Raw genomic sequence first — 72,089 nt, 5'->3', positions numbered from 1 at the left:
CTAATTGAACTTCCTCTGTTTGCAAATGGACTCGAGTAGTGACATCTTGAACCACAACTTTTGCATAATTAGGTAAGATGCCCGTGATGTATATGATTGACCATCGAAAATACACTTTCTCAATAGTCACTAGATGAGGAGGAACTTTTTCAATAAACAGTTGACATTGATAAGAAATACCTTGCATCTTCATCACCACCATCATCCTTCATTTTGTATCATGACTTCGTGCACTTGAACACTTATGCAATGTTTCAAACTCTCTTTTAGACAATATGCAATTGTCAAGACAACACATGTATTTTCTTTTACATATCCATGAGACAATATCTTTTTCACCTCATAGTGATGGGTCGACAGTGTATTACTTTTTTGAAGCATATTGCATTCAATAATTCTGACAATTCAGTGAAATTTGTATTGATCCATCCATTTCTACCAATCCATCCATTGTTTACATTAGTATTAACCAATCTTAATATTATTAACAAATGCATGAAACTTGTACAACCTGGATACAAAACTTATATGAATCATCTCTCACAAAAATAATATATATGCGCCTATTGGAAACATTATTAGCTGCTCTTGTCAAACGAACATGAAACTACATGCAATTCTTTGATTAAGGTAGTTTGTTTAACAATTAGCGGCCATTGTCGAACGAAAGCAACACTACATGCAACTCTTCGGTCAAGGCAACTTGCTTAACAATTAGCAACCCTTCCCAAACTAACGCGTAATATGCCGATACGGTTAAGGAAGTTTTGCCTTAAAACGGTAATCCCGACCAATCCCTTCAGTTAAGGAAGCTTTGCCCTCATGAGACAATCTCTCTCAAACGGTTAAAATGAAGTTTGCTTCGATTAAGGAAACTATCTTAAAACAACAATCCTCAACGCTCAGCTGGTGTTTAACCTATCTGAAGCTCGACATAGCTTATTTAAATCATATTGATTCAAGCATACACTCATAATTCAAAATTGTAAAGCAATTCAAAAGCCCAAAGTGGCATCCAAAGGATCTTAGTCCTAACAATTGTTTCGACATACATAGTTAAAACTATAAAGTGTCAATAGAGGCATTCAAACAACCACTGAAAAAATCAAAAGGAATAAGGTCGTCAATCAATGAAGTACAAGAATTCATACCTTGAAGCACCTAGCAGTCACATCTAGACTTTTCTGAAATAAAGATTCATCGAGCCTAGGAGCAAGTGTACCGGTCGATATCGGACAAGCCATGACACTCGGTCTCAATGACTGACCGACCACATTAATATACATTAAAGACATTCAATAGATGACAACAATGACAATTATGGAAATCATGATCATGTCCCACCGAATTTGGTGACATCCCCGAGAAATCAGCTAACATTGGTTTAGTGGAAGATATTGATTTATTAAAGATATTTTCCAAATATACCAATATACCTTCCTATAAATCAGGGATCATGCTAGAAATCAGTTAACATTGATATTTTATAGATTCACTCCATCCCAACAAAGGCCCATGACTAAACACTATAAGTAAACTCTCTACAGAGGTGTAAGGTACTCTTTAATCAACTTTCATTCTACACTCTTAACACAGGATCGTCAGAGTACCTTTTTCAGGTAAACCTCGACCGAGCACCAACAATTAAAGGAGAAGACTTGAAGTGAGGAGCAAGAAGACAATCGACCATCAACAATTGTACAACCAGTTTCAGGTATTATCTAGGTCCACTTTGTCTATACAAGTACACATGTATACATAAAATATTAGTATACAAATTAAGTTTAAAGCAATGTCTCATTTTACATTCATATAAACACACCTTATACACCTATATATGTACTTCTAGAGTTTGAAAATTCATAGTTTATCATCATCATATAAACAATAACACAACTGAGAGGTAAGTTATTAAAAGAAAGGTATCATTCTATCATAGGTTATAAAAAACATTTAAACAATAAATGTATACAATGATCATTGCAATTTCTGATCATGTCACTAAATGCACGCACTATGTACACATATATTCACTCAGATCATTTTTGGATCCCAGTATCAAGGATATTCCCAAAAAAATATATCTACAAAACATGTATTAAGAAAGTTCTATAAGAGACAAACATAATTTACATATAAGCATCTCACACTTCGTCTCTATGGATACACAGTAAGTTTAAGGCATTTAGAATATAAGACTCATAACAAGTCAAATATGCAATAAACATTGATTTTTTGTGGATGCAACACTTATTATATATTACAATAAGCATAATATGCTTGTTGAAAGAAGAAATTAACATTGACTTTTTGTATAAAGAACAAAACCATAAAACAACATCTTTCTTCAAAATTGTTGTCATTAATTCTTAATGAAACCTAAACAAGACATGTTGATCAATGATAATGACTTACTTATATAGTATACATATTACACATTAATGTAATGTACAAATGCACATTATTGTTGTCCATGCATTGCATGGTATAACCCTATGAGTGAATGATAAGTGCCAAATTAAAATTGGTCGTTATAAGAGTCTATATTTAGTCACTGAAATCATATCAATCGCAATGGGAGTCTCTATTTAGTTACCGAATTAGCCACTACAATATTTTTTTTAATTAATTATTAGCGACCGAAATAGTGGTCGCTATCACCTTCTATTTCAGTCACCGATTTAGCCATCGAAAATTGTGGTCACTAATTTGATTACGGAATTTTGGTGACCAAATTTTTAGCAACCGATTCTGCCACTGAAAATGGTGGTCGCTAATTTAGTTACTAAATTTTGGTGAGCAAATTTTCTGCAACTGATTCAGCCACCGAAATTTCGGTCGCAAATTTGCGACCACTTTATAATTCGATCGCTAAATGCTTTGCGACTAGGGTTTTCGCTTCTATCTTTATTCGGTGACCGTTTCGGTCGTAGATATGATTAGCGACCGATTTAAGTACTTTTAGCGACCGAATTTGGTGGTTGCTAAAAGTAATTTTTTTTTGTAGTGTATCAAGGCTAAGCCTGATATCTCCACATTCAGGCAAGGGCCAGATTGACCTTTTTGTGAAGCTTGGGAACACTTTAAAGTGATGTTAAGAAGGTGTCCAAATCATGGCTTTGAGGATATTGCTCAGTTAAACATATTCCACAATGGTTTGAGGTCTGATAATAAAATGATCTTGGATGCTGCAGCAGGAGGTACAATGATGGTTGTTGAAGCAGAACAAGCTACAAGAATCAGTGATGCCTTTGCCTCAACAGATTACCAAGCTCAACATGATAGATATACAGTGCAAAAGAAAGGGGTGTTGGATCTTAGTACTTCGGATGCAATTTTAGCACAAAATAAGATATTGACTCAACAAATTGAGGCATTAACCAAGCAAATGTCAAAACTGCCTCAACAATTACATGCAGTAAATTCTCCTTCAATTCATAATCAAGCTTTGAAGTGTGATTTTTGTGGGGGAGATCATCTTAATGGCCAATGCTCTTACCAAAATCCATAAGAGGAAGAGGTTCAGTATATGAATAATCAAGGAAGGCAAGGTGGGTTTTCATCCAATTATCCAAATAACATGGCTCATGGGTGGAGGAATAATCCAAATCAAGGGTGGAAGCAAGAGGCTGGATCATCTAACAAGCAAGTTCCTTATCAGCAACAACCACAATATCCTTCCGTTCATGAGAGAACATCCAAATTGGGGGATACTTTTAAGAAGTTCATGCAAGCTTCTCTATCCAATCAGAAAAATACTGAAGCATCAATAAGAAATTTAGAGACACAGGTGGGGCAGTTGGCTAAATAGTTAGTTGATAATCAAGGAAATCAATTTTTAGCGAATACACAAACGAACCCCAAGGAGCATTGCAAGTCTATCACCACCAGAAATGGGAAAGTTATAGGAAAAGGAATTGGAGATTTTAGTTGTGGAGGAGGGGGTTTTAAGTGAGAGAGAGAATGAAAAAGAATAAATTGAGTATGAGGGAGGAGAAGGAAGGAATAAGGAAGATGTTGTAGATATTGGAGAGAAAATAGAAAAAAATCAAAAGAATGAAAAAAGATAAGAGTGTTCCTATAAAAGATGTACCTTATCCACATGCTCCTATAAAGAAAGACAATTTGCAAGATTTATGGATATTCTCAAAAGACTGCAAATTAACATTCCTTTTACTGAAACTTTAGAGCAGATGCCTACATATGCTAAATTCATGAAGGAATTATTTACAAAGAAAAGAAAGTTCAATGACCAGAAAATAGTTGAATTGGAAGCTGGATGCAGTGCTATAATTCAAAAATCATTACCACAGAAATCTAGAGATCCTGGGAGTTTCACTTTGCGAGTTACCATATGAAATCTCACTGCTGGAAAGGCATTATTGGATCTTGGAGCAAGTATTAATTTGATGCCTTTATCAATGTTGAAGAAAATTGGAGATGTAGAAGTGAGACCAATGATAAGTGTCTAATTTCAATAATATTTCATATTAAAATATAGGCACTTATGAAGATTTATTGCTAATTTACATATAAAATAATCCCTAATTTATAAATTTATACCTTTTTAAATTTTTATGAGCTTTATTTGAATAAGAGCATTTTATTCCCAAATTTGGTGTTAATTGCAAATTTCTAGGGAGGATTGAAGATTTGGAATAAAGGAGAATAATTTGAGCTAAAAAGAGAAAGCTGGAAGGTCCTAGAATGGAAAAAGATGCAAAGAAAGATTGAGCTTTTTTTATGTTTTATCATTTAGCCCACTAGCGCGACACAAGAAGCAACCTAACCCTAGAAAACTAGGATAAGTAGAGGGCTAGAGGCTCAACCTTAGGGTGCCAGATTGAGAGGAAAACACCATAGAGTGAACTGTAACCCAATTGGGAGAATGGAAGGTGCTAGAAGTATGTGTGGCTAATTCTACCCTTTGGGATTGGGAGTAATCTGCTCAAACTCTTATGCATTGAGGTGATATTTTATATATTAATATTCCGTTCTTGATTGATTATTGGTATTGTTGTTTTACTTTTAACTTTTCGTAACAAATTGAGAATCTTAAATCTGATCGAGAGGTATTTTTAGGGTTCAGACCTAAACATCAATACTTAGCATATTTGAGTGCTAGAGATAGACTTGAAATGTTAATTGCCATTAACATCTGATTGTGATTTCTAAGTTGTTTTTATAAGTATGCGAGAGATCGATATTTAGGAAACATTCTTAAGAATTTTATATGCGAGAAATCGATATAAATGAATTTTCTACAGGCATCAATTTCAATCAAAGAACTTAATATTAACATGCTAATCAAAATACATGAGAGTGAGAGAGATGAAACCTAATCCCTATTTTTCCAATTGAAGCAACTAATTCTTTGTTTGTTTTCTTATTGATCAATGCCAACATAATCACTTCAAACTTTTTTTTATTGTTCTGTTGTTATATTTAGCGAATATTGTACTCGATAATTCACATTGTTCCTTGTAGGATCGATATCCGTCCTTAGGGACAATTAAAACTTCTGAAAAACGTGGTGCATTTGCCGTAAAAAGTCATCAACCAACAAGAATGACTTTGCAGTTGGTTGATAGATCAATCAAATATCCACATGGAATAGTTGAAGATTTGTTGGTAAAGGTGGATAACTTTCTCTTCCCAATAGATTTTGTTGTTATGGATATTGAAGAAGATGTTGAAGTACCTTTGATATTGGGAAGACCATTTATGAAAACTGCCAAAGTTATAATTGATGTAGACAAATGAAAATTAAATGTTTGTGTTCAAGATGAAGAAGTAAGCTTCAATGTTTTTGAAGCAATGAAGTATTGAAATGATCAAAAAGAGTGTTTCAGAGTGGATGTGATTGATGATATTTGTTTTGAAACTGAGAAAAAATGTTTAACAATTGAACCTTTAATGAAAGTTATCATGGGTAGTATTGAAGACATAAATGAAGGGGAAAGAAAATAAATACAGGATTGTGTTGAAGAGTTAGATAAGGCTAAAAAGATTCTTAATGATGCTAGTCAAAAGCAAGATCTAATCAAAGAAGAAATTTATCAACTTCAGAAGATAGAATTGAAACAACTACCAACTCATTTGAAATATGTTTTTTTGGCAGAAAATGGGGAGAAACCAGTCATTATCAGCAACTCTCTAACAACAGAAGAAGAAGAGGAAGTAGTGAAAATGTTAAAGTTAAATAAAGGAGCAATGGGATGGACTCTATCTGATTTGAAAGGCATAAGTCCTTCTTATTGTATGCACAAAATTCACATGGAACAAGACTTCAAACCTGTAGATCAGCCACGCCTAAATGCTACTATGAAGGAAGTGGTAAAGAAAGAAGTTCAGAAGCTGTTGGAAGCAAGGATGATTTATCCTATATTAGATAGTGCCTGGGTCAGTCCTAAGCAAGTAGTTCCAAAGAAAGGTGGCATGACATTAATTCATAATGACAAAAATGAGTTAATTCCAACAAGAACAGTCACAGGTTGGCGGATGTGTATTGATTATAGAAAACTCAATCAAGCCACAAGAAAAGATCATTTTCCATTACCCTTCATGGATCAAATGCTGGAGAGATTGGCAGACAAAGCTTATTACTGCTTTTTGGATGGTTATTCAGGTTATAATCAGATTGTTGTAAATCCAGAAGATCAAAAGAATACTGCTTTCACTTGTCCTTTTGGTATTTTTGCATATAGAAAGATGTCATTTGGACTGTGTAATGCTCCAACAACTTTTCAAAGATGCATGTTTGCTATTTTTGCAAATCTGTTAGAAAAGGGCATTGAAGTTTTCATGGATGATTTTTCTGTTTATGGATCTAGTTTTAGTTCTTGTCTGAAGAATTTAGATATCGTACTAAAACAATGTGTGGAGACCAATCTTGTCCTCAATTGGGAAAAATGTCACTTTATAGTGAGAGAGGGTATAGGTTTAGGACACAAAATCTCTAGCAAAGGGATTGAGGTAGATAGAGCCAAAGTTGAAGTTATTGAAAAGCTACCTCCACCAGTCAACATCAAAGGAATCAGAAGCTTTCTGGGTCAAGCTGGTTTTTACAGGAGATTCATCAAGGATTTTTCAAAGATTGCAAAACCTCTATGCAATTTACTGAATAAGGATACTCCATTTAATTTTGATGAAAATTGTTTAATTACTTTTAAGAATTTAAAAGAAAAACTCATTTTTGCACCCATAATCACTGCACCTAATTGGCTTTATCATTTTGAATTGATGTGTGATGCTAGTGATTATGCAATAGGAGCAGTATTGGGGCAAAGAAAAAAGAATTTTTTTCATGTGATACACTATGCAAGTAAAGTCTTAAATGATGCTCAAAGTAATTATACAACTACTGAAAAAGAATTGTTTGTTATAGTGTATGCACTTGAAAAATTTACACCTTACCTTATTGGTTCTAAAGTTATTGTTTTTACTGACCATGCTGCAATTAGGTACTTGTTGACAAAATCAGATTCCAAGCCTAGACTAATAAGATGGATTCTTCTGCTACAGGAATTTGATTTAGAAATAAAGGATAAAAAGGGCAGTAAAAACAATGTGGCAGATCATCTATCAAGACTTGCAAATGAGGAAGTAACTGCACTTGAATCAGAAGTGATAGATGAGTTTCTTGATGAAAAACTCCTTGCAATTCAAGAAAGGCCATGGTTTGCAGATTTGGAAAATTTTAAAGCTGCAGGAGTAGTTCCTGAAGACTTTGGATGGCTTCAAAAGAAAAAGTTCTTTAAAGATGCTAATCACTATGTATGAGATGATCCTTATTTATTCAAAATTGGTGCAGATAACTTGATAAGGCGATGTGTTACAAGAAATGAAGCTAAAAATATTCTATGGCACTGTCACAATTCACCATATGGTGGTCATTTCAATGGACAAAGGACAACAGCTAAAGTGTTACAATCTGGATTTTATTGGCCAACTTTGTTCAAAGATGCACATGAACATGTACAGAAGTGTGATAGTTGTCAAAGAAATGGAGCTATTACAAGAAGCCATGAAATGTTGTTGCAGAACATTCAAGAGATTGAAGTATTTGATTACTAGGGAATTGATTTTATAGGACCACTGCCATCATCATTCTCAAATGAATATGTCTTACTGGCAATTGAGTATGTCTCTAGATGGGTGGAAGCAGCTGCAACTCAGAAAGTTGATGCCAAAACTATAATCAAATTTCTCAAGAGAAATATTTTCACCAGGTTTAGTACTCCTAGAGTTTTGATAAGTGATGGAGGTTCACATTTTTGTAATGCTCAACTTCAAAAGGTTTTAGAACACTATGGAATTTGACATAAAGTAGCAACACCCTACCATCCTCAAACTAATGGTCAGGCAGAGGTTTCTAACAGAGAAATTAAGAAGATTTTGGAAAAAATTGTATCTTCTTCTATAAAGGATTGGTCTAACAAGATTGATGAAGCTCTATGGGCTTATAGAACAACATTTAAGACACCTACATCTTTGTCTCCATTTCAATTGATATATGGTAAAGCATGTCATCTTCCGGTGAAATTGGAACACAAAGCATACTGGGCAATCAAGTTTTTAAACTTTGATCCTAAAGTTGTTGGAGAGATGAGAAAAGTACAACTTCATGAACTTGAAGAAATGAGATTCAATGCTTAAAAATCTTCAAAACTTTATAAAGATCGGGTCAAATTTTATCATGATAGAAATTTTTTGAAAAGAACTTTTGAACTATGTCAATTGGTGTTGCTATTCAATTCTAGGTTGAGGCTTTTCCCTAGAAAACTCAAATCAAAATGGTCAGGACCATTCCAAGTCAAACAAGTAAAACCATATGGAGCGGTGGAATTGGAAGATCCTGTCTCAAAAAGAAGTTGGGTGGTCAGTGGACAAAGATTGAAGCATTATTTTGGTTGTGAAGTTGAAAGGCACACCACTATGATCCACTTCAATGATCCTTAAGTAAATCAGGCGTCAAGCTATATGACGTTAAACGAGCGCTTGCTGGGAGGCAACCCAGTGTTTAGTTTTGAAATGTGTCTTTAACTTTTGTTTTGATTTAGTAGTATGTTTTAATATTTAATGTCTTTAAACCAGTTTGATATATGAAATGGTCATGTAGGTTTGAAATGTTAGGTGAAATGAATGGATGGAAGAAAGCTTAGAAAGGTTTGAAACTTTTGGCAAAGACAAAATGAAAATTTTTAAGAAAATTTCATTGCATGGTAATTTTAGCTTAAGCTAGAACCTTTAGCCTAAGCTAAATATGCAGAAAAGGAAAGAAATTTTGTTATGCAACTTTAGCCTGAGCTAAAATGGGCTAGCCTAAGCTAAAGAAAATTTAATGCTCTCTGCCAAACTTTAGCTTGAGCTAAAATGAGCTAGCTTGAGCTAGAAAACTCTGTTGCTCTCTGCCAAACTTTAGCATGAGCTAAAAAGATCTAGCTTGAGCTAGAAAACTTTGTTGCTCTCGACCAAACTTTAGCCTGAGCTAAACAAATTTGTTGCTCTCTACCAAACTTTAGCCTGAGCTAAAAAGATCTAACTTAAGCTAGTGGGATTTTTCTAAAAAAAAAAAAAAACCTACAACATTTTAAAATTACATTTGAAAACCCTGCATCCTAAAATCACATTTTCAGTCAAACGTACTTTGTTTTAAAAAAATTCCATCCCAAAGCTTTCATCTACATAGCCATTCTCAAGCGTATCTACATTTCCATTATCAAGGTAAGTAATTATTCATCACCATAGCCATTCTCATGGTTCTCTTGCCATTTCCATTCAACCATGTCCAGTCAAGCGTATTTCCATTTCCATTTTACAGTTTCGTTCTTAAATTGGAAGATTCAATCTTTTTTAAATTTCAATGTCTTGATGTTGAATAGGATAATCAAAGTTAATTACTGTTTCCAGGGATTAAATACCAAAACAAAAAGTACTCATTAAATGTCATTTTATACATTGCATATCAAGTGTTTGTTAAAATGCCAATCAAATAAAACACTTTGATTTTGACAAATGTTTATTCTTATATGTGCAGAAAAATGGGTCGTACCAAATCTATAACGATTATTAATCTAACACGGTTTAACAAAGGCAAAAGAGCTAAAGTTGAGTCACCTAGCCCACCAAGAAATATTGAGCCAACCAAAGACAAGAAGAAAAGATATGAAGAGCTAAAAAGTTGGGCCTTTATTTCAGAAAGGAAAGTAATACTTTTGTTTAAAGAATTTGATTCCTTTTTGAATGGGCTAATGCAAAGAAATTGGACAAAGTTGACAGACCCTTATCCCAAGTATGATCCAAATATAGTTCTTGAATTTTATACAAATGCTTGGGTTGAAGATCCGAATGATTTGAAGGTCAAAGTCAAGGGTAAATGGATTTATTATGACAGGAATGCAATCAACCATTTTTTAGGAAATCCATTACCAGATAATGTGGAATGTACTTATCAAACAATAAAAAATTCAAGAGATGAATGGTTCAACGAGAGATATATTGTAGAAAAATTGTGCATTCCAAACAAATCATTTCAGACAGGATCCACTGAGCACTCATTAAGGATCAAAAGAAAAGACATGAAGATTGTAGCTTAGGTTTGGATGACTTTTCTGTTGGCTAACATTATACCTTTAATGCAACACCACCACGCAGCCCTCCATGAACCACAAAAGTGAAAGGTACGATGATAAAATCAAGTTGCCAGAGTGGCTTTCCCATTGTTTCTTCATACACGCGCGATGAAGTCTTCAACCACTTTCTCCCATCTTTTCTCGTTCCCAATTTTTTTTTTGTTGATCATTGGATCCAAACAAGTATAACACCCTCCTTTCCATTCGTACAAAACAGTGTCACTAATGGAAACAAACACAGCCTAGAAGTTTATATAAGAAGAAAAAAAAAATGTAAACAAATTTACGTGAAGTGTTTAGTATAAGGGCTTTTTTAAAAAAAAATCATGAATCTAAAATTAATATTCTTTTTTAACTTATATTTTAAAAAATACCATTGACAGACAATTATCTCTCTTGAATACTTTTTAGGTAAGATTCCCATAAAATTATTCTTATGGCACGGGATGAGTGAAAATTTATTTTTTTCTAAGTTAATTTTTTACAAGAAAACTATTCTTGCTAGATAATTTATTGAATTGAATAATTAAAATATATTAATAAAAACGTAAAATTATTTTTTAACTTTTTTTATAAATTATATAAATATTTTCAAAAGTATTTATAATAAACTAAAGTGATTTTACTTGTTACTAATACTTGTCCTGCCGAAAAAAACTAATATTTAAATATTAAGTTTAAATAATGATACTTTCACAACTCATAGAATTGTATACCACTCTTGTGATAAGTTTAAAAATAAATAATAAATTTAAAATTAAATTATATACAAAAATATTAAAATAATAATATTAAAAGTTATTATGTGATTATATAAAAAATATGAATCGTCATATATTACCATATCAACTTTTCCTCAAATGTTGCTTTGTGTCATATCAAGTTTCCCTTAAATGTTTCTTACAGTTATAAAGATTAAACTTGAGCTCACTTCTTTCTTAATGTATTGATTATTTTATAAGCTTATTTTTCATGTATTATGCATGCAAACTTGTATTATTAACCAATTAGAAAGTAGCTTGAATGTGATTTGTAGAGTAATAATAATAAAATAAAAGTGACAATTTTATCATATATTATATAATAATGTAAACTCTTTTATACTGTCATTGCATATTAATTTTTGGAATTAAATTTAAAATAAATAGTTTAAATTTTAAAATTTTCTTTACTCTCCTTACCCCTAAAAGAGTACATCATTTTAGTTTTGTTGTATGAAATCAATAACTCAATAGATTCGAGGTGACATCCCATCATGTAATTCATTCAGAGTAAATATCAACTTTGTTTAATTGAGGTTAGTCTCGTTTAAAGTTTAAAAAAGGATTCAAAGCATAACATTCAAGTTAAGTCGTAGTTAGTTATTTAATATTATAAATTTCATTTGATTTTCAAATATATATTTTTTATTTTTATAAGATTTTAGATAATTTTATTGAATCTATTTATTAGTGATTAATAGACTTTATAAGCATATTATATTGTAATATGAAATCAGAATAACTAATGCTATCATTTTAGAAATTTTATTAAAGATCTCTATTAATAATATTAATAAATTTTATAATTAACTTATTAAGATGAAATCAGAATAAGTAATGCTACATAAGAATATCTAACTAATAAATAAATCCAAATTAAGACACTCAACATTGTATAAAATGTTGGAGTAAATAGATGTATCATTGACAAGCCATGCCTGAAACACTACAAGGTCCAGATTACATGAAAATCCCCCTCTCCCACCTCTTTTCTCTTTTGGCTAATTGCAGAAAATAACTCAAGCTCTCTTCTTGACTTGTCATTGCATGTATACCGTACAAAACCTGATGAGTATCACCCACATAAGAACTGCTGCCATGTGACTTTTTCTGGATCTTTTTCTTTATCTGTTGTTCCTGATGAACTTAAAAATATCTATCTAACCAAGAACCATTAAATTAAAATCATAAACAATGGGCAGGTAAATTAATAAATTAGGATTTGCTATGAACAACAATTAACGGATAGGATGATATTGGGCTGATATTCTCTTTGGGGGCAATTTGCGCAGGATGTATAGGACCAGAGCTGAAGGTAGGACCTCAACCAGCTGCATTTTGAAAAGTGAAAAGTAAATTCCAAATGCCAAGAAAGCGACAAATCAAACTTCAAGTAACAATAACAAAAAAGAACAATTAAGCAGCATACCATGTAATAGATCAAGTCCAGAATAGGATGATCCAAAACATCAAGAGATGCATCTGAATCAAATGCAGACAGAAAACCCTGCATGCACATCAAAGTGAGATTAAGAAAGAAGGTATTCTGCTTGAAGAATACTTCCATAAATAGCATTATTTGACTTGAACTCTACAGCCTTAGTTCTCACATCAAAGACTTAAAATCGGTGCAGCCATCTTTTTTCCTAAAAACTCATCTCCACATTGGACATACTTTGTATTTGACCACTCTTATCACACGGAGCACTGAAGAGTTCCACATGTTCTTTCATGTCCTCACTCTTACTTCGTTCCAATCTAAAATTGTTTATGAGCATTTCTAACAGTATTGCACTCGAAATCCACATCAGGAGATTATCGTGTTCAACTAATTAATATCACATCTAAAGTCTTGTGAGCAAATCTACTGCCATTTCAATCCCACACATCTTCAAACTTTACACCTTCTGACTAACAACATGACTCATATTTTCCATTGTCATTGTCAAAAGAAAAAAATTACATCTCCTAGAATTATACATCAAAAGGTATTTGATATGAAGCATACTAAAATAGTAAACAAAATAAGTACACAGTAAAATCCTTATATTTAGATGTACTATAACTATTGAGAAACTCAAATATGACACAAAATAGCATGTATCAAATGTCTACAGCAGCACTAAAAGTTCGTAGAAACGTTCACATCTTTTGTGTCTGCTGATGGTAACCTCTCTTATTAATGGTGCAAGCAGAGAAGAGAAGACTACCATATTAATGGTGTAAAACGATAACACGTGATAATGTGAAGACAAGCAGATAAGGATTAAAATTCTACATAACATATTTATATGGACATCCTTATGAAAATGCTTATTTGAACATTAAAAAGATTACTAAAATAATGAAGGCAGAAATTACCATAACACATCTTATCAGAAAACAGGTGAAACAGATGGCTGTGACGGATCCAACCTGCAATACCCAGTCCATGTTAGATAAATACAAGTAATATTGATATGAGCAATTTTTTTTTTTCAATTTCATTGTTATATTTTTGGAATATCAAAGGGGTTCTTCTCATTTCCACAAATGATGAAAACTAAATCTAATTCAAAGGGTACATACGGAACATAACCTTATTGTTTAAAACTATAGACCGTCGACGATAGAATATGATATATAAATAAAATTGTCTATGGCTAAAATGGAAAGTATGTTGATTTGTTGTGATTTATAAATAGGAAACCAGGCTAACTAAAAGTTATTACTTGTAGCACAAATAATTGCAGGAAAATACAATGAAAACTATCATTTCCATCAGTTGCCTTAAGTTTTGGCACCGGAGCACAACTTGAATTTTGCAGACGAAAAGGTAGGAACAAATTAGAAAGGAAACAAAAACTGTACATTCAAACACTTGGAGAACATTTAATAGCTCTTATTCATTACTGTTTTTTAGATGTTGCAAGTACAAGAAAATCCCTTTCTCCTATGAAAGAAAAAAGTCGAATAAGTAACCCATGCAAACACTCTCCCATGCCCATTGCCAAAACCTTTGTCTCGTGTGTTTGTTTGGAAGATCCATGTATTGAAAAAGTAGAAATGAAGAGACAACAGAAGCAGGAAATCGTTTTCTATTGAAATACCGGCACATGGACCAAATTTGCAATATACTAAGATATCCCAGGGAACCTGAATACATTATGAATGATACCCTTTTATTCAGAAAATGAAGGGAGGGAGTAAATTGTGTCTCAAATGAGACTTTCCGTAGTGTGGTGACACGACATGATTTACACAAAGACATATTAATAATACAACTACCAAATAGACACACTCGGAAGAAAATGCTCATACCTCATTAAGTTTCTTCCTTCTACCTTTAGATTCGATTGGGAAGCGCCTCAGCATAAAAAATAATCTAGAAAAAATGCATTCCCCGGGTAAATAAAGTCACACATAACAACCATGAATTGCCAGTCATTAGTGAGTGAATGAAACAAAGACCTCAGAGATATTAATTCATAGACAACAGACTAAATGCAGAAGCCTCACCTTCCTCCGTATATCAAGAAGCCTAGAGCAGCCATAAATGATACAACTGACGAAAAAGGGGGAAACATTTTTTAAAATATGTATACGCATATAGCAAAGTTTATTCTAAGGTGGCAAAACTCATTCTGAAACTCACATGTGGGTGTGAAACATAATAACATTATCAACCTTTGATTAGAAAGCTAACCTGCAATAAATATCTCTCCAATGAACTCCACGGCACTGTTATCATCTATCCAGAGGTATATCCAAATGCAAACCTAATATTCAAAGGCACACTAGTATTGTGATTTCTGACATCAACTATGAAAGTACACTTCTGTTTGTTTTGAAACATTTATGCTTTGCACAACATGCTTCTTGCATAAACCAGACGTGGTAAACCATAACTATTGCACAAAAATGATTCCCTTTCTAAAGTCAATAATTTCCAACTCAAATAAGTTATAGTTGAACCCGTGCAAACAAGTCTCCTGGAAATTCATATGCCATGATATTTCTAGAAACCAGATGATCTCAATCTATATAAAATGTACCATACTAGGGTGTAGGGACCACCAGAACTCTGTTCTAGTAAAGTGGGTGGAGGAGGGTGCCCAAATTTTGATACCATAACAGGTTATAAAATGAGAAGCTGCAGCATGATGGTGTCTGGCCAACATCATGTGACATTAGAAACCAAAATAAAGAGAATTTTTGCATATAAAAAGGACGGAATATACAGGAAGAAAAAACAGTGAAGTGTTTCAAGTTCAGACAGAAGATAAACAGTTCAAGTGAAAGTGAAACTATATTGCAAGTGTAGGGGAGATGTCCTTATGTTTTGATCCAGTCTATTAATATGACTGATGAGAACTAAGGAAATACCACCATACATAAATAACAGTGCAGACCAGAAAATTAGATATCTACCTGGATAACATATAGGGCGGCATTAACTGAAATATATACTATCTTGAGCTTATCGGTTGGTAAACCCCTTGCCTGCTCAGTAATTAGAATAAAATTAGAATTTCCCTTTTGAACAAATTTTGTTATTTTTTAAAAAAAAAATTGAGGCCTATTTAATTCAATAAAGGGAGGTACTCATTCATGACAGTTAAATAATTTCAAAAGAATAAGGAGAACTTTGGCTTGCCTGGTGATAAATTTCTGCCCAGAAAAGGACTAGAAGCGTATATGTTGAGAAAAAAAGCAATCCAGGCAGATCTAATAGCACCAAAATCAACACCTAAAGGAATAAGCAGTAAATCCATGTCAGCATACCAGCCTTGCAATCATTAACCAAACATCACACGGTGCAAAAACTAACCTTAGGCTGCAAAAGAAAAACTAGCTTGTGCAATCCAAACACCACTGCTCGCACTGCAAATCCAAAAAGCAAAAAGCAAAAAGAAATAAACAAATGTCAAAAACAAACGAAACATACAACAATTCTAAAAAGAAAAAAAAATAAATCAAACACAGTTCCTCCTTATCTACTGTTTGCATCGTGTTCAATTAAAATTGTGGTTTTATCTCGGTAACCCACAAGACAAGGATTTGAATAAAAGGTTTGCGCGAATTATGAAGATAAAACTCCAATTCTGATGGAATAACTACTCAAATAGCACCTAAGCAACAGTAGTTAAATTATATCCATCCTGAAACGAGCAAGGATTGTGAAAAGACCTCCGTTGACAACGAAGTTCATGAGATGAAAAATTTTCTGCGTTGTCCAACCATACTCAGGCACTCTAACTTCAATTCTCACCAATTGAACCTGCATAATTAACAACAGTGCAGAGGAGGATAAAACAAAAGCAGCTACAATAATATAATAACTCGAACTCCGGTGGAGCAAATAAAATAGCAGTTGAAGAAGAAGATGACAAGGAATGTACTAAAGCGATAGAAGCAACGAGAGCATAGGCAGCACAGAGGAAGAAGAAAACAGCGCTCTGCCAGCACGTGGAGGCGTTGATTTGGTCCCACCACGCAGAGATGTGGAAGAGAGGAGCAACCTCCATGGGCGCGAAGCTGAGTTGCAGGTTCCTCGTTTTGCTGGCGCTGAAGGGTGAGTGTGGAAGACAGAGACAGAGACAGACAGAGAGAGAGATAATAGGTTGTTTACCAGACAGTCTTCAACGGAATGTGGAATGTGGAATGTGGAATGTGGTGTGTGCGCGTGGGCCTGTGTTCAGTGATTAGTGATGAAAACAACAACTTTCGCGCTATCTCTTCTTTTGTCTCTCTAACTCTCAACTAAGCTTCTTCAACCTCACTCCCACACTCGGGGTGGTTGGTGCCACTGCATTACTGCGCCACCCTAGTTATTTATTACGTCCTATGAAAAACAATAAATGTTACTTTTTAAAAAAATTTACCATCCTTTTAAAAAAAAAATCATTTTTTTACATATTCATATTTTAGTAAAAGATTTTTTTTCCTACTTTTAACAGATATAATATAGAACAATTCAGTTGTTCTCACGTTTCAACCTAAACAAACTAACCCCACAATCAAATGTCTTTTTTTTTTTCAAAAGAAAATTCCTTTACATAAATGATATTTAAAATTAAACAAATTGTTTTTTGTGTAAATTAAAAATGGTTAATAAATAATTAAAGATAAAGATAGCTCTTGAGAGGGTTGTTGGGGTGTTGAGTTGTGACATTGGTCAATCATTATGCAAATGATATCAAATGGGAAAGGGGAGTTCAAACAACTTTGGATTTTTGTTCACAGTAAAATTCATTTCTGTACAAAAAACTTACGATAAAATAATTTTAAATTATGATTTTAGCTTATAAAATTTAGATTTTTTTATTCATGTTCAGTACCCAAAATTTGAAACAAAATTGTTTGCGCATCTATTTCAAGAAAATCCAATCTAATAATTTTTCTTAATTTATGCGATGATATTATATATATATATATATATATAAATAATAGGTCAAAACATTGCTTTTTATTTTAATTAACATGGTAATTCTTCAAATACATCTATTATTTTTAAACACCTAATTAACACCTATTTTCTTTTCTATTTCTCTCCTATTTCGACTGTCAACTATAGTTATTTTTTTTGTAAATCTTTAATTTGGTATCTAAAAGAGTGAGGTATTTACTTATAATTTTGTGTATTTGTAAATAAATTATTAAATAATATATTGTCTTACATTTAACTTTTTCGAATAAGGTCTTAACAATAGTAAATGATGTTTTCATTGAATTTGTCTTTATTATCTTATAGAAGGACACGATTTACCCTTAGAAAATATCCATTAAATTGTAATTAAACTCAATATAGAGTATAATCTATGTCAATTTACAAAGACACGTATAGATAATTTGGGGATTTTGATTTAAAACACGTGAACTAAAATGAAAAAATTTAAGAAAATATGTAGACCTCAAAATGAAATCCAATAAAATGAAATATCAATTCATAAATTTAAAATTCATACAAATTATTTTATCATAGTTATTTACAAATTTATATTAAAGTTTGACACAGTAATTCATAGGTTTGATCAATTAATTCAATAGAAAAACATCACTGAACCATAAATATAAAGCAAATCAAACTATCATATATAATTTTGATCTAATTATCAAATTAAGAAGATTCTAATTTGATTTCTGAAATCAAAATTGGAGAGAAGAAGGAGAAAAAAAAACTAAAAGCTATAAAAAATGAATACAAAACTCGATTCGGATTATATGATTCTGATTTTAAGATTTTAACTTCAATAATTAGTTTTTGATTGATAAAGAATAGAAAAAAAAAACGAAACAACAATTCGAAATTTGAGTGAAAAGTAGAGAAAAAGACAATTTATAAAATTGAAAAAAACTAAACAAATGAATTTCATCTATGTAAAAATCAATGCAACTGAATAAAGTCAATAAGTAAGCAAATGTTATTAAATGAAATTAAAGCAATGTAAATTGAGTTAAATTTATTATTACTAAAAAATTAAAAACTAAAAATAAAACATATAGAAAGTGTTTTCAGTGGAAAATAAAACTATAGATATATGTTTAAAAAATATTTGTCATAACCTCGTAAAAAAATAATATTTAAGGATATATTTACATACAAAATTTAATAAATTCCTATTAGTCATCATCTCTATCTTACAAGGATCAAATTGGACCTTTCTCTTTTACTATTTTTTCTATATCTTTATGTTATTTTGGGTGTCATTTAGTATTTTGAGTATATATGTATAAATATTCTAAAAATAATATATATATATATATATATATATATATATATATATATATATTAGGAAGTAGATTTCTTTTTTCAATTTATAAAAAAAAATTAAAATTTATAAATATAATTAAACCTCGTTTCACAATGAAATATGTTTTTTTCTCAAAGAAAATTTCGTTTTCTTGAAAGTTTTTTAGAACTGAAAAAAATGATTTTTTATAACTTGAAAAGAAATTATAAATAATTAATGATAACGAGATGACACAAGATATTGATATATAAGTCATGTTTCTTGTTAACGGCTAATGACAATTGGAAATCACCAACCTAGAAAACTTTAGGGTGTTTGGTGCTTTTATTTTTTATTGTTTTACTTTTATTTTTAATATGTATTTGTCTTAAACATTATGTATAAAAAGAGAGAAAAAATGTTTGATCAGCCTTACATGTTTTATTTTTAATTTGCAAGAGTGTTTTTAATAAAATTTACTCGAGGTTCTTATTAATAAAAATGATATTTCAATATAATTTTTTCTGATAAAAACTTTTTAAAATTAATGAGAATTCATTATACAATATAATTTTGTTTCTCAGTTTTAAAGAATTTATATTTATGAAATTTATATTAAAATATTGTTTTTATTGATGAAATAATGCACCCGATGTTAGAATTTTCGAGTGAAATAAATTATTATGAGCTTAGGGTTTATATATATATTTTCCTTTGAATCAAATACATTTACCTATATCTATATATAAAGAGAATTTTTCTTTATAATATTTTTTTTATATGTTAACCCATATGTTAACAAAAACGATACACAGGTAGACTATACATATTCATAAAGAATTCTAAGAACATACAAGAAGGAAGTCTATTATACCAATAGAAAGATTCTCTATGAAAAAAATCCTAAATTAGCCAACTTATTAGCACACACATTCCCTTCACGAAAAATATGAGTAACCATAAACCTCATTTTCCCACAGTAATTAAGACAAGCATTCCATCGATTACGAAGCATCCAAGGAACATTTGTCCTAGCAGTAAACGCAGCAGAAACCAAAGCAGAATCACATTCCAGCTAAACATTAGTAAGCCCTATCTTTTGAGCTTCCTTCATAGCATGTATAACCCCATAAAACTCAGCAACCAGAGCAGTCTGAACTTCAAGAAACGCAGAAAAAACTCCAATAAATTCCCCATACTCCCACGAAAAATACCTCCACAAGTAGCAAAACCAGGATATCCCCTAGCAGCCCCATCAATGTTAATTTTAACCCAGCCTGGTGAAGGAAACTCCCATCTAATAGGAAGAGGACGTAGAACTTTACCAGTACGAGTGTTAATACCAAAAAACTTGAGTACATTGAAATTGAACATATCATTCTTCATTGAAGCTTTAGACGAATTACCCACTGGACAAGTTAAATCTTTAATACCAAAATAGCCATAGAAACCTCGATCTTATCCTGAAAACGAGCATAGTTCCTCATACGCCATATCATCCAAATAGAAAAAGTTATCACAACTAGTTTAATCAATTTAACCAACAGACTACCATCACTCTTAATAAAAGAAAGAAGATCATCCTTATTAGAAAAATGATAAATAGGAAAAATGTGTCGAACCCAATTCCAAATACGCAAAGCATTAGCACATTCAAAAAATAAATGCTGAATAGATTCCTCGTGCTTTTCACAAAGCGTACACATAGAACAAATATGCGGACCTTTATTTTGAATATGTTGATCTGTAGGAAGCCGCCCATGAAAAACTTTCCAAAGGACAAGAGTTTTGGAAGACAGAATATATGAAGACCAAATAAATTTATCCCTACCACAGGAAACCTCTGGATCCAAGAAAATAGTCCTAGCTGATTTAAAAGTGAGACGACCAAACTCATCTAGAATCCAATTAGGAATATCCTGTTCCACCTTAACCATGATATGACTAAAAAGATGAGGCATATGTTGTAAAGACAATGGAATATTCCAATCACCACCTGATCAAAACCGAGAGACTGTATCCGGAATACTAGCACCATCAGATAATCTTGCAATATTTGCTAAAGAAGTAGTAGCACACCATTTATCATTCCAGAAATTAATAAAAGAATTTGTACCAACAGTCAAAGAAGTATAATCAAGTATAGTAGAATAAAACTGCTTAATTCCAGGCCAAAGAGATGAGGATCTATAAACCATTCGAAGCTCGTATTTTGATTTAAGGACCCTAGCTTTCAAGAGCAAAGACCAAGGCTTGTTACTATAAGCAAAGTTTCAAGCAAGCTTAAGAAGATATGCATTATTTTCATGGTGAAGGTTAATAATTTTCAAACCTCCATTCTCAAGGGGAGAACAAATCGTATCCCAATTAACAGTAGTTATACCTTTTTTCAGAATATCACCAGTCCAGATAAAATTTTGACACCACTGCTCAACATGCTTAAGAAGAGAAAGATGCCATTTATACAAATTAAAACTATAAGCTAGAAGACCCGTAATCACCGTATTGACCAACTGAACCTGAACCATCATGTTAAGAGCAAAGACCAAGGCTTGTTGCTATAAGCAAAGTTTCAAGCAAGCTTAAGAAGATATGCATTATTTTCATGGTGAAGATTAATAAATTTCAAACCTCCATTCTCAAGGGGAGAACAAATTGTTGAATCAAGTGTGTTCAAGCTTTAAAGAATCCAAATCCTTTGAGTTTGATGGAAGGCTTGATGTGCTTGTTGTTGCTGAGGTGTTTTAGAATAGGATATGAGGTACATTATCTGTGTAAATCCACTCTTGATTGAATCCAAAGCTTAAGTATTCTCAAACCTTTTGAATTGAAAGTGTTTTTCAAACTAAGTGAAAAACAACATGTTGTTTTGTCGAAACAACCAATTGTTTTATACTTAGGTGTTTTGAGAAAGGTTGAAAACTGTTTTTGGTGGTTGACTTGCTGTCAAACCAAAACAACCGATTGATTCGAGCATTCAATCGATTGTTTGTTTTCAAACCATAACAGAAAACTGTTTTGTGTTTTGACTGAGCTTTAAATGATTTTATAACTGAATGCACTTCTGTTTTAAATGCTTTAACCAATCTTTTAAAGCTATAAAGAGTTTGTTCAGCTTTTGTAAAAAACAAGAACTGAGATTTAATCATAGAAAAACATATTTGAGTTTTTCACTGATTTTGCTTTTCAAGAGTTAAAGATTGCTTTGAGATTGCTTTGATCAAGAGAGAGTGGAATAGGATTTTCATCTTGTATTGATTTTAGATCATTATGTAACAAGTGTAATCCTTCTGTACTTTGTGTAAACTCTGGTGTGATAGGCCAAGAAGTGTTGTGTGCTCTTGAGGTTGTCAAGATCAACATTCTTGGTGGTGTATGTGCTGAGCCAAAGGAAGTGTGTGTCTTGAGGGGATCAATGTCACTTCTTTGGTGGTGTGTGTAAGTAATCTATGTTTGATTGCTTAGTGGATTCCCCTAGTGGTTTTTGGGAAGACTGGATGTAGCTCTTGGTTTAAGAGTGAACCAGTATAAACTGTGTGTGCAATCTCTCTATCCCTTAAACTCTTTAATTTTAGTTTGTATATTTTAACTGATATAAACAATCGGTTGTTTCGCAGAAACAATTTATACAATTTCATTCTAGACTGTTTTTCGGGTGCTGTGCTAAATTGCTTTGTGAAACTGAGTTCTGAATCAAGTTTTCTCAAAGGAATTTCATTCTAGACTAAAAAGTTTGCGAAAACCCTTTTGAAACCATTCACCCCCCCCTCTAGTTTAAAGTCATACATTCTAACACAAATCCTATCCCAATTAACAGTAGCTATACCTTTTTTTAGAATATCACCAATCCAGCTAAAATTTTGACACCACTGCTCAACATGCTTAAGAAGAGAAATATGCCATTTATACAAAATAAAACTATAAGCTAGAAGACCCGTAATCACCATATTGACCAACTGAACCCGGCCCATCATGCTAAGAGATTTACCTTTCCAAGAAGCTAGTTTCAATTTGACTTTATCAGCCAAAGGTTAAAGAAAATGACCCTTTGGAGCACCAACAAAGATAGGCACTTCTAAATAAGTGAAAGGCAAACAACCATGACTAAAGAAAGAACATGCTGAATTTTGGTGACAAATCTTGTAGAATTATCCATGGTGAAAAAACTACTCTTAGAATTATTAACATATTGACCAGAGAAATCACCATATGTTTTAAGAAAATTACTCAAATATCTAAGAGACTTATTATCCGCCCTACAGAAAATAAAAATGTCATTCGCATATAAAATATGAGAGGGAGCGAGAAAACCTTGTGGATTAGCCATATGTAGAATCTTCTTATCATTCACAAGTTTTGAGAGACTTTTACTAAGAACTTCCTCTGCAAGACAAAAAAGTAGAGGAGACAAAGGATCACCTTGTTTAACACCTCTACTACAAGGAAAAAAACCCACAAAACTGCCATTTATTCTGATAGAAAGCATAGCTGAATGGAGAATAATACTAATCCAACCGACAAACGAGGGGTGAAAACCAAAGCGTGACAAAACTAATAGTAAAAACTTCCAACTTAGAGTGTCAAAGGCTTTGTGAATATCAACTTTGTAAGCCACATTGCCTCTGTGAACCTTTTTAGAAAGCAAGTTAATAGCTTCAGAAGCAATACCAATACAATCTTGAATCTGTCTCCCTTGCACAAACCCATACTGATTAGGAGAAATAATTTTGGCAACCACAAGAGAAAGCCGATCTGCCAAAATCTTGGAAATAATCTTAAATTTAAAATTAGCAACAACAATTGGCTTGTAATCTTTAATGGGTTCAACACCCTGAATCTTAGGAATAAGAGATACCACATTACTGTTCATTTCAGGGAGAACTCAGTTTTGTTTAAAAAACTGTTGGATTGCATTACAAACATCTTTCCCAATAATATTCCAACAAGAATGATAAAAAAACACCACCAAAATCATGAGGACTAAGAGCACTATTACCATTAAGATTAAAAACAACATTCTTGATTTCCAAAAAATCTGGACACTTAATCAACATCATATTCTCCTAAGAGGAAACCAGCTCAGGAATATTAGTACCAATAAAATCTTCCATATTGTTTGTATCTTGAACATGAGAAATAGACTCAGCATAAAAAGTTTTATAAAAGTCCAAATGTTCCTTAATGAGTGTAGGATCCTCAATAACCACATTATCAATTCGTAGACAATGAATCCCACTAGAATTATTTCTCCTCTTGACCACAACATGGAAAAAAGCAGTATTTCTATCCCCATCTTTAAACCAAAGAATTTTAGCCCTTTATTTCCAAAACAAATATTAACAGTGAAGAGCCTGATCAAGCTTCTCCTTAGTGATCCTTTCTTGACAGAGAAGCCCATCAATATCAGACATACTAGCAGTCTCTAAGGTTTGTTGAATACCAAGGAGAAGACCCTGTTTAAGAAGAACGACATTGTGAACATTACCAAATAATTTTTATTTCAGTCACGGAGCTCAACTTTCAACCTTTTTAAGTTATGTTGTGAAATAAACATAGGACAACCAACAACCTTATTAGCCAAAGAATCATGAATAAGCTTCATACATGAAGCGTCTTGAAGCCACATAGAAAAGAAAAGAAAATTGCTAACCTTCCTCAAAGAATTACTAGCAAGACTAGTAAGAATATGGGAATGATCAGAACAATTTTTAACAAGAACCTGATAAGTACAAGAATCTCATTCATCCAAACACACTCTGTTACATAACACCCTATCCAATCTTCTATGAATTCTATGGAACCCTCTCCTTCCATTACATCAAGTATAGCAAGTTCTAGTAAAAGGCATACAAGAAAGATCATTAGTATTAATCCAATCAAGAAATTCACTGCAAGAAACTTGATTAGGAGTCATTCGTCGAGAGCACATCATTAAAATATTCCATAATACACCAAGGCCCTATGAAGGAACTAAGATCCCTCCACAAAAACCGTCTACCCACATATGTGGTAGCACCATAAACACCTGTAAAGCTAAAACATTTATCATGCAAATGGCAAGTTACAAAAATAAACTGTTCATTTACCAAGAAATTTCGGACCAAATTAGGAACCGACAAACACCAAAGCTTATCAGCTTTATTAACAATAGGAGATGTAGCCAGCAAATGTATATTAACAGATTTGAAAAGGACTTCAAAAGCATCAGTGTACGACACCATAGGTTCAACAAGAAAAACCAGAAGAGGTTTATGTAGTTTGAGTAAACTAATCAACATCTCCACAGTTTTTTGGTTTCTCAATCCTCCAACATTCCAGAAAAATGAAGAGACTTTCATTGTGACGTTGTGGAGAGAACTGTCTTGGCAGTTTTTTTGGATTTACCATTCCTCTTAGGTGGTCTCCCTGGTTTTCTTTTAGTGCAAACTATTTCCTCCCCAGTATCACTGTCATCCTCCTCCATCTCGTTAGGATCAGCCCAAAATTTTGAAAGAACATTTGTATTTTCCAAACCATCAAGAGAGGAAAAGTGATTTTGCAGGACCAACGATAGTGCTTTAGCATCCCCAAGAGATTTAGCCTTCTGAGGTTCAACAATGGTCGTAGACGTACCAATATAAGGATCACCTCCCACATCTGTAGTGTCTAAACCATCAAAAGAGGAGAAATGATTTTTCAGGACCAACGACGGGGATGGTACAGTCACAGTAGCAGAGACCTCCTCATGATGACCATCAATTTGAGTATTGGTTAGAGCTATAGTATGGGCAGGTGATTTAACCCGCTGAGGAGAGATGAGATGCAACTGAGGTGATACCACCACAGGAGTCAAGACCTCCACATGATGAGCATCAAAAGGAGCATGAGACTCGGAGCCCTTGGCTTGCATAACAGCAGGTGAATTCCTTAACGTCCTCGTTTCTGGGAAATCCGAAGTTTGAGTGGGCAATCCCTGCCTGGATTTATGATCTGAGGCATCTTCAAGAGAAGGCATATCAGCAAAATCATCCTCCACTCCACCTGGTTTATCGGGAGCAGGGTGACCCAAGAGTAACCCTGCTTTAGCTACGCCAAGAGCATTAATGGTCAATTTATCAGTGTGACCTTCCACGTGCTTCGGCTATGGATCTTTCTTCCAATACTCTTTATGTTGTTTTGGGACCGTAGTCCTCCCCTGATCTCGTTTATCAGAAATTATCTTTTGAGAAGATTTATGTTGAGACCTATGAGCACAACCTTAATCATGAATCACTCGACATTGAGCAAGTTCATGACCTATCACCTTATAATGAAAGCAAAAGGGAGGGAGCCATTCATATTCCACACCAGCTACAAAGGTAAAGTATGAGCGTTCAACCCATAGATGATTAGGAAGAGGAGACAACATATCAATATCCACCAACACTCTAGCAAACATACCCCTTTTCTTTCTCATAGTATTCTCATCCAAAACCAAAGGAGTACCGAGACATTTGATGATGGAAAAAATCACATTTGGCCTCTAATACTCCAAAGGCAAACTATAGATTTTAACCCATACCTGAGTTTTTGTACTTTTCATGGTAGCTGGAACAAAATCTTTTGTCCAGGCAAGAAGTCTCAAGAAACCCGAAGATAGTTTCAAGGAACCCATCCTGAGGGCCCATCGCATGTCTTCTAAAGAAGCGAACTCAAACTCATAAAAACCCTTCCCGAGAGGAATTACTTTCCATGGTCCAAGAGCCTTCCACACCGACTGCAACTTTTTAGTTAAGTCCAAGCATGTGAGAGGTTTATCCCCCTTAGAAAGAATAACCCGACCATGTAAATGGGTCTTGCAATCCTCAAGGTCAGCCAAGTATTCTGCCTCATCGATCCGGACCACGATCATGTCTCCCTTAATATAAGGAGTGGGTAACTCGGACAAAGGAATATCGCATGTAGTTCCCAAAGCCTGAGCAAAAGTTTTCCTTTGCCCAGGCTTAGCATATACAGTTTTCGCAGGAGATACTTCACGATCCTTCAAACAATTCCATGGGATGAGGAAACCATTAGAACCCTCCGCCATTCCAAAAGCCACTACTCACTGCACCACTGATGCGCACAACCGTACCACCATCGCGCACACAACCGCCCCTACACCACCATCGTGCACAAACGCACTCTGCACACGCACACTTTGTGCACAACGCGCGCGCTCCTGTACCTGCACCTTGCGCGTAGCACTCCGCGCCACACCACAACTCAGCACTCGGTCGCCGCCGCCTCCGCACCACGCAACAAATATGCCCCTGGTCGTTGTCTTCGCTCGCTACACCTGGTAGAAAGATTCGCACAAAACGTGATCAGAGAGATGGTCATGTACCTGTTCTCCTCGATCCTGGTCGTCGCTGCCGCACTGGTGGAAAACGCGATCGCACGCAACAGATGCACACCGCTGCCGCCCTTGGTCACCGCCTTCAAACTAGTCAAGCAAAGATGAAACGCGATGGAACGTTGTCGCGCCTCCATAAAACCCTAACGATTCTTCCGCCCATCTCTCTTTCTCTTTCTATGTTTTGATTAAACTTTGTGGAACTCTAATTTCACCTTTGTCTTATGAAATTGTAATTGAAGTTTGTGACTAGATGGAGGGGAAGGACTTAACAAAAGGAGTTGAGGGCACCATCACAACAATCGGTAATTCTCTTTATGTGCATTTCAATTTGTGAAACACTAATTTGAAATTTTTATGAATTGTGATTGAAACATGTGACTAGAGGACTGCGTGAGCAGGAGAGAGTGGAGAGATTAATACATTACTTTTCTGTTTTAAACTGATCTTCTTCTCTATTAAATAAAAAATTAAAGATATTTGTTGTGTATTCTTTTATTAGGTTTTATTTTGCACATAGTCTCGCTTTCGAATACAATAACAAGATTCAGACGTGCAACAACTTTCGCTCAATATTCAAATTAAGTCCCAACCCGTAACCACCTCAGTCAAAGTGTTTGTTTCCACCACCATTGTCAATCTCGTCGTCGTCAATCTCGATGTTTGTTTTCGCCATCATCGCCAATCTCGACATTTGTTTCCGCATTGTTGCCAATCTCAGCGTTTGTTTTTGCCATAGTCGCCAATCTCGGCGTTTGTTTCCGCCACCATCGCCAATCACGGCGGTTGTTTCCGCCACCGTCGCCAATCACGACTTTTGTTTATGTCACCGTCGCCAATCACAACGTTTGTTCCCGCCACCGTCGCCAATCATGACGTTGGTGTATGCCATCGTCGCCAATCACGACTTTTTTTCCGCCACTATTGCCAATCATGGTTCGGTTTCGACTTTCTAGGCTGCACTGTTGACGAAATCAGGTCTACTCCTGCCATTATTTTTCTGCATATGGTTGAACCCACCAAAAACTTTTAGTAAGAAACCTCAAAACAAACCAAAGTTATCTAATGGGAACCAAGGATTGAAACAACACCACTTTCACCACCATATGACATTGTTGTACGCAAATGACATATTGTTTGGGATATTCAACAAATTATTCAAACTACATCAATCTATGTTTTGCATAGAGGAAGAAAACTTTAATCTGGAAGATTGTCCCCACCTGCATCATCTTCCTGGTATTAGATAGATTATTCCACTGAGAGACACATTTTCATGTAAAGTGTTTTATTTTATTATTGCCAAATATCTCTATTGTAGTTGGGTAAATAGTAATGTTCAGGACCATGTTGCTCATTCGTCTTCTCTTCATGCTAACCAGTTTTATAGGGTCGGTAGTGTTGCTTTTAATTTTATTTCTGATGTGGTTAATTATAATTTTTCTTTGTCAAATGGCACGAGAATACTAAACAACTCTAAGAATTATATGGTTGGTCCTAGCAGAAAATTAGAAAGGATAGTTTTACTGTCGTTCATCCCAAACCACCTGTTTCTACTCATTCGGGGCCATCAAACCATAACAAATTACCTATTATAATGTTATGGATTAAATGGCCTTATTACCGTTTATGAAATTATCTTGGAAGGGTTTAGTTTCATTATTTTTTTTAATTATTGATATTTTAAAAGAAAATTAACTATTATGTTTTAAAAGAAAATTGTTAAAATTCACTTACAGAGCAAACATAAATTAAAAATTTATTTACGGATATCGAAAACATAAATTAAAAGAAGATAATGAATAATAGAATGATTATAGATTATTTTTGTTTTCTATTTTTTTTTAAGAAAACAAAGATAACTTTATTTTTCTCTTTTAATTTTTAAGTTTATATTTTTTTTAAACTGTATGGTTATTTTGTTTTTATATGATAGATAGAATTACAAAGACAACAAAAAAAATATTAAAAAATTGCATAACAAAATTACAAGTTCTTTTGTTGCATTTTTTCAAAATAAATTGTATTTAGAAATAGTTTGACACAAAAGGCTCGAAATCCTTATTAGTATCTTTGTGATATCCCAATCATCTTATAGATCCGGTATGTTTCATCTGATTTAAAAAACTTTACACAGTGGGAGGAAGTTATTAAGGAAAAAAAAAACAAAAATCTCTCTTAGTTAATTTTATCTCTTATACCGATATATAAAGAGATTTCCCTTCTAATTGTTTTTTGGTATACAAATTATTTTTAAATTTTACCCTTATATCAATATTTATTTTATTATTTTATTTTAGATATTTTAGTCATTTCATATGTTTTTAAGCAGTTAAGTATATAACAACTTTTATGAGATTTGGTTTTGAATTTTTCTTTCTTTTTAAAACTAATATTTTTCTTTACTTTTTAAAATAATATCTGGTAGTAATAATTGTATTTTTTTGGGATTCTACCTTTCAACAAACGCCATGCCACATGTTAAATAGCAGGGGACACCTTTGTACTCCAAAATATAGAATAACCCCTTACTTTTTGTGCTGTAGAATTGTGCTGCTAACAACAATAAGCAAATTTGATAGTAAATTCTCCAACACAGTCTCTCCACGTCCCCCCATCTCCCTAATTTTGCAATTATTTTCTCCTTACCCTCTGAAATTGCATACAGTTTAGGAAGTCTGACTTTAAGTGGTACCTCAATAATCCATGTATCCTCCGAGAATCCAGCTCTATTCCCATTTCCAATTTTCCACATAAGATTATTGTTAAACAAATTTTCATGTTCACTCTCTTCACATACTTTCCCTATAAAAAAAATTTAGTTTAGGCAACGCGAAAATAGATCACAGGTATAAAAATGTTGTTTAAACATAGCAAAGGTAACACTTTTATAAATAGGTCACACTTTTATAAATGTGGCTTAAAAATTATAAAAAGCCACGGTAAGTCACAATTAAAAAATTGTAATACTTTGTGGTCTTTTAGGTTTAAGAAAAAACTTAAATGAAATATAATATGCGGGAAAAGGTTTTCTTTTACCCTCTCGTGAAACTGATCACACAGAACACAATATATTGTCTCTCTCTCGCACGTTCTTCACTTCTTCTCCCCAAATCCCATCACGCCATCTTCTCCCCCAAATCCCATCACGCCATCTTCTCCCCCAAATCCTTTCGCCTTCTTTTGGGCAAATCTTCTCGTGCACTTTCTTCTTCCCAACCCAAATTATAAAGGGTGGTGTGAGTTGGAAACCCTAGCTTGTAAGTATCACATGTTCTCCATGTATGTTTGAATCGATGAACTCTTGATAAATACACTACTATGCAGGTGAGCATTGCAATTTGGAGCGAGTTGGACGGTGAAATCGGTGACCACTGGAGGCAAGCGAAGTTCTTCGTTGTGAGGAGGTAGAGGGTTCCGTTGAAATCAATGAACACGGGAGCCAAACGAAGTTCTTCGTGGTGAGGAAGTAGAGGGTTCGTCGTTTGTGGTGAAACCCTAAAGGTTAGTGATTTCTTTGACTCGATTTTTGTTTTAAGGTATATATATTTTGTTTTATGATGTTTTGGGTTGGTTTCTCCGATTCAATACACTTCAAATTCTCCAAATTTTCATCTTTTGTATAAGTCATCACCTATCTTGATAAATTTTGTTGCCTTTTTTGCAATGTTGACATCACTTTCGATGTTTCCTTGTTCTTGAGCTTTAATGAAATCTTTGAATGTGTTTATCCAGTCATCTTGTGTTGCTCTGTTGTCAATCATTTATCCATTCCCACCGTCAGACTGATCATGCTTTGTTGTATTATTGAGTTGTGTTGAGTTTTCCATTTACAACTTGCTAATTTTGATAATGGATATGCTCTCGAATTTTGCTCATTCGAAATGTTCTCAATCTCGAATTTTTTGAATTTTTGCATGATGTTCTTAACTTTATGATAATATTGTAACAACAAAGGATCTTTTACCTGATACTCACTTTTAATGTGTGCACATCACACATTCTTTGTTAGTTCTCTTTTATTATTTTATTTAATATTTTGTAACTACTTCAACAACAATTATAGCAATTTTGAAATGACAAAATTGGAAAATGTTACTTAAATTGAAAATTGAGAAAAAAAATAGTCTTAATATTAAATTTGAAAAAAACTGATTGAGACACATGCAGAAATTTATTTGAAGAGAGTGGGAAAGATTGAGATTGAACTGAGGATTGAAAACATGTTCCTCTTTTTTCTTTATTTGTATGTTCATGTTGCTCTTTTTTTTTTCTCTTTTAATTTTATTTCAAATAAAAGTGCAACAAAATCAATACAAGAGAATTGATTCTTTTCAATAGCCAAGGATGAATTTAAAATTTTCATTTCAATTTCAAACAATTAATAAAACATTATTGTAAATAATTTTATGTTTAGATTTTAATATATTTAATATATATCTTCCAAAAATATTCTAAAAAAAAATCAAATATTTATAAATTTATAATATATAATTATATTGACTATATTTCAATCACAATATATATTAGTAGGTGCACTAATATTTTTATTATGTTTCAATCACAAATGTATATTAATAGGTGCCCTAAAATTTTTATTATCTTCAATCTGAATAATAATATCATTTATTTAATTTTTAATATTAAATATAATTATATATAGTAAATAAAAAATGTCGATATTGATATATTAATTGAAGTTTTATTTGAAAGTGATTTTAAATAAAATATAATTATTTAATTCAAAATTAATTTGTTAAAAAAGTATTATTTTATAATTATTATATTTCATAAACATATTAATAATATGTATTTGTATATATAAAAATTTATACTGTTAATATAAATTTGCGAATAATAATATTATGTATTTAATTTTTAATATTAAATATAATTATATATAAATAATAAAAATAAAAAATACAAACACCATTATTTTATTTTAGATAGTCTTTATAAAAACACTTACTTTTTTCCATTCTCTTCTGAATAAGAGTTTGGGTTATTTCACATGTAATGACAAAAGCAGATCACCAGAGAACTTTAGGAGGGATTTAGCATTTTTACTTTATTTCTGATTTTATTTTTTAAATAAAAAGATTTTTAATATATTTTATGTTTTCAAAATTTGTAAAAACACAAAAAAATGGAAAAGATGTATGCTCTATAAAAATGTAAACTAAAAATAAAACTGATATGATAAATTTTAATTAATAAAACAGAAAATAAAAGTGAGAAAGTAAAATTTTATCTTAATTATTGATGCAATGATCATTGTTGTTAAAATATTCAATCAAATTCTTTAATTATTGTATCAATATGACCCACTATGACACTAAAGGTTCAATGAAGTCCGTCCCTAAACGATAAAATATAATAATATAACTTATTATTAGTTTTATAAACTGTAATAATTTTTTATTCATGTCTTTATTTTTACGAGAATGAAGATAGTGATATTATTATGTTTTTAAAAATGGAAAAACTTATTTTTTTAATAATAAGATTAAGTTGAATAAAATAAATAGATATTATGATTACAACAGTCTAGTCACTCCAAATGATGTGATGTCTAAATATGCTTTAGATTTTGACAATAACAACAAGTATATACCTATTTTTTGTTGACTTTTATAAAATATTTTTGTAAGTGGTTATATTTTAAAATCAATATATATATATATATATATATTCTTCTTTTTCTTAATTAATTTTTTTTCCTGTATTAAATAAAGAAATTAGTTAATCTCTTCATGATAATAAACATTTTATTAAAAAAAACATTATGTAAAAGTAATAGTTATTTTTTTATATGTTTTTCTACCACTACAAGAAAATCATAAAATAAAAACCAATTTTTAGAGACAAAAAATAATTATTTGTTATAATGACTAAATTAGAGACTATTTTAGAGACTAAAAAAATGTTAGTTTATAAATTAATTTTTATTATTGTTAGATAGTTTTTAAATTGATGTTTAATTAGCAACCAATGTTTTTGCTACCAAATTTAGAATCTAAATAATTGGTAGTAAAAATCTTATTTGCTAATTAGACACTAATTTAGAAACCATTTAACAATAATAGAAACTAATTTAGAAATTATTTATTTATTTATTTTTAAAATGGTCTCTAATTTAGTCATTATAACAACTAATTATTTTTTTATCTAAAAATTAGTTTGTATTTCAAGATTTTTTTTTTATTGTACCAAGCTATTTTTCACAGTAAGACTTCAGATTTATTTTAAAATATAACTTTTTTATAAGAAAACTCTTATTTATTAATATCTCATTTGAAATATCATTTCACAACCATATTTAAACTTTTTAATAATGACATTTCAATTAAAGAAGACTATTCTATACTCTACTAAAATAGTAGGTATGATTAGTAATTTTTTTCTAAAACTTGAGTATTACCTAACACACCTTTAAATTAATTTTACTAACCATTCTTCTTAGAGAAAATGGTTAAAAAATCACGGTGAGAATAAATTAATTATATTAAATACTACACTTTTAAAACAAAGTTTATTTAAAATAGAGGAAGTACCTTGACAATATTAACAATAATTTTTAAAAGAAGGGATTAACTTATTTAGTAGAAAGAATTATTCTTATTTGTTTAATTTTAAATAATAAATGAAATGTATTCTGTATTTTTTCCTCAGAAGAAATAACATTTTATGGTAACATGTATTTAAATATATTGTTATCCAATCCTCTCTTCTCTTCATTAAACAAATATATAAAACGTTTGTTATAAAAAAGACAACATATAATAATTTTTTTTCTTCATCTTCACCAAACATAAATGATTCACTCCGTAAGCATGTGGCATGGGTGAGGGAGAAAAGGTTTTTTATAATTAAAACTCATGCGGGGATTTAAAAATATGAAAATAAAAGCTAAAATAAAACTGGGTCAATATCACATTAATAGAAATGTAAAATTTATAATACTACATAAAATGATTCATATATAATAGATAGAATTTGGACTAAAGGATACGTCTAGCGTATAATTAGATAAACTGACAAGAAGGATCCGTGGCGCAATGGTAGCGCGTCTGACTCCAGATCAGAAGGTTGCGTGTTCGATTCACGTCGGGTTCAAATCCTGTGTTCGTTCCTTTCCAAATTTTTTGTCTGCTTCCCCAAAATGAAAACACCCAACGCAGCATTCTGAAGCCATATTTTTGACTGAGGTATCATCGTGAAGAAACAAGTGTATTACAATTGTTGTCTCTAGTATTAAATTGAGTACCCCTCCTTCCTCGCAGCGTTTCGTTCACCACCGTCAGTTCGTGTTACTCTGCCGTCACCGTCAGTTCGCACCTTTGTCCTCTCCGCCGTCACCGTTCGTCTATCTCTACACGTTCCTATGCTTGCGGGAAATTTGAATTTCAAACCCTAATACACTCTTCCCCCTTTTCAGATCACATGCCACATTGCTTTTACCAAAAATACCAAAAGTGCACATGCCACATCATCCATTCCTCCACGTCACACAGGTGTAAATTGGAGCAAACGGTTTGGAGGTGTCAAATAATCATTTTCCTATTAAATTATAATGTTAACGTGTTCAACATGGTTTGATTATCGATAGAATCTTTTGATGATCAGCACAAATAAAGCTCTAATGATTTAAACGTAATGAGACATACAAGAATTTATGTAGGAGTTTGATTGGCCCACTGTTGTTTTTTAAATTTGATATCTTAAATATGTGTTTTATCTTGAAATTAAGCTCATTTTTTATTTTGACATTTAAATAAAATGTTACTTATTCATGTGACATAAATATTCTCATTATTTTATAAATATTAAAAAAACTTATTTTAAGATGTTTATTCTTGAGTTGATATTTTTTTTTTAAATTATATGACCCAACATAAATTATAGTTGAATCAAGTTAAATTCGATTATAAGTAAAAAAATAAAGTCAACCCAATTATACTTAATTAGGTCAAATTGAAAATTAGATTAAATAGATCTAATGTAAACCAGTTATATATAAGTGTCATTAATCTTGCTTATGTTTATTTGACAAAAATAATACATTGCCTTTTAAAGTTTTGATTATTAAGATAACACTCTTCTATTTTATTAGAACAAATATTTTAATTCTCTTTTAATATAGTTCTCATTATGGAAACAATCACCTTTGTTCTTCGTTTTCTGTTGCTTTTCAAATTTGGCAACTAAGACTTTGTCAAAGCTTTTCAAATCAAATTTTTACAATAGGTAGCATTGTGGCAATTTATGTTTAGGTTATAATTTGGGTTTGGTGTGACTAAATGATCAGATAAATTAAAATGACGATGAACGAGAAAGACACGTTTAAACTTTCCTCAAACACAGAATTTCAGAAGAAAAAAAAAATCTAACATTTATCACTAACTACTTGAAACACTAATGCTCACATCAGAAGGCAATATTTGAAAACAGCCTGTGCAATATAGTTGTAAGTAACTGTGCAATGAGTCCTAGTTCGTGCCGATCCCTCCATCCCTCTGCATTCAATGGAAACTCAACTAGACCGAGTTTGATACTACTGCAAATCTCCTAAAATATTGTGCTCCATATGCTGCAGTAGTTGCCACTGTTGTTGAAGCCACTAAATAGCTGCACCAGAAAATGGTTCGAGTTCATATCTGGGAAGACTTGCTGGAAGGGAAACATAAAATTCTCACAAGATTACCTCATATAAGTGATATATGGTTGAGTTTCCGTTGTTCCAAACTCTGGTTGAAGAAGAGCAGCAGCAACTAGAGCTAATTGGAAAACTGTATTCACCTGTTCAAATTTGTATTCCTCCTCAAGAAGTATGAAGATAAAAGAGAACTTTTGACAGGTTCTCCATCATAATTTTACTTCTCTAATCTACAACTAGATAGCATTTTTATTTTCCTTTTTAAATGCATTTTAGTGAGTGAAGTTTTGCAAAGTTAGGAATTAAAGTGAAGGTTTTGTAAAGTCAGAAATTAAAGCGACTAATACTTGGAAAAACTTGAGAGTTAAAGGGCGGGATTGAGAATGTAATTTGAGACCATTACAAGCTGAGGGTTTCGTCCTGTAGTAGCTGTTGATAAACAATATTCAAATTCCTCTAATTGCTTGTATACATATATGCTTACACTATTCATCATCATGTTAATAAATCAAACTCGAATATTAGGTTCAATTGAAGGAAGGGCTTGGACTCGTTCATCATGTTAAGAAATCAGTCCAATATTGTAAATTGTTCTGTCTCTGCACATTTCAATCATAACCCTAAACATTTATCAAGGAGAACAACACAACAAGCAGGTGATACCACTAGTAAACTAGTCTGCAGTTAATGTCCAACACCATATGCACTGTATGATAAACTAAAAACATCCATCAAGCTTACCTTGCTTAGAAGGAGTGGTTCAACCTTTTGGCGGGCGGTTCCATCAAGGTTAAAAAAAACAAACCAGCTTTTCCACTGAGAGAAACACACAAGATCAAGATTTTATCTTGATGACTATACAATTTCTTAAGCAAAAAGGAAAAGTTGAGAACCACATTGTTCATACCTTCCAACCCAAGCTATTTGCTCTTAGAAATACTGCACCCCCCACAAGGAAGACGTCCCGAAACACAACAAGACTAACAAGTCCAGCTTCAAAATGAGAAACCAGAATGGATAGTATTACATAACATATATGGTAATATCTGGGTTCTCGAAACATAAATGCCAAATAATGCAACATATAATTAAATGAAAATTGCATCTGATTGTCAGCCTCACATTGAAATATCTTATGTAAAAAGATCTACAAAAACTGGCATTCAGAGAGAGATGTGTGCGTATCCTTGTCTTAAATTAGCAACCGAGGACAAGGTTTTAAATTGCAATGGCAGCATTTCTTGATATTACAGGAAATTGTGGACAAAAAGAGCCAGTGAAGCCACAATTGCTGTTGCGGACACTTAAAATCCTTGACATTGCTTTCAAACTCACAGTAAAGACCCATTTTAAAACCATGGCCATGTTCTAATACTATGGTATTTTCAGTTCTATTTTAATCTTGATAAAATCATAAATGCCTATGCCAGCTACTGTTTAAAAACCAACCCACACAACCCCACAAACAGACACAAAACAGAAGTAGCAAGCAGAAGGACTTACGATGCAGTAGATCTTTATGCACCATGGCAAGAGCAACGCAACCAATAAGAACCTGGATTCACGAAAGAAGAACAGCAGATGAAACAAAAACACAAGTGGAAGGGGGGAAAGAGAGTGGAGATTACCTTGTCAGCAAGGGGATCAAGGTAGGAACCCACTACGGAATCTATCTTCATCTTCCGAGCCACGTGTCCATCCAGCTACGATCAATAATTAGAATCACACGACAACATAAAGACAAACACGTTTAGCATGTGAATGATAACGTTGAGTTGCAGCATAGTAATTAGAAAGCAATGAACATTGGTTATTGATACTCACCCAATCAGTGGCCCCAGAGAGTGCCAACCCTACAATTGCTGGAGTATACAACTCGTTGGAGATCATCCTGCGCAAAAACAAAAAGCCAAACTAAACCACCGAATACTGTATTTAGAACGAAGAAAAAACAGAAAAATGGAGGTACCATGCGAGAAGAGGACCGGAAAGTAATCGGGAGAAGGATATGAAATTGGGGAGATTGACGAAGGTGTGGAAAAGGGAAGGGTTGGTGGAAATGGAGGGAACCGGATCAGGGAAGCGGAGAGGGAGGGGAGGAGTGGAGCGAAGCAAATCGAAGGAGTGGACCTTTGGGAAAACGACGGCGTTTTCGTGTAAATAGAGAGGGGTGGCGGATTGAGAGAGTTTCCATGGGGGGCGAGAGAGGAAGAGAGGGCCTGGGCCTGGGCCTGGGCCGGGAGAGAGGAATCTGTTATTGGTTGGGGAGCGGCAGAGGCGGTGGCTGTGGTGAGGCGTGTACCAGGGGAATGCGGATATTGAGGTGAGGAAGGTTCGGGCTTTGGTTTGGGCTTGGGTGTGGTCGGCGAGTATTGCTTTAAGGAACTTGCGGAACAGAACCATTATTGAAGCATTTTCCGGTGGAGCTGCGCACAGAGATTGAGCAAGTTTTTGGGTTTTGATGACAGTGAGGATTGGTATATGACGGTGTTGAGCTGAAGTTTGAAGGGAGCATCCAATTCTGAAAGCTTAACCATTGCCAATTTTTTTACTATTTACAGCCTTCGTCTTCTTCTCACGGTAAAAGTTAAATCCTCTATCACTTTAACCAAATCCCAGAGGATTTTCTCCATTAAATAAAATAAAATTATGCATGTGAGTATAATTTCAATTAAAAATTAAAAGTGAAATTTGATATTATTACTCCAGTGAATAAAAATAAAAATCATATTATAAAGCACAACTTTCTACTAACTCTGAAAAAATTAAAATGGTGAATTTCAGCACATTTTTTTTATTATCTACGTAGATAATATTTTTAAAATTTTATTAATTCCTTATTTCAAATTTATTGATATAATATTATTAAAATCGAATTCAAGTTATTTTTTTAAAATTTAGAATTTGGTCACAATTTTATTTTCAAAAGTTACATAGTATATTGGTTATCACCAAATTTCCTTGCAATGAGATGCGCTGGAACACTCAGTTTATATCTGAAAGCAACAAAAGAAAGAACAATAGCAATACCAGCATCAGAAATAGAGGAGCTGCAGAGAGAACTTGAAATCAAGATGAACCCCAAGATGAAAAACCTAATTTTGGCATCACAAACAGAAAAATAACATTAACTTGCTTCAAGTTTTGGGTGATTCAAGATACAAGGGGAGACTAATTGAAGAAACTATGACTCAGAGATGAAAGTTGTTGATGTCATCCTTGAGGATCCTGTAGCCATAACCAGGAACCCTGTTCCACTTGTTGCTTTCCACCACCTCTGCAACCGAACACATTTTTGGGAGAAACACATTGCTACCTCTTCTCTTCCTTCTCTTCCCTGTCATTAGAAGCACCCAGAAACTAGGTCTGGAAGTGGAATAGCCTCTGCCAGAAGTCATGTCCACAAAATGTGGTTGAGGTCTTTTTGAGTTCCCTAAATCAAATTTGGAGAAGTATTCAATTTCCTTCCTCACAAGGGATCCAATTGTGCCTCTTGTGCCTACAGCAACTGGTGTAGGAGCAGCCATTCTTGCTACAAATATTGTTTTGATGGCAGTGACAATGCTTTTATAGTGCATTCAATTTACTGGTTTGAATTGGATTGATGAAGGAGGCTTCTAGATGAAGATAGCTGTGGCCTTTAGTAGATGGTAGACAATAACACGCTTTATGAAAAGCATCAAGTTCCATGATTGAAACTTTATAAAGTGATCAAGAACATCAAATTATCCCAACCTCTGCAATGAAATTTCACTTGTTTTTCCCACATCTCACTTTATCCTTTTGACTTCTCCAACTATATAATAGCTTGCTTATTCTGCACACTATAATTATATATAAAATTATTGATCATGATATGTATGAAATTGCTTTCTGTAATTTGTTCCCTTAAGTTCTTCCGCGATTTCTGTATTCACAAAATTAAAATTTCTACAGATTCCAAATCACTGTTTCACTTTTTAGTTTCTAGTAATAGTTTCTCTTCACTCTCCACCTTTTGTGCCTTGGCTGAAGGAAACAAAGTTCATCTTTCATTGTCTTGTCTTGCTTGAGTGACATACTAACAACAAGACAATATATATTTAAAATTAATAAAGTATTAGCTATCAAAAAATTAATAAATCTTACAACTAATTATGGGAGTTCTTTATTTAATCAAAAGCATGTTTGGTTATCATTGAATTAACGGGAAATTGATATTCTCATTAATTAAAGTTAAAAATATTACATAATTAATTTTATTAAGAATTTAAATTAATTTAAGTGTACTAAACATAACTTATATTTAAAATATTTGTATAATACCATACACATATACGTAACAAAAATTTTCTCCATTTTTTTTAAAATAAAAGCTTTCATGTTAGGTATCACCATCCAACTTGACATCTTAACTATACTAACATTTCAAGTAACAACAATCATTTACCATCACATGAAAAAAATTATTATTAAAAAAAAATACAAAAATACGGGGATACCAAACCAAAACTCATATGTTAACAAAATGATATATAGATAGACTATATCTATTAATAAAGAATTATAAGAACATACTAGATGGTAACCTATTATACTAATGAAAAGATTCTCTATGAATAAATCATAAATTAGTCAACTTATCAACACACGCATCTCCTTCCCGAAAAATATATGAGTAACCCAAAATCTGATTTTTCCACAGTAATTAAGACAAGTATTTCATTGATTACGAAGCAACCAAGAAACATTAGTCCTAGTAGTAAACGCAACACAAACCAAAGTAGAATAACATTCCAACCAGACATTAGTAAGCCCCATCTTTTGAGCTTCCTCCATAGCATGTATAACCCCATAAAACTCAGCAACCAGAGCAATCTGAATTTCAAGAAACGCAGAGAAAGTTCCAATAAAATCCCTCATACTCCCACGAAAAATACCTCCACAAGTAGCAAAACCAAGATATCCCCTAGCAGCCCCATCAGTGTTAATTTTAACCCAGTCTGGTGGAAGAAACTCTCATTTAACAGGAAGAGGACAAAGAACTTTACCAGTACGAGTATTAATACCAAAAAACGTGATCACGTTAAAATCCAACATGTCATTCTTCATTGAAGCTTTAGATGAATTTTCCACTAGACGAGTTAAATCTTTAATAACCGAAATAGCCCTAGAAACCTTAATCTTATCCTGAAAACGAGCATAATTCCTCATACGCCATATCATCCAAATAGAAAAAGTTATGACAACAAGCTTAATCAATTTAACCAAAGGACTACAATCACTCTTAATAAAAGAGAGGAGACCATCCTTATTAGAGAAATGAGAAGTAGGAAAAATTTGTCAAACCCAACTCCAAATACGCAAAGCATTAGAACATTAAAAAAATAAATGTTGAATAGATTCCTCGTGTTTTTCACAAAGCGTACACATAGAACAAATATACAAACCTTTATTTTGAATATGCTGATCTATAGGAAGCCGTCCATGAAAAACTTTCCAAAGACAAGAGTTTTTGGAAGGCAGAAAATATGAAAACCAAATAAATTTACCCCAACCACAGGGAACTCCTAGATCCAAGAAAAAAGTCCTAGCCAATTTAAGAGTGAAACAATCAAACTCATCTAAAATCCAATTAGGAATATCCTGTTTCGCCCTAACCATGATATGACAAAAAAGATGAGATATCTGTTATAAAAACAATGGAATATTCCAATCACCACCTATCCAAAACTGAGAGACTGTATCCGAAATGCTAGCACCATCAGATAATCCTACAATATTCGCTAAAGAAGTAGTACCACACCATTTATCATTCTAGAAATTAATAGTAGAATAAAATTGCTTAATTTCAGGCCAAAGATATGATGATCTATAAACCATTCGAAACTCGTATTTTGATTTAAGTACTGTGACTTTCAAGAGCAAAGACCAAGGTCTGTTGCTATAAGCAAAGTTCCAAACAAGATTAAGAAGATTTGCATTATTTTCATGATAAAGGTTAATAATCTTCAAATTCCTGCATATTTTAATTATAAAAAAATATTTTTAAAAAAGTGTACATTCAATATACGAATTTTAATTTAAAATTACGATTTTTATAAAATTGTAGTTGAAATTTATGATTTTTTAATTAAATTCATATTTTAAATATATGATTTTTTCATAAAAAGTCTTCGTTTCAGAACACATGTGATATATATGATTTATGTTGAGTTTAATATACAACAATATTAACGATTTTAATAAAATTAAATAGTATGATTTACCTAATTTCAGAATTATAAAAAATCTGTTCATTTTCAGAAAATTGAAGTGAAATTGCACTAGTTTAAAAAAAATTCTTAAATAAACCAAGTATTTTTTAAAAAAAATCTCAATATTCGTTACATCTAAATTAATATTTTGTAGTTTTTGAATTGCATATAATTACTTAAAATATTATATCATAATTTAATTTTAAATTTATCATTATAAATTCAAAATACAATTTATATATCCAATTATATTTATTATAAAATTTAATTTAATTGAATAAAATAAAATATTATTTTTTATAATATGCAAGCTAAAACAACATAACGTGTTCTTGATCAAACCACAAATGAATGTTTTTCCTTAAATTTTCATCCAAAAATTCTTACATAATCAATTCAAGACTATACGAATTTAAAATAAAATAATAGTAAGAACGTGCCCAGCTCCTTAAAATATAAAAATAGGAGCTTTAAAAAAAAGTTAATTAGATTTTTAAATATATGGTGAGTTTCGCCATCGAAATAAATAAAAAAATATGCAATACCAAAAAGGTATGCGATTAAATGAAATAATAAATTTTATAAGTATTGTATTACCAGTGTCCAGTTCTCGGTAGTATTTTCGTATGTTCGGTTCTTTTGTACAGTGAGGGACCTGTTCGGTTCCTTTGTGCCGCGAAGGACCTGTTCGGTGCTTAGGCCTGAGTAAACTTAGGCTAATGACCTTGGTCAGGTTGGACCTAGATCGCATGATGAGTACACAAAGTAATTTCATTTGACGCACCCGTTAAAAGAGATATTCGTGTGGTAGCTATAATTTTATTGTTATTGTTAATATGTGACAATATATCCTCTATTACGTATTTGTTGCATGTTTTTGTTGCATATTTGTTATATGTGGCTAGTTTCTATTAACCCTAGTAATATAGGGAGACGCTTGGGTAACGGAAAGTGGGTCTGCGGATAACACCTGAAGATCATTGGTGCTTGTGGCAGGTGGTTTTCTATTACGAATGAAAGATTAATGTAATTATTTTCAGTTAAGATTCGCTGAGCTCCAGGGAGAGTGGTTGCACATTGCATGAGCAGTGATAAAAGGGTGAGGAGGTCTCCAGGAAATTATTGTTGCTACACACTACACTGAGAATTATTGTTGCTTTTGATCAGCCTTAGCTGACTTGATTGTCGGAGTGTCATCAACAGATAGGGCGCCCTCTGTCCCAACGGAGCCAAACTAGAAGCAACCAAGAGAGAGGAATTGAAGACGGTGCATTCGTTCTAAAGTCAACTAGCAGTTCAATCAACTGGCAAGAACATTTGGCGCCCATCGTGGGGTCTGCTAAAACCTGATCTCACCCACACTTTGTTCAAACCTGTAGATGGAGATGAGGAATGCAAGGTAAATACCAGTGGTGCAAGAAGGTGCAGGCGAGGCCCCCACGTTGCAGCAACTTATGGAGACCATCAGAGCCCTCCAAGAAGCCAACAAGCAATCTAGATAGGAGCAAGAAAAATTGCGAGAAGAACTGCGCAAAACCAACGAGGATCTGCAACGTGATCGATGAATCCTGGGACAGCGAGAGTCGAACGTGCCCGAGAGAGAATATCCTGAGTCCTTCTCGCGGGCCATCATGGACGAGCTTATGCCCACGCATTATGTAGCGCCTAAGATTGCTTTCACGGGGGTGGAAGACCCCGAGAGTCATCTCACTGCGTTTAATGCCCATATGATAATCTCGGGAAGATCAGATTTCATGCGATGCAAGATGCCTATGGGCACTTTCACAGGCACGACCATACAATGGTTTAGTGGTCTCCCCGATGGCCACATCTCCTCTTTTGCCCAGTTCGCCAAGTTATTCCGAGAACAATTTCATGCAAACCGGGTGAAACCCCTCGTTCTGTATGATCTCTTCAATGTGCATCATAGAGAAGGGGAGACATTGAAGGATTACCTAAATCGGTTCTGGGATTTCACTGTGACACTCTGAACCCACGATGAGAATGTCATGGTGTTCGCTTTCGAGCAGGGGGTTGCCCTTGGGTCGTTTTGCGATTCCCTTATAAGTAACCCGGCCGAAACCTTTTCTGAAATTAGGCAGAGAGTAGTTGCTCACATCAATACTAAGGAAGCAGTTTTTGCCAGGAACAACAGTTCACATTCTCGGTTGCCTAAATCGAGAGAGGCAATCAAGCTTTCTCGGCCTATGAGGGTCAATGAAACCTCGACCGGGAAGAAGCCAGAATCAAGGCAGCATCCCTATCAGAAGGGAGGGTCCAAAGAAAGAAATAGGGATGAGGAGGCCTGCCTCAAATTCCGTGTTTCATACAAGGAATTGATAACCATACCCGCAGTAGCTGAGAAGTTGAGGTTCCTGCAGAAGACTGGCAGGAACCTTGGGGGAAGGAAAGACATCTGGTGTGAGTTCCATAAGGGCTTTGGACATGGTGTCGAGTGGTGTATGGCTTTAGGCTATTAGTTAGCCGAACTTTTGAAGAAAGGCCTTTTGAAAGAATACCTCAAGGTCGACGACAGAGAGCAACAGGGGGAAGCTGTTTTGGGGGACCCGCCGCACGAGATACTCGTACATGCGAAGCTCAACACGATCTCGGGTGGAGGAAACACGACGACTAAACGCAAGAGGTACGCGAAGGTGGTAATGACGCTAGAGATACAAAGTCACGACGACGCCCCAGACCCAGATCTCTATTTCACCAAGGGAGACTTGGTGGGTGTGGTTCCTCACGACAACGACCCGATGGTAATATCCATCGTCATGATGGGAAGAAAGGTGCATCGAGCCCTCATTGATCAAGGGAGCTCAACATAAGTGTTGTTGTGGTCCACATTCATCAACTTACGGCTATCCCCGACCAGTTGAGGCCTCACAACAGTTGCTTAATCGAATTCGCGGGGGACCATGTGCCGAGGGTACATCGATCTGAGAACAACCTTTTCAGATGAGGAGGCTGCCAGGACTATTGTCATCAGGTATGTGGTAGTCAATACCCCCTCCACTTACAATCTGTTGTTGGGAAAACCTTCGTTAAACAGGTTAGGAGAAGTTGCATCCACAAAACATATGAAGATGAAGTTGTTGTCCCTCGAGGGACGAGTGATCACGATACGGTCCAACCAAAAGGACGCGCGGAAGTGTTATGAGAGCAGCATAAAGAACAAGAGGAGCTACAACGCCGCCATTATCTCCTAGGGGGAAAAGGTATTTGAGATCTTAGAGACCGAGCTCAGTCACCGACCACAACCAGAACTAATTAGAGACGTCCAAGAAAGAGAGATCGAAGGAAGGTTGTTTAAGCTCGGTTTGTATGCATTTCAGCCGACATGACCGAAATAGATCTCGATTTCCTGTGCCATAGGCTTACTATGGACAACAGGGTCCGACCAGTGGTCTAGAGAAGGAGAAAGTTTAATGAGGAAAGGTGCCTGATTATCAAAACTAAGTCGCATGAGTTGCTGGCAAACGTGGTGTTGGTGGACTTCACAAACCTGAACAAGGCCTGCCCGAAGGGCTCCTACCCCTTGCCGAGCATCGATTCCTTGGTGGGCACCTCGGGATGCCGACTCCTGAGCTTCCTCGATGCCTTCTCAGGGTACAATCAAATTCGAATGCACCCAAACGATGAGGAGAAGACTGTTTTCATGACGGAACATGCCAACTATTGCTATAAGGTCATGCCATTCGGCCTAAAAAATGTTGGCGCTACCTACCAGCGCTTGATGGACAGGATCCTCGTCCCTATGCTCGGGCGAAACGTGCAAGTTTACGTGGACGACATGGTTGTTACTTCGAGGAAGAAAAACAACATGTAAGTGTGTACAACCTGAAGTTAAACCCCGAAAAGTGTGTGCTTGGGGTCGAGGCAGGAAAATTCCTGGGGTTCATACTGACCGAGAGAGGCATAGAGGCCAATCCGGATAAGTGTGTCGCTCTCATTAGGATGAGGAGTCCCACTACTGTCATAGAGGTTCAACAACTGACTGGGCAAATGACGACTTTGTCCCGCTTCTTGTCTACTAGCGGAGATAAAGGTTAGCCATACTTCCAATGTCTGAAGAAAAACAATCGCTTCATATGGACCCCCGAGTGCGAGAAAGCATTCATCAAGTTAAAGGTGTACTTGGCTAGCCCACCAGTGCTCGGTAAACCTGTACATGGCGTCCCTCTCCACCTATACTTCTTTATCACCGATCGGGCAATCAACTCAGTGATAGTATAGGATCAGGACCAAAGTCAAAAACCGATCTGCTTTGTCAGTAAGGTGCTACAGGGGCCCGAGGAGGGTTACCAAGAAATCGAGAAGGCTGCGCTGGTAGTCATGTTCACGGCCAGAAGGCTACGACATTATTTTCACAGCTTCACCGTCATTGTAATGACTAACCTCCCCATCTGCAAGGTTCTACAGAAACCCGACATAGCAGGGCGCTTGGTGCGATGGTTGGTCGAGCTATCCGAGTTCGACATTTAGTACAAACCCAGAGGCCCGATCAAGGGCCAGGTATACACTGATTTTGTAGTTGAATTGTCATATGGGGGTCCAAACCCGGACCCCAAAGGCTTCCAGTGGATATTTTTGGTAAACGGTTCTTCCAATCAACAGGGCAGCGGAGCTAGGGTCATCTTAGAAGGACTCAACGGCCTATTGATTGAACAATCTCTGAAGTTTGCATTTAAGGCCAGTAACAACCAAGCCGAGTACGAAGCACTAATAGCCGAGATGTTGTTGGCCCAGGAGTTGGGAGCCTAGAACTTGCTGCTAAAGAGCGACTCGTTACTTGTGACCGAGCAAGTTACGGGCCGATATCAAGCCAAGGACCTGCAGTTAACGACGTACCTTAGATACGTCACGTTGTTGAAAGACGCTTTTGACGAGTTCGAACTGGTGCACATTCCAAGAGAGCAGAACTCCCAAGCAGATATCCTGGCTAAGCTAGCCAGCTCGGGAAAGGGAATAGGCAAAGATCGGTGATCCAAGAAACGCTAAAAAACCCTAGGACAGCCGAAGAAGAACCAATTAGGGAAGTCTTGCTGGTAAGCACCCAGGCAGGGGGGAACCACCGTTCACTGACTCAGGAAACGCTAAAAGTACCACGGGTCGGAGCGTGCGAGGTGCTCGGGGAGGAAATAATGACCGCCTCCTCAGGAAAAAATGCTGACACTTGGATCACCCCATACCAGCGCTATCTGGTTGACGCTTTACTTCCTGATGAACCCACCGAGGCCAAAGTGGTGAAAATAAATTCGATGAAATATACCATGATTGATGATAATATGTTCTGCCATGGGTACGCTCGCCCTATTCTTATTTGCATTTGCGGCGAATAGTGCACCTGTGTGATGAGCGAGCTGCATGAGGGCATTTGTGGGAGCCATGTTGGGGGTCGAGCTCTGGTGTTGAAAGTCATATGTGTTGGGTACTACTGGCTGACGATGAAAGAAGACTGCGGGAGCTACGTGTAGCGATGTGAGCAGTGCCAGAAACACGTCGACTGACACCACACACCAACAGAGGAGCTACGGTCAGTCTACAGTCCATGGCCATTCCACACCTGGGGGATAGACATTCTACCCTCTGGCCATACGACAAATGAAGTACCTTGTGGTGGTCGTCGAATACTTCACCAAGTGGATTGAAGTCGAGCCTATTGCTTAAATCACCGCACACAAAGTACAACACTTTGTATGGAAAAACATAGTGTGTCGCTTTGGGGTTCCCAAACGTCTAGTATTAGACAACAGAACGCAGTTCGCCAGTCAGCAGCTAGGCAAGTTATGCTCGAAACTTGGCATAAAACAAATATTTGCCTCGGTAGAACATCCCTAGACAAATGGCCACCCCAGGCAAATGGCCTAGTGGAATCGGCCAATAGGGTCTTGCTCAGAGGCCTGAAAAGAAGGCTAGAGAAAACTAAGGAAGCTTGGGCGGAGTAGGTTCCTTAGATACTTTGGGCTTATCACACCATGCCTCAATTCAACACCAAAGAAACACAGTTCGGTTTAGTGTACGGAACGGACGCCATGATTCCTGTTGAAATTCATGATAGCTCCCCTCGATTCTAGAACTTTGTCGCTGAGGAGTCTGACGAGGGGAGGAGAATGAACTTGAATTTACTAGAGAAAGTCCACGAACTGGCACGTATAAAATCAGAAGCATTGAAAAGAAGAGTTGAGCTGAGACAAAGAACCTAGGTCAGACCTCGGCAGTTCCAGGTATCCAACTTGGTAATGCGGAAAACTCATCCCTACCAATTGGAGGATAAGTTGTCTTCAAAGTGGACAGGGTCATTTCGTGTAGTAGAAGTGCTTGGGAATGGTGCATACAGGTTAGGAACCTTGGAGGGAGGACCCATCCCCTGAACGTGGAACGCTGCTAATCTCAAATTTTATTTCAGTTAGTTGTTGTTAAACAATATGGTGCTATAGGGTGACGCTCTTTTTCCCTTAAAGAGGGTTTTTTAACGAGGTCACCTAATAAATAATTTATTTATGTTGCATTGTTGTTTCCTCTTAATCTCTGACGTTTGATTGTGATACACGGTGCGACGACCCCTCTCGGAGAGTTTCTATGAGAAAGGGCTGTGTAAGCGATTAATTACCATTGACAGATAAATCGACCTTCCTTGTGAAGTCGCACTGCGGGTAAAAGTTGCGTATATGCCTCATCCAGACTAGCACGAGTCAGGCCAACCCGGTGTGAAATTGATCACCCGGGTCTAGGCGCTCTGTGGGATGAGTAAAGTTGCACAAGTAGGTCACATGACCCAGCACGGGGTAAGACGGGCTAGCCTGGAGTGAAAGAAATCACCCGAGTTTAGGTGCTCTGTGGGGTAGGTAAAGTTGCATAGAAAGGCCATCCCTTTGTCACAGAGTAGGATGAGCTAGTCCGGCGTGTGAGAGACACCCGAGTATGGACGCCATGTGGGAGGAGCTGGCGACACAAGAGAATGATACGATTAGTGTAGGACAACTCAGGAGTTTCTAGTCACCCAAGTGCAAATTCTTCGTGAGAATGATTTTTGGTTGTAGAGCTCAACTGTCTGAGCACGCGCCAGACAAGGCGACACCTGTTGAGTTTGATGTAAGACGCCTTTAAACGCTAGCCCATAGAGACTATGGTGAATAATCCAATCAAAGGTTAGTTTCTCTTAACTATGATTATGCTTGTTGTCCCATGTAGGGGAGAGTTGGCACTAACAACGAAGTTGATTGAGTAATATACCCAGATGGGTACACGTTGTCGTAAGCTATTTGAATTAGTTGAAGTTAAATAAGGCATGCATGAGCAAAATTGGGAAGGTTATTTTATACGACACATGATAAAATAAAGCGATTCCTTAATAGTAATAAAGATAAAGTGCGATATAGTTTATAGTTACATTAACATGGTAAGATTAAAATTCTTACTCCTCTACTAGTTTTCCATCCACGACCTTTTTATTCGGTGCTAGCTGAGAGAAGTTCAGGCTCGGGTGGAGGCTGGAAGCTTGCTCAACAGCAACCTTAAAGCCCACCAAGAGAGCTTGAGCAGCCTCACCCTTATAGACTTCAACCTCATAAACAAAGAACTTATCCTTCTGGACAAGCTCTTGATGCAATCGTGACAAGGGATCGTCTTGCTCGGCTAGGCGAGACGTTTGTTCAACAACCTTCTTAGACTTGGCCTCCAAGAGTTGCTCGATTTTCTGGTGAAAGGCTCGTAGCTTTTGGATTTCCTGTTCCAGGTTCGCCATTCTCTGTTGGGAGTCTTGTTTGTCTTGTTCGATGGCAACCTCTTGGCGCCGCATTTTCTTCACGGCCATGCAGCTCGTGGCCAGAGCCTGTCCAAGTTGCTTTATAACCTCTTGTAGGAGGTGTTGGCTGTGACGGACCTCCATTCTCTCCTCATTCTCAGGGCACAAGAGAGCATCCTCCAAGAGGGAGGTGACATCAACACCCTGGTCCGAAAGGCCTTTTCGCCTTGAACTCTCCGCACTCGCCTCAAGAGGACATGGCGTAGCAGTTGGGGTGTGCGGAGGTTGTGAGGGGGTGCAATGTTTGAGGCCACGTGGCCTCGGGAAGGTGAGGGCCTCAGGCTAGTGGCTTGAGCCCTCCCTCTCTTTCTGGTAAAGACGAAGCCCGAGGTGGCGTCTTCATCATCTTCAGAGGAGGTGGTGCAACCACCACCTTTGGTGGAGCACGACTGGCCATTTTTGCCTTCGCGGCCAGCCTCAGCAGGTCCTCTTTGTTCAAGCGGGCCAACATGCTATTTGCAGGAAAGACGAATGCAAGAACACGTTATGTTTCGAAAGTAATAAATCCTAATCTCTGAAGTTAGAGGAAAAAGGTATACTAGTGTAACTCTTTAGAGAGTCCGGGTCATACTCGTGGGCCAACATATAGACCATATCAAAGGCAATAGGGAAGCTTGTGAAAAACTTGCAAACTTCCTGATCGGCAGGGGCTAACTTGTCTAAGCATTGGGTAAGCTTCGAGTTGGGATTCTCGGTCCAATTTAAAGGAAACCCGTTCAAGAGATCAGGGTGTTTTTTGTTAGCTCGGATTTTCAGAAAATGGCCTTTGAAGTTTTTGTAAGAGGATTGGAAGAGGGTAAGGATTCCCTTTCCAGGGATGCTGTTTATAGAAACCTAAAGTTGACGCTGTAGTTTCTTCACCTAAAAAAGGTAAAGAAACACATCAAGGGAAGGAAGGACGCTGAGTTGATCGTAAGGAATGGTAAAGGCACCGACAAATGCCCAACTGTTAAGGTGCAACTGGGCTGAGGCTACGTTCAGCTCGGTCAAAAGTTCTTTTTCAAAAACTGAGAGGGGAAGACAAAGGTGTATTCTTTGAAAAATGGTGGCATAAACATAGCAAAAAGGCTTACCTAGGGACGTGGCTTCATCAGAACATACAGGTTCATCGGGTGAGCATGGGTCTAGGAAAATCCAATCATCTTCCCTACCAAAGCGACATTTTTTCTTCCTAAGGGCCACTACTTTTTCATGAGAGGTGTAGGAGGAAGTTTCAGAAAGGAGGTTCGGGGGAGCCATGATACAAGGTTTTATAATCCATAAGGGCTCGCGGCTAGGCACAATCACACGTAAGAGTAAAAACAGTTCAGACCCAGTACAATGCAAAAACAAGTTTGAATTCGAACAAAGGAACAAGAGAATATAACCTAGATACACATTTCAGGGATCATACGCTAACAGGTGGCGTTGAGCATCAGATGAAAATAGAGTAATCTCAGAAAAGCAGGCAAAAAATGAATAATAGGGGGGAAAAATGAGTTCCTTTCGTGACCGATGAAGGAAAGCTCGAAGAAATGGGTAGAAGATTTCTGAATGATGCTAAGGAGGAAGTAAGAAAGCTCTGGGTAACGAAAGACGAAGGGTTTTACGGGTTTTAGAATTTCTAAAGAAGTAATTCAAAACGGTTGAGTTTTCGCCACCACTCGCGTTGGAGCACGTGTACACGTGGGGACCACAAACAGAAAAACGTTGCTTAAAAAACGCTTCGAGCACCGCACCCCACCTACCTCGGAGAAATGGTCACATCAACGGCCAACGACGCTCGGGAGACTCTTCGCTTAGCTAAAACTCAGCTCGAGCCTGAGGGGCTAATGTACTAACCGGTGCCCAGTTATCAGTAGTATTTTCGTATGCTCGGTTCTTTTGCACTGTGAGGTACTTGCTCGGTTCCTTTGTTCCGCGAAGGACCTTCTCGGTGCTTGGGCCTGAGTAAACCTGGGCTAATGACCTTGGTCAGATTGGGCCTAGATCTCATGATGAGTACACAAAGTAATTTCATTTGACGCACCCGTTAAAAGAGATATTCATGTGGTAGATATAATTTTATTGTTATTGTTAATTTATGGCAATATATCCTCTGTTACGTATTTGTTGCATGTTTTTTGTTACATATTTGTTACACTTGGCTATTTGCTATTAACCCTAGTAATATAGGGAGACGCTTGGGTAATAGAAAATGGGCCTGCGGATAGCACCTGAAGATCATTGGTGCCCATGGCAGGTGGTTTTCTGTTACGAATGAAAGATTAATGTAATTATTTTTAGTTAAGATTCGCTGAGCTCCAGGGAGAGTGGTTGCACGTTGCACGAGCAGTGATAAAAGAGGGAGGAGGTCTCCAGGAAAAGGTACACTTTTTCTACACACTGCACTGAGAATTATTGTTGCTTTTGGTGCACCCTAATTGAATCGATCGTCGGAGTGTCATTGACAGGTGGAGCGCTCTCTGTCCCAACGAAGCCATACTAGAAGCAACCAGGAGAGAGGAATTGAAGACGATGCATTCGTTCTAAAGTCAACTAGCAGTTCAATCAACCGACAAGATATATATATATATATATATATATATATATATATATATATCATGAGTTAATAATAATTTTTTACTTAGTGTTAAAGTATTCCCTAAATTAAATTAAGCAAATAACCTCACAAAAGTTATCAATAAAATATTGTTCCGTTTCTTTATTTATTAAGTGACTAAATCAGTTTTTTTTTTCAAATAGTGAATTCATAATTTCTCACCACATTCGTATAAACAGTTATTTATTTACTATAAAATATATTAAAATTTTATGGATAAAGACATCAAAATATTAAATCACCTGAAATGATAGAATTTAATTTAATATACAACAACTAATGGCGTCGGTTACCGAAAGTTTTCTTGTAGGAAAATATGTAATTTGCAATAGAGGGTATGGGGAGTGGAAAGTTGAGGGTGAGGGGGAGTGGAAGTGTGAAGAAAGTTGAGGTTGTTCGAATTGGGGTATGTTAGAGTAGATGTGTGAAGAAATTTTATTGAAATTTGTGAGTGATGTGATGCTGGTAAGAATATTATAAATTATTTTGAATAGTAAAATTTGTAAGATTACAAATTTACCCTTGTATATAAAAGAAGAATAAATAATGATGAATCATTTTTCATATTTTAGTTAATTAAAAAAATGTTAAGTTTCATTTATAAATAAAAAAAATGTAAAATTGAAAGAACATCCTCACTCATGGCATCACTAGTACTATATATAGGTTGTTCAGATGTACCACTACTCTTTAAAGGAAAGATGTGTTCAAAGAACTCAGCGTTTTTCCGTCTCTATTATAGTGTTACGTTAAATTATATCACTATTAAGAACTAAAAACCTATAGGCAGCACTATGTTCTGCATATCCTAAGAACAAACAATTAGATGTTTTAGAGCCTATTTTCCTTTTCTTAGGATCAAGTAACATCACTTTAGCTAAACACCCCCACACTCTTAGGTATTTCAAATTAGGTTGATAACCTTTCCACAACTCATAGGGTGTTTTACTAGTTTTCCTATGTGGTATCCTATGCACTTTGCTGATTTAAAACAAACCATGTCTAGAGGTGGTAACAATTATTTGGTAACTTTTATAGATGATTTTTTCTAAATACACCAAAGTGTATTTAATTAAACATAAGGATGAAGCTTTTGACATGTTCTTAACTTATAAAGAGGAAGTAGAAAATTAATTGAATAAGAAAATTAAAAGAATTAGATCAGATAGAGGTGGTGAATATGTTTTTTTATTATGATTATTGTGTAAAAGAAGGTATTATTCATGAAGTAACCCCACCGTATTCACCTAAGTCTAATGGAGTAGCTGAAAGGAAAAATAGAATTCTTAAAGAAATGATGAATGTCATGCTTATTAGTTCTAATGCTCCTGATAATTTTGTTGAAGATGGTTGCTGCCCCTTCAAGACATGTGTTTGATGAAGCCTTTTTTGTAAATTTCACGTGTATGTACATTTGCTTTAAGAATGTCTTAGGTATAGTTTAGAGGTTGTTTAAGAGTAGGCTTTTTGCTGGGTAACTCACCTCTTAACCCCTGACCATGTGATAAGAGCAAGCACAAATTTTCTGGAACTGTTTTTCACATGTTTTGCAAAAACACCCTTACTGCATAAAAATAAATTTGTTCTTTTCTAAATAAATGGTTTCTTTTTTTAAACTGATGCATTGACTAAGTCTTTTGAAAATCGGGTTTTGTGCATCAAGTATTTTGATTAAGTCTTCACTCTTTCAAAACGACTGTGTTTCAATAGTTAAGTCTTTTCTGTTATCGTTTTGAAAAATAAATATGTTCATCTGTAAATGAATAGATTCTTTTTTAGTCTGGTGCCATGTTTATCTTAAAAGGTTTTTTCGGATTGTCCTTGCACCAGAGTGGTTGACTGAGTCTCCTTCACATAACAGATTCTCTAACTGCTTTTGAAAATAAATCTGTTCATTTTATTTTCAATCTGTTCTTTTTATAACAGCTTTAACTGTTTTTTGAAAATCTGTTATAAGTTGTTTTTCTATAAAAATAATACTTGTTCCAACGTTTAAAGGTGAATCATACAATTGAGAAAACAAGTTTTACAACAGAGAATTAAGGATTTACAGAGAATTAGCATGTGTTCTTGAAAGATTTTACAAATCAAAAGTGTGCTTGTTCTTGGTTGGCTCTAAGGCTTGGTTAGAGGTGCTGCTACCGTGAGCAATTTGTTCTGCTGGTCTAAGGCAGATTTTTGCATCCTCTATCAGGTGTATTCGTTTCATATTTCAAATTCTTGTAAAAGTGTGATTGTAAACTCTTCTTGATAGGGTTTTTTGAAGAGTGTGTGTGCTGAAATAGTGTTTTTCAGCAGTGTGCCAAGTTTCTTGTAGGGTTTAAGAATAGTGGTTGTGTAAGTGTGTTTGGTACGTTTTGTTTAGTGGATTTCACCTTGGATAAGGTGAGACTGGATGTAGCTCATTTGAGTGAACCAGTATAATTGTTGTGTGTTCATTTCTCCTCATCTCTGCACTCAGTTTCTTGCTTATCTGTGAATTTGTCTAAAATTGAATCTGTTCAATCAAAAATAAATTTGTTCTTTCTGGGCTTGTTCATACTGTTCTTATTTTCTGGAAAATCAGTTTGGTTCTGTTTAGAAGATATATGAACTGTTAATTACAACTGAGACAGTTTGATTGTGATAGGTTACCCAATTGATTGACAAGCTAATAATTGAACCTTTATCAAAAATTGAAGGTCACTATTTTAGCTGTTTACAGTTTTCTCTTTAAAATCAGTGTGTGGGTGGCTTGCAAATTAATCTGCATAACCTCAAGAATTACTTGGTTGATATAAACATTTTTTTAAACATAAACAGTGTCAAAATAAATCTGTTTATTGCCAAATAAATCGATTTTTTTTGTGTACTGTGATAAAATCTGATTCTGCACGAAACTTTTAAAAGGTCAATTCACCCCTTCTTGAACTTTGAAACTATTGAACCCACCAATTGGTATCAAGAGCTAGGACTTGTATTTTAATCAAGTTTGTTTGCAATAATGTCTGAGTTTAAAATGCTTTTTGCTGAGGGATCTTCTGTTAGTAGACCCCTTATGTTCAATGGAATGAATTATGCCTTTTGGAACATTAGAATGAAAATTTTCATGAAATCTATTGACTTGTTTATTTGGGAGGCTGTGGTCCATGGACCCTATGTGCTAATGCAGGTTGTCAAGGATAAAGAAGTGGTAAAGCCAAAATCTGAATGGAATGAGACCGAAAGGAAGAAGGCTCAATATGATCTTGTGGTCAAGAACATCATAACCTCCTCATTAACAATGGATGAGTTCTTCAGGATATCCCAATGCAGTTCAGCTAAGGAGATGTGGGAGGTCTTGGAAGTCACTCATGAGGGTACTGAAGATGTGAAGAGATCAAGAAAACATTCTCTCATCCAAGAATATGAATTGTTTAGAATCCAACTCGAGGAGAGCATTGCTGATGTACAGAAAAGGTGCACTCATATTGTGAATCACCGTACTGGTTTGGGAAAGGAATTTGACAGAGAGGAACTCAACATAAAAGTGCTGAAGTGCCTCGACATAAGCTGGCAACCTAAGGTGACTGCCATATCAGAAAGCCGTGATCTGTCAAAGCTGTCAACTGCTGCACTCTTTGGGAAATTAATGGAGCATGAGCTGGAGCTCAAGAGACTCAAAGAGCAGGAAACAGTGGAAAGAAAACCCAAAGGACTTGCACTGAAAGCAAGTGAACAAAATGAGATCAATGAGGAAAAAGAAGATGCTGAACATGATGATACAATCAGCCTACTTACAAAGAGGTTCAACAGATTCCTAAAGAAGAAAAGCAGAGATAGGAACCAACAGAAAAGAAGGTATCCTAAACCTAATGACTCAAATTCCTCTAACTACACTTTCTTTGGCTGTGGCAAAACAGGGCACATCAAAATGGATTGTCCAAACAATCAATCAAAGGACAAATCAGCGAGCAAGAAGGTTGAAAGGAGCAAGGGGAGAAAAGCTTACATTTCGTGGGAAGAAAATGAAGTATCTTCAACCAGCAACTCTTCAACTGAGAGTGAGGAAAACAATCTGTGCTTCTTGGTGAAGGATGAAGGGTCAATCTTTGATTCAGTAAGTGAATTCTCTATGGAATCTGATAACTATGATCAATTGCTTGCTGCTTTCAAAGAAACACATGATGAAGCAAATAGGCTAGCTGTAATATGAAGTAAGTTGCAAAAGGTAAATAATGTGCTTGCACCTAAAGTAAAAACACTTGAGGAAGAACTGCATAAGGCCAAAACAGATCTTGTAAGCCTTGAACTAACATGCTTACATGCCTCTATTAAAACCTGTGAAAACTGTAAAAAATTGGAAAAACAAGCAGAGTATTTGCTAAAAACTCTTTCCAATTTCACCAAGGGAAGAGAGAACCTTGAGTCTCGCCTTGGCTCATAGAATGCTGTTTTCAACAAGAATGGTATTGGTTATAACCCTGGAAATGTAACCAATGTCAAAAGGCTTTCAATTTTTTTTGTTCCAACAAATTCAGGTTTTTCAGCTTTTAATAGTGGCAAAAAGGAATCTCATGTAACCTGTTTTTACTGCATGAAATCCGGTAATACCTCTAGGTCATGCATTGCTAGAAATCATCTTGTTCCAAAGAACTTAGCAAAATGGCTACCAAAGGGAAGGTTTTAATCTGTGCTGGCCCTATACTGAAAATGGTACCATTTGTATCATCTTTGTTCTGTTTTGCAGAAAAGAAGCAAGAGAAATCAATGGTACTTGGACAGTGGCTGTTTCAAACATATGACTGGAGATCTTACAAAATTCACTAGCTTGAAGATCAAAGCAGAGGGACATGTAACCTATGGTGATAATAACCGAGGAAGAATTTTGGGCAGAAGCACTGTTGGAACAGAGAATTCAACCACTATTGAGAATGTGCTTTATGTAGAAGGACTCAAGCATAGCCTTCTCAGTATCAGTCAACTGTGTGACAAAGGATACAAGGTGAACTTCAAGTCAAAAGGCTGCACAATCTCAAGTGACTCCTCTGGTAAGGTGTTGTTTACTGGTAAGAGAGTGAATAACATATACATCTTGGATATCATGGAAACTATCTCTTCAAATGAGTGTTTACTGTCTAGAAGTGATGAGTCTTGGCTGTGGCACAGGAGGTTAACTCACATACACACTAATCACTTAAATAAATTGAAATCTAAAGATCTTGTTTCTAGTTTACCTAACATTAAATTTCAGGATAACAGGCTCTGTGATGCTTCTGTGAAAGGTAAACAAATCAGATCCTCTTTCAATTCAAAAGACATTGTTTCTACAAAAAATCCATTGGATGTATTGCATATGGACTTGTTTGGACCCTCTAGAGTTGCTAGCTTGGCAATAACAATAAAGATAAAAAGGGGGTTTTTTGAGATAGTTTTGTAGAAAATATAAAAGAGATTAAAATAGCAAATAAAAAGCGGTTGATCCCAAGTTCTTCCACCATTGAATTCTTCACAGGTTCTCTAAAGATTAATCTTTTCTCAATCCTCCAACAGAGTTAAACCAGATTGAACATGCGCCAATCTAATTCAACTGAAACTCACCAGTAAAACATGTGTCTACTAGTTTAATCAATACCCACTTTGTTCCATGCGTATACTCCATGGGAATGCTTACCTCCCCTCTCTTGAATCATGCGCCCAAGAAATTAATTAGAACGATGCGAACTAACTAAGAAACCAAATATTAAGACAAGGAAGACTCTCAATCATGCGTTCAAGTACAACCTCTCACAAAACTAGTTTTCCAGGAGATTAGACAATAAAAACAGCTATAGAGAATAAAAAATAGAAACTTTTAATGAACAAAACCTCAGAACTCAATGGGAAATTACAAAAGAATCAACCAAAAAGGTTTAGCCTTCCATGCGGAGGCAAAACAAAAGAATTACTAAGAAGAAAATAAACTAAGGAAACCCTATGCAGCTTTCTCTCTTCTCCTTGATGCTTGTGTCCTTTTATAGGCTTTTTTGCTCCAAGGATCTTGAGAGAATATTGTAGTTTATATTTTGTAAACAGTTTCCACTTTCCATAATTGTTTTTATTTTGCAGAAGATTTGCTTCCAATTCTGTTTCTGGGATTTTATAACTTTTATTTTCTCTTTCTTCTCCTTAGAATTTGTTTCCTGTTTTGGTTCAAGAAGCAACTTGGACTTTTGCATATTTGGCTCATTTACAAAGGTAGATGCTTCAGATAATTTACCCTAAAAGCACAAAATTACCAAAGATAATAGTTAAGGCCCAAATAAACCCAATTATATGAATATTAATTAAAACAATGAATTTATTTATTATTATAAATAATCTATGAATAAAGCTAGTGAGTGTGAATAAATATATGCTCATCAAATACCCCACACTTATCCTTTTGCACTCCCGGGCAAAACACTGTAAGGTTTAAAAAGAAAAGAAAAACAGTGCAAATAATAAATAGAAAATTCTAAGAATTCATAATGAAAGACATGATATAATTTCAAGAAATCAAGGAATCAAGAAAAATGTGAATGGAAATTCCTATATTTTAATATACAAGCAGGTAATTGAAATCGAAGGTTGAATCAAAATTGACAAAACTTCACTGAACACTCTCCTACTCTCAAGTGTTTAGGGTTTGTATTTACACTCAGCACCCATGCAAACAAATACTACCATATGCTTAGCAAGACTCTAATATTCATAACAATCGAAAAAAACATGCAATCAAAGATCAAAAGGTCTTCATAAGGGATGTAATGAGGCTAAGGTAAAGATAGGTAAAAGGGGGAAATTAGGCTTAAAACCATAGAAAAACAAAGGAGCAATGGAGGATAGATCTAAAAACAAGTGTAAGTATTATGACAATTCAACTCTTCCTTTTATTTCAAGATATAATTTTTTTTCATTTAATAGACAGTCAATCCAATGTAGTAGAGGATCCACTCTTATTTTCTTTTATTTTGCTTTGTTTTTCTTTTTCTTGTTGTATTCCCTTTTTTTCTATCAGTTTTTTTTTTCTTTTTTTTTTTTTAAAAAAGCTGAAGAGGTAAACTTTGAAAATGAGATACACCTCTACACTTATTCAAAAACCTATTACCAAATAATTTCAAAGCTCCTTTATCTTCTAAGGTAGGGACAAACATGGTTTTTCTGTTTTGAGGCTTGTAATGAGGGTTAAAAATAAGAAATAGGCTATAGGCTCAAAGGGCTAACAAATGGATTATCATAAAGGTAGGCTAATATGGCTAGTGGGTTAATTTAAACAAAGAATGCCTCTATCATATCAGTTCATGCACGTAAATCACAATTGTAAAACAAAGAATCAAGCTAAGTTCTAGAGTATAAGCAAACATGAGTGAAAACACACTAAAAAAAAGGTATTAAATGATATATCAATTAAGGCTCAAAACTCACTGACATTCTATCAAAAGATTCAACCCAAAATTTCTCATAACCAACTTATTTATCAATTTTTAAGAAAATCCAAACAGAAAATATCAAGATACCAAGATTTTTAAGAATTATAAAACATGTCAGTCATTAGAAAATCCTAACAAGCTTATTTATTTTAACAAAAGCAAAAAGAAATTCAAACAATTAAAAAAAACAAAAAACACAAAAACAAATCAACAAAAGATAAATCCTAAACTATCATTATCCTCCCCCACACTTAAACCACACATTGCCCTCAATGTAAAATCAATAAATAAATATATACCATAAAAATGCGAGAAGAAGTACTCCCTCATTCAGCTTGAGGGAAGTGGCAGTTGCGGTTGTTTCAACCATTCCCTCAGTATAAGCCAAGACTCTTCATCCATAGTGGTGTAGAAACACTATCAGCTGGAGTGTCTAACCAAAGCATGCAGTACCTTGGTAAACTATGTAAAAAAAATATTATGATGAAGAAGCCTTGAAATAGTGGATGGAACTGGGATAGGTTTAGAGGGCGTGTGAAATGGTACAGTTTCTTCCATGAATGGATGATGGTTTTGTCCAAAGTATAGATGGAAGATGTAAATTTATTCAATATAGACGATCTAATATGGTTAACTGTTTGGGGATCGTCTAAAGGTGGTGATCTAAGGCTAGACAGTCTAGCTAGGGTAGACGATCTAGTTGGGGTGGGAGATGGAATGAAATGTAAGTTAGGAGGTGATGGTGGCTGCTAAAGGTTGCTTTCAAACGTTCCAATTATGATAAAAGGTGTAGCCAATGGAGATGATGGAATGAGTGATATGGGTTTCACCTTAAATAGAGGAGGTTGTACTCTTTGAACCTTTAAGGATGGAAGAATAATATCATCTTCTTCTCCACTAGCAGTGTCTACCTGAAAGAGGGCCAATGTCAACTCTTCCTCATCTTGTATTACCTCCAAAACCCTGTTAGAGTCATCTGCTAGTGCGCAATTTTTTTCAGTAGATTCAGCAAGTATAACAACATCAACAACTTCAGCATGTGTCATAAAGTCTAATGCCTCTTGATTAAGCAATGATTTTTCCTCCATCAGTGGAGGTTGGACATTAGTTGATAATGGTTCATAGATCCTAACAACCTGCAAATCAACAGTGTTTGCACTGCAAATTATATCATTAGAGGATATGCATTTGTTCATCACAGAACATGTTGCACATGTATCATCAAAATCCTGTGTCTTCAACAGTCATATGCACTTTGGGAGTGTCTGGATAAGATTTAAATCTTGCAAATGAAATGGAAACTAGGAGCATGGAAGAATTAATCTCAACACATATATCAGGATCACAAGTATAGCTTGTATCAAAGTTGGAAAGATTTTCTATATCTAAATTAGGATCATGATGTGAATTCAAACTTTGCTTAGAAATATCTTCAAATTGTCTAGCCAATTGACAAGCTTTCTCTTCTAATTTTAATAGACTAGCATCTATGCTTTGCTGAGATTTCATTGTATTTACCATTAATTGTCTCACCAGTTCCTCTAAAGATGGCTCTTCCTTTTGAATTGCAATTTTGTTAGCCACCCATTGTTGATCATATTTCGTGGTGATCTCCTTCATTTGCCTTGGTTCTTCCTTTTGAATTGTAAATTTGTGAGCCGTCCATTCTTGAAATTTTGTGTTAATGTCCATCATTTTCCTCATCAACTCCTCTAAAGTTGGTTCTTCAAGATTACGATGAGTATTATCAGTTTGCACAAATGGTTGAAAAGATGTTTGACTTTCATCAAAATAGTTTTGCTGATAATATGGTTGTTGTTGAGGTTGCTCATAAGACTGTTGACAATATGGATTATAATGTTGAGGCTGCTGAAAGTGAGGCTCACATTGCTGCAAAGGCTGTTCATATTGCTGATAATATGAATTATAATGTTCAGGCGGTTGAAAGTAGGGTTCACATTGCTGCAAAGGCTGCTCACATTGTTGATAATATGAATTATAATGTTGAGGTTGTTGAAAGTAGGGTTCACATTGTTGAAGATGGATGAAGCCTCTTCTCTACCTAGTTTTAGTGTGTGTTTGATGTAGAAAATAGCTAGTTTGTTTTGAGGTTTGTAATAGGTTTAGATGATCTTGTATGTTGGCTTGTGTATGTGTAAGGTTGCCTTTTGCTACATGATCTATCCTAGATGCCTAACCAAGCCTAGAATAAGCACATGAAGTGGTTAAAAGTTTTTCCAAGAGCTTTCTAGAGGTTTCTTAAAAAATCAGGACTCTGCACAAAAATAAATCTGTTTTCTCTGTAAAAGAACATGTTTATTCTTTGATTTGCTGAAAGGATTTTCAAAAGTTAGTTAGGGCACCAAAGGTACAACTCAGACAGTTATTTCAGTTAGCTGAGTTGGCAGTTTTCATAAAATAAATTTGTTCATTTAAAACTGAATCTGTTGTTTTCATAACAGCTTTTCAACTGTTTTTTGAAAAGAAGTTAGAAACTGTTTTCTATATAAAGAAAAGCCTCTCTCACATGAAAGGATGCTGAGCAATTACGTTTTTGACAGAGATCAAACACTTTCTATGTGAGTAGAAGGATTGAAAAGAATTTTTGAAAGGTTTTCCAAAGGGATTTTCAAGTGTGCTTGTTCTAGGAAACCTTTGATCTTGGTGAAGGTGCTGGTGCAGTTCTGCAGCAAATTGAACTACTGGTTTTGAGTTCTTGCATCTTCTTTTCAGGTGCTATCTTTCCTTTATTCTGGTTTGTAAAGGTGTAAGTGTTAGTCACTCCTTGATAGGGTTTCTTGGAGTGCAAGGTGTGCTGAAATAGGGTTTTTCAGCATTGGTTGTATTGTTCTTGTAGTGTTCAAGAACTGTTGTGGTTGTAAGTGATTGATACTGTTTTTAGTGGATTCCACCTTGGAGTAAGGTGAAACTGGATGTAGCTCTGCATGAGTGAACCAGTATAAAAACTTGCGTGCCTTTTCTTCTCATCCCTGCACTCATTTCTGGTTTTGCTTAATTCTGTCAAGAACTAAATATGTTCTTTTGAAATTGAATCTGTTAATTCTAGGTTTAATAGAAACTGTTCTTCCTGATCTGTTAAAGGTCTCTAATCACGAACAAGGTAGTTGTATATGAAGTCTTAATTGGTTTGTGAACAAATAATCTACTCATTAAAACCCGAGAAAGATTCATTCTCTTTAAAACCTTGTGTTGAATGAACTTGGTTGATTTCTTGGCATAATTGTATTCTTCATACTCATAAAATCTAACCAATCTGATTCTGTTATAACTCTCTGTTGATTACAATTTTAATTTGAACAAATTCAAATTGTGCTAGACTGCTATGAAGAATCAATCTGTTTCATTTAAAAACAATATGTTCTTTTGCCTCTGATATACTGAAAATTGTTTGTTCTTACGAAAATTTTATAAGCTCAATTCACCCCTCCCCTCTTGAACTTAGACACTAATAAACCCAACACACATTGTTGTAAAAGTTGTTTATAAAACTGTGAAGATTGTTGCAAATATGACTCACAATGAATATCATAATTGTAAATTTGTTCAGCTAATTTCCGTTCCATTTTAGAATTGAAAACATGGGAGGTATATTATGGACACCAACACCTATTAGACGCCTTAGAGCAAACTCTTTTTAAAAAAAAATTTGAAAAACAAACCAAGTAAACTCCCAGGAAAGAGAGGTGAGTCACAAGTGGACAAACTTAGAAACCAAGTCTTTCCTAGCCAGAGTCTTTCCTGAATTGCTTTCAATATTAAAAAATCAAAGAGTAGCAACTGAAGTGTCTACCCTAAATGCAAAATCCTATTAAAAAAAAACTAATGCAAATGTTACACTTAATGCTTAAAAAATAGTTAGAGAAAAAAAAAGATTATGTAAAAATAAATAAAGAAATAAATAAAATATAGAAAATAAAAATAGTAAACAAAAACAAAAATAGAAATAAATAAAGATGACAAAACAAAAATAAAAGAAATAACTAAAAACAGAAAAGATATAAAATAAAGGCAAAATAAGATAAAGATATAAAAGAATAAAATAAAAACAAAAAATAAAGATAAAAGATATATGAGATAAAATAAAAAATCAAAACAAAAATAAAGATAAAAGACATAGGAGATAAAATAAAATAAAAACAAAATAAAAATAAAAGATATAAAGAAAGAACATAAAAACAAATCAAAATAAAATAAAGATAAAAGATATCCTAAATATTAGATTTTTTTATTTTATTTTTTCGTTTTTTTTATTGTTATACTAAATAAATAAAAACTAATAGGAAGAAAACACAGGTTAAATATGCAAAAAAAAAAATAAAATTAGGATAAAAAGAAAAACCTGATAACAAAAATCAAATTGGAATCCCCAACAATGACTTCAAATTTGATAGCTGTCGTTTTGCTGTCAAATTAATATGATTCTAGCGTAGACTTGTCTAACACTAGAGAGATGATAGTATAATTGTGGACAAATGTCCCCAAGTCGTCTCCCAATGAATCCAAGAGAAAAATCAATTGATCAGAGTTTAAAATCTATCTGCAAGCAATAAAAGTTAGCAATAACAATAAAGATAAAAAGGGGGTTTGAAATAGTTTTGCAGAAAATGTAAAAGAGATTAAAATAGCAAATAAAAAGCGGTTGATCCCAAGTTCTTCCACCATTGAACTCTTCATAGGTTCTCTAAAGATTAATCTTTTCTCAATCCTCCAACAGAGTTAAACCAGATTGAACATGCGCCAATCTAATTCAACTGAAACTCACCAGTAAAACATGTGTCTACTAGTTTAATCAATACCCACTTTGTTCCATGTGTATACTCCATGGGAATGCTTACCTCCCCTCTCTTGAATCATGCGCCCAAGAAATTAATTAGAACGATGCGAACTAACTAAGAAACCAAATATTAAGACAAGGAAGACTCTCAATCATGCGTTCAAGTACAACCTCTCACAAAAACTAGTTTTCCCGGAGATTAGAAAATAAAAACAACTGCTATAGAGAATTAAAAATAGAAACTTTTAATGAAAAAAACCTCAGAACTCAATGGGAAATTACAAAAGAATCAACCAAAAAGGTTTAGCCTTCCATGCGGAGGCAAAACAAAAGAATTACTAAGAAGAAAATAAACTAAGGAAACCCTATGCAGCTTTCTCTCTTCTCCTTGATGCTTGTGTCCTTTTATAGGCTTTTCTGCTCCAAGGATCTTGAGAGAATATTGTAGTTTATATTTTGTAAACAGTTTCCACTTTCCATAATTGTTTTTATTTTGCAGAAGATTTGCTTCCAATTCTGTTTCTGGGATTTTATAGTTTTTATTTTCTCTTTCTTCTCCTTAGAATTTGTTTCCTGTTTTGGTTCAAGAAGCAACTTGGACTTTTGCATATTTGGCTCATTCACAAAGGTAGATGCTTCAGATAATTTACCCTAAAAACACAAAATTACCAAAGATAATAGTTAAGGCCCAAATAAACTCAATTATATGAATATTAATTAAAACAATGAATTTATTTATTATTATAGTCCAATAATCTATGAATAAGGCTAGTGAGTGTGAATAAATATATGCTCATCAACTACTCTAGATTTACATTGAGTTTGTTTCTTGCACATAAAAATGATGCTTACAATGCCTTTAAGAAATTAGCAAAGGTTTTACAGAATGAAAATGGTTGTTGCATAAAATCAATTCGAAGTGATCATGGGGGAGAGTTTCAGAATGCTAGATTTGAGAGGTTCTGTGAGAAGCATGGGATATCACATACCTTTTCAGCCCCTAGGACTCCCCAACAAAACGGTGTAGTTGAAAGGAAAAACCGATCATTAGAGGAACTAGCTAGAACCATGTTAAATGAATCTAAGCTTCCTAAGTATTTTTGGGCAGATGCAGTCTATACTGCAGCTTATGTGTTAAACAAAACCTTAATTAGACCCATTCTTAAGAAAACTCCATATGAATTGTATAAGGGCAGGAAACCTAGTGTGAGTCACCTTAGAGTGTTTGGGTGTAAATGTTTTGTATTGAATAATGGCAAAGAGAATTTAGGTAAGTTTGATGCTAAATCTGATGAAGGTGTGCACATTGGTTATGCTTTGAATGGTCATGCATATAGAGTTTTCAATAAAAGATTGCTCATAGTAGAAGAATCAATGCATGTTGTATTTGATAAAGCTGATCATAGCATATCTAAAACTGCTGCTGATGACCTTGACAATGATGCATTTAAATCTGTTTTAAATCAAAATGAATCGATTCATATTGATACTGCTGACTCACATGTTATGCAAGAACCTACTGTGTCTGCAGGTTTGCCAAAAGAATGGAAAACCCCAAGAGACCTAACCCTTGATAATGTCATCGGGAACATTGAGAAGGGAGTATCAACTAGGAAATCCCTGAATAACTTCTGTGAAACAATGGTCTTTGTATCTCAAGTGGAACCCAAAGATTTGAATGAAGCCCTCAAAGACAGTAACTGGATTCTGGCCATGCAAGAGGAACTGAATCAATTTGCTCTGAATGAGGTCTGGACTCCTTTTCCTAGAATACCTGAGATGAATATCATTGGAACAAAATGGGTATTCAGAAACAAGATGGATGAGCATGGGGTGATTACCAGAAATAAGGCTAGACTAGTGGCTAAAGGGTATAATCAAGAAGAAGGAATAGACTATGATGAGACATACGCACCAGTGGCTCGGCTAGAAGCTGTTAGATTGCTACTTGCCTTCTCCTGCATCAAAGGGTTCAAGCTATTCCAAATGGATGTGAAGAGTGACTTCTTGAATGATTATATAAATGAAGAGGTATTTGTTTCACAGCCACAAGGTTTTGAAGACCATTAACATCTAGGACACGTGTTCAAACTAAAAAAGGCTCTCTGTGGGCTCAAGCAAGCTCCTAGGCAATGGTGTGAGAGACTAAGTGATTTCCTCACCTCACAAGGCTATGACAGAGGCACATCAGATAAGACCTTGTTCATTAAGAATAAAGGAGATGACACAATTCTAGTACAAGGATATGTGGATGACATCATTTTTGGATCAAACAATGAAGAATTGTGTGGAAATCATGAAGAGTGAATTTGAAATGTCAATGATGGGTGAGTTGAACTATTTTCTAGGCTTGCAGGTCAAACAACTCAAGGATGACATTTTTTTTGAATCAAGCTAAGTATTGCAAGGATCTGCTGAGAAAATTTGAAATGGACAAGTGCAAACTAATCAGCACACCCTTCTCAACTAGCTGTCACTTGGATCATGATGAAGTTGGAATTTCTATTGATGAAACTAAATACAGAGGACTCATAGGATCTCTACTGTATCTCAGTGCCAGCAGGCCTGACATAATGTTTGCAGTATGCATGTGTGCTCAGTTTCAATCTGCTCCTAAAGAATCACACTTCAATGCTGTCAAAAGGATTCTGAAATATTTGCAAGGAACTGAAGAAGTTGGCTTGTGGTATCTAGGTAAAATTTCATTGAGTTTGACTGGCTATTCTGATTCAGACTTTGCAGGTTGCAAAATTGATAGGAAGAGCACTAGCTGTCACTTGCTTGGATAAGCCTGATCTCATGGCAATGCAAAAAACAGGCATGTGTTGCTCTCTCCACTACTGAAGCAGAGTACATTGCAGTAGGGAGTTGTTGTGCTCAAACTATATGGCTTAGACAACAATTGAATGACTTTGGTATCTTACTTAACCATATACCTCTGCTGTGTGATAACACAAGTGCAATCAACTTAACCAAAAATCATGTCATGCATTCAAGAACCAAACATATTGAAATTAGGCATCACTTCCTAAGGGAACACATTTCAAATGGAACATGTGAAATTAAGTTCATTGGTACAGATTTACAGCTTGCATATTTTTTCACAGAACCATTGGCTAAAGATAGGTTTAATTTTCTGCTTAATGAATTGGGAATTATAAATGTCAATTGTACCTCGCAGTGAAAAATTAAATTTGTTTATTCACAATTAAATGTGTTTATTTTTGGTACTTATATGTTTTGATGACTAGGAAAGAGAAATTCTGATATTTGACTGCAACCCTTGACTTAGTGGGCATTAACCATTGTACCTTTGACGGTTCTGGTCATGATTATGTAATCGATTTGATGCATTGGCTACTCAATGAAGGTGTGATATGTGTGCATCGTGACCCCAAATATTTGCTGCATTTTTCAAAGATTCTCTGCACAATTTCAGAGCATAAAATCTTCATGCAAATCCATTCATAACTGCTCCATCATCTCATTCATTTTACAATATAAATCTGTGTAAAAATCTGCTACCCACATTGGTTGGCCATTTTCGGTTCTCACCATTTGAAACACAAGAAAATTCTGGTTCAACCATGGCTTCCTCTTCAAGACAGAAAAAGAAAAACCAGGACAGGCAAAACACATTTCAAGGGGTGCTAGAAGGTTGGTTCGCTGGAGATGAAGAGGGTATCAATGCCTACATTCACGAGATGAGCAGAAAACAGATTAACATACCCTAAGTGCTGGATTTCAACTGGCTGAAATCTGAAAAACTGGCTGAAACAAGGTCTGCACTGAAGCACCAGAAACTGAAAAAGCTGTTGGAATTAACTGGTCACAAGTGAAGTCTGGAACTCAGTGGCTGGAATCAAATATTATGGTCTAAAGGTTGGAAAAGGGAACACAAGTGGGATTCAAGAGTTCAACAAACTTCAGTATTACAGAAGCTGTATGAGGAACTCTGCCCAGAGCATAAGCAGATTCCATGCAGGTAATATGAACCTAACACCAAGGCTTGTTGCCTACATCATAGCATGGCAGCTCATCCCTAGAGGTACAAATCATGTTGTTTTACATGAAGAGGATTTAATCCTTTTATACTGCATCATGAATCTGATCAAGGTTAACTGGCTGTATATCATCAATGAGCATATGTTGAAATCCAAAAGATTAGCTGATTATCGCTTTCCTTATGCTATACTTGTTTCAAAATTGATTGACTACTTTGGCATTGACACTTCCAATGAGCGAAATGAAACCATAAAAGCTGTGAGTGAGATTGATAACTCAACTCTCACAAAAAATGGGGTTTTATAAAGTGGAGGGCTGCTGGATGATTCTCAAAGGTAAGAATCCTCAAGAAGAACATGGAGCCTCAAACCTCAACAATGAAGATGGAGATGAGGCTGTTCCCATGGAAGATGACACGGTTCAAGCTGCAGAACACTCATGCTATGTTATCCATCACTCCTACGAGCAAGAACCATCTGCTGATCATGCTGGAAGTCAAAGGATTAGCTCTCCATTTGTAGAAATCAGAGGAGATTCACCTGCTCCCCAATCAGTGCATGAAGAAGTTGTTGCAACTCATTAGAATGCTATTCTTTCCTATCAAACCCAGAGTCCAGAGGTGAACCATTATCCTTGTTTGAAAGGCAAGTTCTGTATCGCCTTGATGTCATGACAGCAGAACAGAGAGCATATTTTGAGACAACTCAAGCAAGGTTTCAGCACCTTGATGATCAAATTGAAGGAGTTCAGTTGCAGCTTGTAGAGTTATATTACAAAGATTAGAAGTATCTTGCTTTCCATGCTTTCCTTTTATCAATTTATATTTCTGTAATGTTGAACAATTTATATTTGTTTTCTGGACTGTTATGGTTGTGTTTCTGTTTTACCTTTCTCTATGCTTAAATGTTGTTTGATGAATCCAAAGGGGGAGAAAAATAGCTCACCATGCTAGGTGAAGCTAGATGAAACAGGAAGTTACATTCTGCACCTTAAAACTGATTCACATGTTATGTAATGTTTCAATTTTCTGGTTTGATATTTGGTGCAATACAGGTTCTTAAAGCAACAGAGCTCTGGGGATTTGTCTCCATCAAACAGGGAGAGATTGTTGAAGATGGTTGCTGCCCCTTCAAGACATGTGTTTGATGAAACCTTTTTTGCAAATTTCATGGGTATGTACATTTGCTTTAAGAATGTCTTAGGTATAGTTTAGAGGTTGTTTAAGAGTAGGCTTTTTGCTGGGTAACTCACCTCTTAACCCCTGACCATGTGATAAGAGAAAGCACAAATTTATAAACTGTTTTTCTGAAACTGTTTTTCACATGTTTTGCAAAAACACCCTTACTGCATAAAAATAAATATGTTATTTTCTAAATAAATGGATTCTTTTTTTAAACTGATGCATTGACTAAGTCTTTTGAAAATCAGGTTTTGTGCATCAAATATTTTGACTAAGTGTTCACTCTTTCAAAACGACTGTGTTTCAATACTTAAGTCTTTTCTGTTATCGTTTTGAAAAATAAATTTGTTCATCTGTAAATGAATAAATTCTTTTTTAGTCTGGTGCCATGTTTATCTTAAAAGGTTTTTTCGTTTTGTCCTTACACCAGAGTGGTTGACTGAGTCTCCTTCATATAACAGATTCTCTAATTGCTTTTGAAAATAAATTTGTTCATTTTATTTTCAATCTGTTCTTTTTATAACAACTTTAACTGTTTTTTGAAAATCTGTTATAAGTTGTTTTTCTATAAAAAGAAAACTTGTTCCAATGTTTAAAGGTGAATCATACAATTGAGAAAACAAGTTTTACAACAAAGAATTAAGGATTTACAAAGAATTAGCATGTGTTCTTGAAAGATTTTACAAATCAAAAGTGCGCTTGTTCTTGGTTGGCTCTAAGGCTTGGTTAGAGGTGCTACTACTGTGTGAGCAATCTGTTCTACTGGTCCAAGGCAGATTTCTGCATCCTCTATCAGGTGTATTCGTTTCATATTTCAAATTCTTGTAAAAGTGTGATTGTAAACTCTTCTTGATAGGGTTTCTTGAAGAGCGTGTGTGCTGAAATAGTGTTTTTCAGCAAGTGTGCCAAGTTTCTTGTAGGGTTCAAGAACAGTGGTTGTGTAAGTGTGTTTGGTACATTTTGTTTAGTGGATTTCACCTTATGAGGTGAGATTGGATGTAGCTCATTTGAGTGAACCAGTATAATTGTTGTGTGTTCATTTCTCCTCATCTCTGCACTCGGTTTCTTGCTTATCTGTCAATCTGTCTAAAATTGAATTTGTGCAATCAAAAATAAATTTGTTCTTTCTGGGCTTGTTCATACTGTTCTTATTTTCTGGAAAATCAGTTTGGTTATGTTAAGAAGATATTTGAACTGTTAATTACAACTGAAACAGTTTGATTGTGATAGGTTACCCAATTGATTGACAAGCTAATAATTGAACATTTATCACTCGCTTAAAAATTGAAGGTCACTATTTTAGTTGTTCACATTTTTCTCTTTAAAATCAGTGTGTGTAGCTTGCAAATCAATCTGCATAACCTCAAGAATTACTTGGCTGATATAAACGTTTTTTAAACATAAACAGTGTCGAAATAAATTTGTTCATTGCCAAAAAAATCGATTTTTTTTTCTCTGTACTGTGATAAAATCTGATTCTATGCGAAACTTTTAAAAGGTCAATTCACCCCCTCTCTTGAAATTTGACACTATTGAACCCAACAAATTTATGGCGTGAATCTTTGCTTACTGCGTGCTTTTTGCAAAATAGGATACCACATTGGAAAACTGGTAAAACACCCTATGAGTTGTGGAAAGCTTATCAACTTAATCTGAAATACCTAAGAGTGTGAGGGTGTTTAGCTAAAGTGATGTTACCTGATCCTAAGAAAAGGAAAATAGGCTCTAAAACATCTGATTGCATGTTCTTAGGATATGCAGATCATAGTGCGGCCTATAGGTTTCTAGTTCTTAATAGTGGTATAATTGAACGTAACACTATAGTAGAGACGAAAAATGCTGAGTTGTTTGAACATATCTTTCCTATAAAGAGTAGTGGTACATCTGAACAACCTATAGATAGTACTAGTGATGCCATGAGTGAGGATGTTAGGAGAAGTAAAAGATAGAGAAAGGA

General features: G+C 34.8%; 5 protein-coding genes and 1 non-coding gene across 7 annotated transcripts; 3 read left to right on the top strand and 3 right to left on the bottom strand.

Moving 5' to 3' along the window:
- Positions 1-4,136: 4,136 nt before the first annotated feature.
- LOC137839127 (uncharacterized) lies at positions 4,137-5,763 on the top strand. The gene is made up of 2 exons (XM_068648253.1): positions 4,137-4,346; positions 5,488-5,763. Exons 1-2 carry the CDS (start codon positions 4,137-4,139, stop codon positions 5,761-5,763), a joined length of 486 nt encoding a protein of 161 aa, XP_068504354.1.
- Positions 5,764-12,261: 6,498 nt separating this feature from the next.
- LOC137806688 (tobamovirus multiplication protein 1) lies at positions 12,262-17,203 on the bottom strand. Its single transcript, XM_068606924.1, has 11 exons — positions 16,777-17,203; positions 16,565-16,655; positions 16,206-16,258; positions 16,032-16,124; positions 15,806-15,877; positions 15,081-15,153; positions 14,894-14,939; positions 14,696-14,759; positions 13,757-13,810; positions 12,825-12,902; positions 12,262-12,726 (listed from the first exon to the last, which is right to left on the bottom strand). Exons 1-11 carry the CDS (start codon positions 16,900-16,902, stop codon positions 12,634-12,636), a joined length of 843 nt encoding a protein of 280 aa, XP_068463025.1. The 5' UTR covers positions 16,903-17,203; the 3' UTR covers positions 12,262-12,633.
- Positions 17,204-34,504: 17,301 nt separating this feature from the next.
- On the top strand, positions 34,505-34,576 carry TRNAW-CCA (transfer RNA tryptophan (anticodon CCA)). Its single transcript has one exon. It is a non-coding gene; the product is annotated as a tRNA-Trp (tRNA).
- Positions 34,577-35,779: 1,203 nt separating this feature from the next.
- On the bottom strand, positions 35,780-39,657 carry LOC137806686 (cardiolipin synthase (CMP-forming), mitochondrial). Of its 2 annotated transcripts, XM_068606923.1 has the most exons (9): positions 39,147-39,657; positions 38,086-38,644; positions 37,941-38,007; positions 37,745-37,819; positions 37,620-37,671; positions 37,024-37,109; positions 36,858-36,932; positions 36,165-36,259; positions 35,780-36,088 (listed from the first exon to the last, which is right to left on the bottom strand). In XM_068606923.1, the coding sequence occupies exons 2-9, from the start codon at positions 38,517-38,519 to the stop codon at positions 35,998-36,000; spliced, it is 975 nt and encodes a 324-aa protein (XP_068463024.1). In that variant the 5' UTR covers positions 38,520-38,644; positions 39,147-39,657; the 3' UTR covers positions 35,780-35,997. The 2 variants fall into 2 exon arrangements, with proteins under 2 accessions (XP_068463024.1, XP_068463023.1); XM_068606922.1 differs by lacking the exon at positions 39,147-39,657 and having other exon boundaries at positions 38,086-38,693.
- On the bottom strand, positions 39,308-39,643 carry LOC137839125 (uncharacterized). The gene has a single exon (XM_068648252.1). The coding sequence runs from the start codon at positions 39,641-39,643 to the stop codon at positions 39,308-39,310; it is 336 nt and encodes a 111-aa protein (XP_068504353.1).
- Positions 39,658-55,726: 16,069 nt separating the features above from the next.
- On the top strand, positions 55,727-57,983 carry LOC137839124 (uncharacterized). The gene is made up of 4 exons (XM_068648251.1): positions 55,727-55,915; positions 56,378-56,908; positions 57,452-57,873; positions 57,956-57,983. The coding sequence occupies exons 1-4, from the start codon at positions 55,727-55,729 to the stop codon at positions 57,981-57,983; spliced, it is 1,170 nt and encodes a 389-aa protein (XP_068504352.1).
- Positions 57,984-72,089: the final 14,106 nt, after the last annotated feature.

This window comes from Phaseolus vulgaris, chromosome 3, assembly GCF_000499845.2.
Source record: "Phaseolus vulgaris cultivar G19833 chromosome 3, P. vulgaris v2.0, whole genome shotgun sequence".
Classification (NCBI taxonomy): Eukaryota; Viridiplantae; Streptophyta; class Magnoliopsida; order Fabales; family Fabaceae; genus Phaseolus; species Phaseolus vulgaris.
Note: the sequence above shows the minus strand (reverse complement) of the source record. Positions and strands in the feature narration are given on the sequence as shown.

Coding starts and splice junctions, on each gene's coding strand:
- LOC137839125 (XM_068648252.1), bottom strand. CDS start 39,643: ATGGCTGCTCCTACACCAGTTGCTGTAGGCACAAGAGGCACAATTGGA.
- LOC137839127 (XM_068648253.1), top strand. CDS start 4,137: ATGGATATTCTCAAAAGACTGCAAATTAACATTCCTTTTACTGAAACT. Junction 4,347..5,487: donor CTGGGAGTTTCACTTTGCGA/GTTACCATATGA, acceptor TGTTCCTTGTAG/GATCGATATCCGTCCTTAGG.
- LOC137806688 (XM_068606924.1), bottom strand. CDS start 16,902: ATGGAGGTTGCTCCTCTCTTCCACATCTCTGCGTGGTGGGACCAAATC. Junction 15,878..16,031: donor GGGCAGAAATTTATCACCAG/GCAAGCCAAAGT, acceptor ATTACTGAGCAG/GCAAGGGGTTTACCAACCGA. Junction 12,903..13,756: donor TTCTGATAAGATGTGTTATG/GTAATTTCTGCC, acceptor ATGTGCATGCAG/GGTTTTCTGTCTGCATTTGA.
- LOC137839124 (XM_068648251.1), top strand. CDS start 55,727: ATGTCTGAGTTTAAAATGCTTTTTGCTGAGGGATCTTCTGTTAGTAGA. Junction 56,909..57,451: donor ATGAAGCAAATAGGCTAGCT/GTAATATGAAGT, acceptor TCTGTTTTGCAG/AAAAGAAGCAAGAGAAATCA. Junction 57,874..57,955: donor TCTTGGCTGTGGCACAGGAG/GTTAACTCACAT, acceptor ATTAAATTTCAG/GATAACAGGCTCTGTGATGC.
- LOC137806686 (XM_068606923.1), bottom strand. CDS start 38,519: ATGGTTCTGTTCCGCAAGTTCCTTAAAGCAATACTCGCCGACCACACC. Junction 36,933..37,023: donor CAAATAGCTTGGGTTGGAAG/GTATGAACAATG, acceptor TGTTTCTCTCAG/TGGAAAAGCTGGTTTGTTTT. Junction 36,089..36,164: donor CCATATATCACTTATATGAG/GTAATCTTGTGA, acceptor TTTCTGGTGCAG/CTATTTAGTGGCTTCAACAA.